Raw genomic sequence first — 63,290 nt, 5'->3', positions numbered from 1 at the left:
CATGCTGGTCGCAAACCCACTATGTTGGTTTTCTCATGGCGCGGCTCATTTGTGTATTGTAAGCCGCTTGGTAAGGGTTTCACCGTATAGCCTGCGGTTTTATGCACACTGTGTTCTTATTTTTAATACAATATGGAAAAGGGTTTCATCTTTCATATTCAAACTGATGACTGCACTGGTATGGACATTGTAATTCGCATCATGAACTACTGACCAATTTGCAGTTCATAATTGGTTACCAAAGTAAGACCTGCCAACTGTAAACTGCGTTCTAGTCTGCAGTTGGCAATTCAAACGTAAAAGTGCAGACCAGACTGCACTTAGAATTCCAATAATTTAGCTTTATGTTACCATGTGGAAAATTAACCGGTTGTTTTTCTTTTCTAACTGATTGATTTTTTCCATAGGGAAGAAACTAAAAGGGGAAAAAATAATAAGCCCAAAGTTCAGATATGTTTAGCTACCTAAACCATGGTTATCAGGTTGAACTGCTGCCAATCTCTGTTGTAATGACAGATTGTTAACTATGGTCCCTATTCTAATCATGGCCAAATTTGTTTTCACGGTATCACTTATGTCTTTGGGTATTTTTTAGGGATTTACCACTCCTACAAAGTTTAAGATCTAATGTTTCTTGCAGTAATTTTACAGTCCCCCTCTATCTGGCACCCATACAACCAAATACTAAAATTTACATTACGAAACTGCTGTCAACAAGTAACATATGATCAGACACTAACAGTTTGCAGTCATCAGTTTTCTACAGAAACACATTTTGTTGTACTTAAGTGATACTTTAAGACATTCATTTTGTTTTTAATATAGACGGACAGGTCAGTTACAATAATTTAACACTTAAGTTCCAAATACTTTTGCAAGAAAAATACACTACACATTAATCTTATAATCTAAACACATTCCTTTTCTTACAGACAACTGATTTTCTTTATTTTCCATTATTTACAAAAATCATAAATGATTTAAGAATAAATATAATTGTATTCAGGTTTTTGGTACGATATTGGCATAGGATTTAAGTCACACTATTGAAAAACCCTTGCTATGGATGATAATATCATTTTCAGTGATATTTTTGTTTTTAATACCTCCTGCATTAAAGTTGCTTTTAATTATATGTTAAAGCAGTGGTCCAAATATAGAATATGCATAGTAATATGGTCAGAAAATCTCTATTTTAAATTTTGCACAAACTTTTATACAGTTAGAGCCTTAAAGGGAAATAATAGAAAGGAATGAACTCAATAACTTCTCAACTGAGTTAATAAAATATTCAGATCTATGACGAATATATTAGATAATAATTACTGAAAATTATACTTAAATTAGTAAGTTTTGTAAATGTTCATGACTACAAATATGGCAATAAATAGGAAAATTTGCAAAATATAAAGTGTTTTACATATTGAAATTGACGACACCTACCCATGCAAAAACAGGGCCTTTGCAGAATATACTTTTTATCTTTGCCAAATATTTGCCATAACCTTTGCAGAACAGTTGCAGCACATGATTGCTGAATATATTCCGCAGACGAGTAGAAATGGAACGAAATGTGCAACTATTCTGCAAAGCTTTTGCAAATATACACAACGCACACAGAATGCAAATACTTCGCAAACAAATTACAATTCACAGCTGAATCTTTGGCAAATAAATCGCAAACTGATTGCAAAGTAATAGCAAAGTATTCGCAACTTGCATGCAAATAATATGCAAAGTATTCGCAAATACGTAACAAACAGCATAAAATGAATTTCTGAGGTTCAAAGAAAAGGATTTTGTTTAATATCTGAAAAACAAATGTAAATTCACAAAACCATTAAAATTTTGCAGTTTAAATAAATATTAAAAGTCAATCATTTCAGTGATCATTCAGTAACAATAACTAAAATCCAGTAATAATGTAAGTTTCAACAATTGCTTGAGTAAAAAGTGTTTTATATAACTATCATTGATTAACATTACCTTTCTACATGCTGCAATATTCTCTGATCTTGGAAGTCTTATTGCTTAACATCATAGTATTGCATTATCCTTATTCAACAAAGTTTATATCCAGAAAAAATAATTAGAATATTATATAAATAATCTGTTTAACACAAGTTTGCCTCACCAAAATATTTCTACTAACTGATGTGTAAACATTTCCTCACAATATTTTCAAAAATCCTGCCATTTGAATATAGACCAATCAGAAAACAGAATGGTTAATTACTTCCTGTACCTAGAGTCTACCAGGAAAGCAAATTCATCTATGTTAACTATTTGCAAATGCTTTGCTCTTTCATTTTTGTACAAAGTGTTTATTTGCAATACCTTTGCTAACTAAATGAGCTAAGTGTTTGTTTGCAGATGCTTTGCTGTCTGCTAATTCAGTAAAGTATTTATTTGCAAAACCTTTGCAGTCTGTAATTTATCTAAGTGTTTATTTGCAAACCCTTTGCTTCAGTGTGATATGTTTTGCAGACTGTTTGCGAAAGTCTGATGCAAATACTTTGCAATCACTTGGAATATAGTTTCTGAGAAAACAAATATTTAAAATATATTCTGCAAATACATGACAAAGGGTTAAATGTGTATGGGCTATACACATGTAACAATTCTATAATTGTGTGGAAGACAATACAAATCAACAGTAGGAGAAGTATTTTATAAGTATTGTCCTGTCATACTGTGATGATTGTTTGCTAAAAATATAAATACATTTATCCCCACCCCCCTCCCCCTTCTTCGAAAAAGATGGGGTATATTGTTTTACAGATGTCGGTCGGTCGGTCTGTCCGTAGACCAATCCGTTTCCGGATGATAGCTCAAGAATGCTTAGGCCTAGGATCATGAAAGTTTATAAGGAGATTGGCCATGGCTAGCAGATGACATTTATAGATTTTGAGTAATTAGGTCAAAGGTCAAGGTCACAGTGACTGGGAACAGTAAAAAAATTTCCGGATTACAACTAATGAATGCTTGGGCGTAGGATCAGGAAAATTAATAGGGAGGTTTGTCGTGCCCAGCAGATGACCCCCCTATTGATTTTGAGGTCAGGAGGTCAGGAGGTCAACATTTTAACGGTTTCCGAATGATAACTCAAGAACACTTGAGTGTAGGATCAAGAAATTTTATAGGGATTTTGATCATGACCAGCAAATGACCCCTATTGATTCTGAGGTCAAAGAAGAAAGGTCATGGTGACCTAGAAAAGTTAAACCATTTCCAGATGATAAATTGAGAATGATTAGGCCTAAGATCATTAAACTTTATGGGAATTTCTTAATTTGAAATCCATAACCATGAAATTAAGCTCCAAAATGCTGAACTTGAGGCTGTATTTTTTCCCCTTTAAAAAAATTGTAAAATTTTACAAATAGTGAATGCGTAAAAAGTCTAAGTGAATACATTTTACACATTATATCCATAACCTTGAAATTAAATTGCAAAATAACAAAAGGAAACCAAATGTTGCTTTAAGTATGTACGAGCGTTTTCTTCATAAAAAAAAAAATGTTTCTTCGAATATTGCTTTCAAACAAAATTTTTGCCAAGAATAAACGCTAAATAATCAAAATATGACTAAGAATGTATCACTTAACCAAACAGATTCTATTTCTTGCAGGAAAAAAAAAACACCCTTAGTTTTGGCTGGCAATTGCCTAAAATTGACGCAAGATTTACAATGGGGTAGGGGAAGGTTGTGTCACGTATCTATGAAAGTAGATCAGGTTTGATTTTGATATTTACCTGACTGATACATAAAACAATAAACTATAATTGAAATAAAAATGTTCAAGATAGCACCTTATTCTATCTAGAAAATAAAGATTAAAACAAAAAGAACAAAAAAATCAAAATTCACCAGTTTTTAATAGTTTTTTTTCTAAATTAATCTCTTAGATGCACGGTAACCGCAAACTTTTTTTTCGTTCCGTTTTGAAACATTTTTGTGTGTCATTAAAGCTGCAAATTATTTTGAACTTCTTACCGTCAGTTTTTTTTTTTTTTTAGATCTAAATACATTTTTGCCATTGAAATTAAAGTGAGTGGGGTAAATAGGTCAACATATAACAAGAAGGCCAAGATGGCCCTAGGTCGCTCACCTGAGAAACACATCATATCACACCATAACAGTGTAAACATGTTTCACGTAATGATTTCATGGAAAAAAAATATTCTGACCAGTTATCATTAGAATAGTAGAAAAAATCTTGAGTATATATAAGTATTTTCTTTGATTTGACCTAGTGACCTAGTTTATGAACCCAGATAATCCATATTCGAACTTGACCTAGATTTTATCAAGGCTATCATTCTGACCAAATTTCATGAAGATCAATTGAAAAATACAGCCTCTAAGGCATACACAAGGTTTCTCTTTGATTTGACCTAGTGACCTAGTGTTTGACCCCAGACTATCCAAATTTGAACTTGACCTAGATTGCATCAAAGCAACAAATCTGACCAAATTTTGTGAAAATTCAGTGTAAAATGCAGCCCCTATTGCATACACAAAGATTTTACTCGATTTGACCTAGTGACCTAGTTTTTGAACCCAGATGACCCATATTCGAACTTGACCTAGATTTCATCAAGGCTATCATTCAGACAAAATTTCATAAGATCAGTTGAAAAATACAGCCTCTACCGCATACACGAGGGTTTTCATTGATTTAACATAGTGACCTACTTTTTGAACCTAGATGACCCATTTTCCAAATCTACCTAGATTTCATCAAGGCAATCATTCTGCCTTAATTTCAAGAAGTTCAAATACAAAAAAAAAAAAAAAAAAAAACAGCCTCTATCGCATACACAATGTTATCCTTTGATTTGACCTAGTGACCTACTTTTTGACCCCAGATAACCTATATTCAAACTTGAACTAGATTTCATAAAGACAATCATTCTTATCAAATTTCATGAACATCAATTGAAAAATACAGCTTCTATTGCATACACAATGTTTTACTTTTATTTGACCAAGTGACCTACTTTTTGACCTCAGATGACCCATATTCAAACTTAACCTAGATTTCATCAAGGCAATTATTCTAACCAAATTTCATGAAGATCAATCGCATACACAATGTCTTTCTTTGATTTGACCTAGTGACCTACATTTTGACCCCAGTTAACCCATATCCAAATTTGACCTATACTTCATCGATGCAATCATTCTGACTTAATTTCATGAAGATAAATTGAAAAATACAGCCTCTACCGCATACACAATGTTTTTATTTAATTTGACCTAGTGACCTACTTTTTGATTTCAGGTGACCCATTTTCAAGCTCGGCTTAGATTTCATCAAGGTTATCATTCTGACTTAAATTCATAAAGAATAATTAAAAGATACAGCCTCTACGGCATACACAAGGTTTTCCTTTGATTTGACCTAGTGACCTACTTTTTGTTCCCGGATGACCCATATTCAAACTACCACCTAGATTTCACCAAGGCATTCATTCTTACAAAATTCATGAAGATTAATTGAAAAATACACCCTCTATCGCATACACAAGGTTTTTTCTTTGATTTGATTTACTGACCTAGTTTTTGACCCCCAGATGACCAATTTGCCTAGAATTTATCAAGGTAATCATTTTGACTAAAATTCACGAAGATCTATTGAAAAATACAGCCTTTATCGCATACACAATGTTTTTATTTGATCTGACCTAGTGACCTAGTTTTTGACCCCAGATGACCCATTTTCGAACTCGGCCTAGATCTCATCAAGATGATCATTCTGACTAAATTTCATGAAGATCAGTTGAAAAATACAGCCTCTATCGCATACACAATCTAAATGTTGACAAACAGACGACAGACAGACGCCGGACATCGTGCAATCACAAAGACTGCTCAGGTGAGCTAAAAATGAAAGAGATTTGTTAGTGGCATTTATGCTTATATAAAACTGACATCACCTTGTGTTCATAGTAACATTTAAAAATGAAATCCCTATTTCATTAAATGGTTTGTAGTATGTTTTATAAAATTCCAGTCAACATACCATTTTTTTATTTCACCAATTTTCAGAAATGCTTAAACAGTGGGTGAAGAAAATGCCCTTTAAAAATAAACGTGTTCGGTGACGTGTGTTTTTTCTTCTCTTGTTTGTGTTAGAAGCTAATGTTTTTCAATCTCCCAGAGTATGATAAAAATTCTCTCATAGAAAAAATTCGCTCCTACATCCTTAAATACTGTCAAAATATGGTACTTTATGCAGTGTTTTGTCACTTAGGCCTAAAAAACTCTTTGTTTCCGATATCATGCTCAAAAATATTAGGGTAGGCAGGTCGGATTTTTTTTCATTAAGTGACACTTTTCGGGCATTATTTTTGTGTCAAAAATGATTACAAGAAAGCGGGTTATGCCTTTAGAGCATCAATAAGTTGATTTATAACATTACTGGCTATGTTTAAAGCATAAAAAGTGCAGTTTCGCAACTTTTTGTTCAACATGTGAAAAATATTTTCCAAGGCCATAAAAACATTTATGTATGAGCCAAAAATTTAGGGTAGGTCGGGATACCGGAAACAAACAATTTTTTACGCCTTAGCTGTTTTTCGCTTTCGAAATATTTGTGAATTTTTACAAATACTGAATGTGAAAAAGGTCTAAGTGCATTTACACTACAGTAATATATTATTTTACTTTTTTTCCAAACATTTATTCTTGAGTGCAGAAAATGAGTAATTCTGAATTCCAGTCAAAAGCTCACAATTATAAATATTATCTAAATTAAACATGACAGTTTTTTCTCTCTCCTGAAAAGTTTACTGAAATGCACTTAGACTTCTTTTGCATCCGCCCCTCGATGCAAAATGCATTCGGAATGATTACATCTGTTAAAAAAATAATTTTATGTTTAACAATAAAATTGCGTCGATGGTATTTTTAATGTATATTTTGTGTTATGTTTTTGTGGCATTCCGGTATCGGGATAAATATCTCCTCGCATCTCTTCACATCTTATTTCGAAACACCTATGTCTCTTACTTACAATAATGATTTATGATCATTCATTCTGAGGTTTTTACATGAATATTTATGTTTAAATTATTGCAGCAAGTAAGACTGGCCAGTATTTTATGACATGTTTGGTTTTATAATGTCTTCGTTTTCCTAACACGGATAAGGCTTAAAGGGATGATATTAAGTTATAAAATATCAGATCTTCAAATAAGTCATCCCAATAACTCGGGTGAGTAAGGTTCTTACCGCGTCATTTTGATGCATTATTTAGGTTCGACACCAAAATTTAATTTACGGAAACATACGGAATATTCATGAGCGCCAGGTTAATACTTACGGGCAGAAGTAACTTTCACTCACTGTAAAGAGACTTACCCAAAGCTCTCTTTACACTAGGGAAACAATCAGTTTATAGAGAGAAATTATTGAGTGAACACCGTTTGTCAATTCTAATACTGTCAATGTTATATTGACGCAATAGACAAATAGGCTATGTTACCTGCTTTATGCCATAACACAGTCATGCATTTAACAGCCCTAAAATTGATATAAGTACTTAAAAATATATTAAAAAACGGTTTTGCTATTATACTGTGAAATCATTATTATTCGTGCCCACGATAATTTTAATTGAGCGCAAAGTCGCCAAAATAGACACCATAACCTTTCGATCTGATCCGTAGTTGTATGCATGCGGCAGTACTAACCTGCTTTCGTGTAGTTTATGGAGGCTCCATAAACGATAAACATAGGGATGCGTGGAAAACAAAACAGACTATTTCATTTAGAAATGTTGGCTACCCGTGGTTTGTTTATAACATGCTTGTCAAAGTAAAAGTAGATACAAAAAATAGAAGTTTGACGTAGCGTCACGTGCCAACCGCACTATAATATGGCTGTTATTTGATTTTTTTCGACCCCGCTATGCAGTGTTTATACACTAGCCTTTATGAGACCCCTACTGGTTGAAAATAGTGTCATGCGCAAAACCCGGACCCCTAGCTCAAAGGTCAAGGTTACAATTGGAGGTCAAAGGTCAACAGGGCTTTTTTTCCTGTCCGGTCCATAACTCTCCCATCCACGAAGGGATTTAATATTACTTGGCACAAATGTTCCCCATGATGAGACAACGTGTCATGCGCAAAACCCGGACCCCTAGCTCAAAGGTCAAGGTCACAATTGGAGGTCAAAGGTCTTACATGTAAGGACAGAAGTACTAGTAGATCTATTCCCATGGAAATTATGATTGTTTTTTTTTACAAAAAATGGAAAATCCACGAATTTACGTTCCCACGAAACAGCCGTTTTGGCCAAAACCACGAAATTTCGTGCCGACGAAATTAAATGATTTCACAGTAGTCTACTAATTTTGGACCTCCGATAATTTATTTATACTGAATGTAAAATTGTCAAAAACTAATGGCAACGTTAATACCGGGAGGTGGATATCTCTAGGCACCTTTTTCATTTTTCTGAAAAAGAATGTAAAATGAAGTTAAAAATCAAGATTTCATAAATTTCCCCCACAGACTTGCGTTGTAAAATGACGCGACGTCTATTCCAAGATGGCGGCGTCCATACAAACCGCATTAGGGAGTTTGCTCACAGCTGGCGACGTCTGATATATTTATTGTTGAATAAAATACATGGAAAATTAAAACAAACTTTGTCCAAAACTTGTAGGATTTACTTGTACGGAAGGCGCAGAATTAACATTTTACTTCAAATTAAGCAGGGTTTTTTTTCCGTTTCAGGTTTTCAGTTATTTTTTCTGAAAATGTGTTTGTACTTACTCGTAAGCATTGACGTAAAATAAATTCATGTCTCAAGTCAGTGCGTATAAATTGTTTCAGCCATAGATATCATAATAGAGGCGGGGACAGTAAATAAGTGCGCAACCCATTTTAACTCATTTTTATTATAGGTTACTGTTGTTCACAATCTTATCAAAGGTTCCGATGATAACAGTCAGTAAAATGTTGTTTTTAGCATGAATACATGTTTGTGTACTGACCGGTCTTTTTTTTTTTTACCTTTGTGCTCACTATTTTTAATTACCGTTCAGTCTAGGTAAAACATTATTCCTCAATGCAATTAATGATTTAAAATGACTATGTACATATTTTAATTTGAGACAACGGCTTATATAAGGGACTACGTTAAACAAATTAATAATTCCCTTCCCAGTAAACACCTGACGTCGTACCGACGTTGGTTAGACGTTGGAAATTGGTCGCGACGTCGGCGACCTGAATCCAACGTCTAACCAACGTCATATCCACGACGTCTAATAGACGTCAGACTTAGACGTCTAGAAGACGTTGGCATTAGGTTGGATAGAAAGTCTGATAAATGTTTTTAGTTATAAAACTAACTGGTATAATTTTGCTAGTATAGTTTAAAGATATTTACTTGTTTTCATAAAGGCCTGGACATGCGCTTATTAATAATAGTTCATTCTCACAACAAACACTATATTAATTATGTTACAATATCGCATGAGATTGTCTATTTTCGGAGACGGATTTTTTTCACGAACTTTAAACTGTTAAAGATAAAAATGCATTCTATACACATATATAAATCATTCTAAATTCACATAAATCTTCTCTTCTACACATGTTGTCTTTCAGTCACACATTCGCGAGATAAGCCTGCATCGGTTTACACAGTCTTCCTGTAATTTGATATTTATTGGGATAAGATAGAGTAAGTTTATAAATACTTTACACAAAGGGAAGGATCCGCAACATGAGTAACAGATTTTTAAAAATTATACTTATTTTAAAAGTTATAGATCTACTGATTCCGTTTTTTTTTTTTTTTTGTTTTTTTTTAATGACTTATTTTTGTTTGTTACTTTAAAAAGCAATTGCATTTAATTACGTTTTACGAAGTTATAGAATATTTTTTCATAGAATTTAAAATATTACATATTTGTTTGGCACGTATTAATTATGCTCTTAGTAATAGCACTAGTATATTTGTATATGTTAAATAATGAAACTGTCAAATTTTATACATTTCAGGTGGAAATGTTGGCGGAGTTGAAGAATCATACAAAAATGACGAAACATAAAAATTTCAATTACTGCATTACTTTTTGGACTTATTGTATTAGACTTACGTCGCCATGATATGAAATAAAGATGATAAAATACATGTGTTGATTACTTGTTTGATTGCAAATTACGTTGAAAATTTGGTCAGATTTTTGTTGAAAAGTGGTTAGATTTAGGTTGGAAAATGGTCGGATTGCGACGTCTAGCCAACGTCAGGATCCGACGTCTAAACGGTTTGCAAATCCAACCAAAATCCAACGTTAATCCGACGTCGGGGTCCGACGTCTATACGACGTCTAACCGATGTCAAATGCCTACTGGGTTTATTGTTTATAATAACATAATATCTATTTTATCAATTCCATCCTCGCGTCTCTATTTTTCATGCTCGGCCGTAGTAAAGTGGGGCTTGTTTAAACATGTTTGTGATATTGATAGGCATGGTAGAAGTATAGACGAAATAAAAATATGACCCTTTGAATGGGTATTTTGTTCTTCAGCCAAATAAAAGAAGCATGTTCAAGCGCGTTAGTTACTTTCATTTTCGATAGTATGAAAAACACATGCTTTTTTCTCGCCAAAAAGTACGTAAACGAAACATTTACTTCTATTACAAACGGAGTCAGTACACAGCTATATTGAAAATTCCTCCAAAAACATGTTGAAAGAAAAAAATGATAAATATTAATAATAATAAAGAAATAAAACAGTGTATTCGGTAAAAATGATTTGAAACAATTCAAAATTTTATATAGACACTCAGTCGAAAATTTCGTAGTTGCAGGAATTTTACTGTTCTGTGTACAACTAGCTTATTAAATACATCTACCCATTTCATTACACAAATATACCCTGGCAACAATGACGGTATCAATGGCCACAACTTATAACTAATGCAAAATATACACAGAATATCACTGCGGTCATGTATATGCCGTGATATAGCCACATGCCAAATGGATTTTTTTGTATATATCATACGGAATCTCATGAAACTTCAGAACTTGTTGACCAAATGCTTTTAACAGCGATACATTTGTGGGTTTTCGTGTTGTTGCTTTAACGCTTGGTTTTACGTCACACCGACACAATTTAGGTCATAAAGGCGACTTTCCAGCTTTTGGTGGCGGAATAAGAACCTAGGTTTCCCACCGGGCATTATTTCATCACGGACAAGAACCTAAGCGGATCTACAGACCTTCCGAAAGCCAGCTGAATGACTTCCTAACATGAAAGAATTCTACACACTAAGGAATGTTTCGTGCCACCGGCGTTTAGGGGCAAGTGATTCGAAGTAAGCAGCCTCAGCCACATGGCCAAGAAGACCCCCTAACGGCGGCTAGTTGAAATACACCCAAAAACTGTTAAAAAAATAGGGATAGAAGAAAAAAGGAAAAGAAATTACAGTACAGTAGCACTTTATTTTGAAACATGAAAAAACTATATATAGATATTGTAAAACACTGAAAAATAAAGTAATGTCATTAAATAACCAAGAACAAACAAAAAATATATTGATTCAGTTCATGAACATTAACCTTGGTACATATGGGTTAAACATGAATGGTTTTAGCTTACAGCATATTTTTGATCATATTTAGCATTACGCTTTCTGTAACAAAAGTAAAGGTCACGAACGCACATGTATGTGTATGTATGTATGTATATATATATAAATATGTATGTGTATGGGTATATATATGTGTGCGTTCCTGTATGTAGTTGCTACATGTCTATTGCAATAAGATACAAATGAACAAAAACGAATAAGTTAATATGTTCACCATTTCTTTGCGTCTTGTATCCATCTGTCGTGTTTCTGAATAGAGACTTTGTTTTTTATGTAAATGAGTATTAAGTGGTGTAGTCTCAATGTCAGAGGGATAGGAAATAAGTCGAAACGTAAAGAGTTATTCCATTGGCTAAAACGGCAAACATGTAATATATATCTTTTGCAAGAAACTCACTTAAATAACGATAAAAGTAGTACTTGGCAATCAGACTGGGGGAAGGGGTCATATTTCAGTGGGGAAAAAAGTAACAGTGCAGGTACATGCATTTTGTTAAACAATTATTTTGCATTTGAAAACATTAGATTTACAGAAATAATCAGGGGTCATTTAATAGCAATTGAACTAGACATCGAAGAGAAATCTTTTCTGATAGTAAACATATATGGACCGAATAATGATGACATTTCAATTTTTAGTAAATTAGAAGAATTTCTTACAGAGCATGAAGGCAAAAATGTTATATTGGGAGGCGATGTAAATACAGTTTTAGATCCAGAATTAGATAAAAAGAACGGAAATTCAAATACTCATAAAAAATGCAGAAAATTATTAAAAGATGTAATGGAAAAATTTGGTATTTGCGACATCTGGAGAATAAAAAATCCTAAAAAATCACAATTTACTTGGCACTCTAGCGATAAACCGCCTATTTTTTGTAGATTAGACTATTTTCTGATATATCAAAGTCTTGTCAATAATACAAACTCATGCGAAATAGATGTCGGGTATAAGTCAGATCATTCAAGAGTAGGTTTAACACTGAATATACAAAATCAACCGAAAGGAAAAGGATATTTTAAACTGAATAACAGTCTCTTATTAAAAGATGACTTTCAAAAAGAAATAAAGGATATAATCAAGGAAACAGCTAGATTAAACGAACAGGCAAATCCAAATACTCTTTGGGAAGTTATCAAGGGAAACATTAGGAATGTAACTATAAAATACGCTACAAAAGTAAAAAAAGAAGAGGAAAAAAAAGGAAAAAGAATTACAGTTAAAAATACAAGACATAGAAAAACAAATTTCACATGACAAAAACAATATTGAGAACCTAACAGAGGAATATGATAAGTATACAACAGAATTAAATGAATTAAATGAGAAAAAGATACAAGGAATAATTATAAGGTCAAAAGCTCAGCAAGTTGAATATAATGACAAAAATAATAAGTTCTTCTCAAACTTCAAAAACAAAACTATGAGAAAAAATCTATGAAACAGATACATGTAAACGGAACTATTATAACTGATCAAAAGCAAATTTTGAAAGAGCAAAAAGGTTTTTATCAAAATCTATACAAAAAAGAAGAGCAAAAAACATCACAATTCAATTTTATGGATCCACAAATAAACACCCTAAGTGAAATAGAAAATAAAACAATAAGTGAAGAATTAACAGAACATGAATTCAGCATTGCCTTGAGAAGCATGAAAAATAATAAAAGTCCAGGATCTGATGGGTTAACAACAGAGTTTTACAAAATATTTTGGAATGATTTAAAACAACATTATATAAAATCCGTTAAGTTCTCCTTTGAAACTTACTCTTTAACAGAGCTGCAAACACAAAGTATAATAAGGCTTTTACCGAAACCAAACAAGGATACAACATATATTGAAAACTGGCGACCCATTAGCCTGCTGAATACAGATTATAAAATAATGGCTAAAGTAATAGCTAATAGAATTAAGAATGTTTTACCATCGATAATAAACAATTGTCAATCAGGCTTTATGAAAGGGCGACACATAGGAGACAACATTCGTGTTATTTTTGAAGTTCTTGAACAAATGGAAAATTCAGAACAGGAAGCAGTCTTATTTTTCTCTGATTTCGAGAAGGCCTTTGACAGCCTTAATCATAATTTCATGTTTCAAACAATTGAATTCTTCAATTTTGGTAATTACATAACAAAATGGATAAAACTGTTTTACAAAGAAGCAAAAAGTTGCACTATAAATAACGGTCATAGGTCAGAATTTTTTGAAGTCGAAAGAGGTGTACGACAAGGATGTCCCCTTTCCCCTTACTTGTTTATTATTTGTATAGAGTTATTATCAAACTGTATTCTAAAAAACAATGATGTAAAAGGAATATCAATGATATTGAAGTTAAAAATGTGTTATTTGCTGACGATGCCACTTTTATAACTGATGGATCAAGAAAGTCTTTTGAAACGTTAATAAGTATATTACACAATTTTAGAAATATTTCCGGTCTAAAACTAAATGAAAAAAAGTGTCAAGTATTAAAAGCTGGTTCAATACGTAATACAAATTTTAAATACTGTACAAATAAAAAATTTAGATGGACATCAGATTCTGCGCAATCTCTAGGAATTACCTTTTACACAGATATACAAAAGTCACAATCTAAAAATTTAGAAACAAAAATTGAATCCTTTAAGAACTGCCTCAAACAGTGGCAGCATAGGAAACTGACGCTACTGGGAAAAGTCACAGTTATAAAAAGTTTTGCTCTACCAAAATTGATTTACTATTTATCTGTTTTACAAACCCCACCAAAACAAACAATAAACCAATTAGAAAAAAACATGTTTGAATTCATATGGGATAAGAAACTAGACAAAATTAAAAGGGAAACAATAAAGAAAAACTATTTAAATGGAGGTATAAAAATGATAGATCTTTCCAAGTTTAATAGAGCAATAAAGGCCTGTCGGGTTAAAAAGTTACTGGATAAAAATAACAAATCAATAATAAAAGCTATTTACATAAATAAACTAGAAAAAATAGGAGCAAACTTGATTTTTGAATGTAACTTAAATGAAAGAGAAATATTTAAAAAATATAAGACAAATCCCTTTTTAAGAGATATCATTACAGCGTGGATTGAAATCGGTATTCTGTCCGAATGCACAAATGTAAACATAAAAGAGATAATATGGAACAACAGGAAAATAAAAGTAAACGATAAAACATTTTTCTATAGAACATGGTTCGACAAAGGTGTGTTATATCTCGAACATTTATATGATTTCCGAAAAAATCAATTCTATACATACAAAGACGTTAAAAATCTGTATAGTCTTCCTGAACATGACTACCTCAAATACATGTCTTTAATAAAAAGTATACCTACAGAACTAAAACAAAAAATCAAGATAGAAAATGTACCTTTAACTCCAAAAAGAAAAGCAATTTTGAAAAGGTTTACGGACACAAAAAGGGCAAATAAATTCCTATATGAACATCAAATAAAAAAAGAAGCACTGAAAAATAAAACTGAAACGAAATGGGAGAATATTACTTCAAAAGCAAATTTAATATGGAAATCAATATATAGAAATATCTTTACAGCAACGATAGATAGTACATTTAGAAACTTCCAGTATAAATTTATACACAGAATAATAGCGACAAATAAACTTTTACTAAAACAAGGTCTTATCGAATCAAACCTGTGTGATTTCTGTCAGATGCATGTTGAATCCATTGAACATCTTTTCTGGGAATGTCCACATATACAAACTTTTTGGAGAGATTTGAGAAAATTTCTTCAACAAAATAACGTACATTTAGAACTCACATATGAGACAGTGGCTTTTTTAATTACGGAACCAGTTCTACAAAGTAAAGCTAAAAATGGTATCATTTTAACAGCAAAATATTTTATTTATAAAAATAAAATAAATAAAACTATGCCAATTTTGGAACATTTCTTAAATTACTTGAAGACAAGATTGGAAACGGAAAAGTTAATAGCGCTACAACATGACAAAATAAATTAATATTACCATAAATGGAATGGATTCCCTCTACAAATAACTACATAATTTAAAAAAAAACTCTCTAAACATACTTTTAGATTGGAATACGGCAGTTGGATACAAAACGTAGATATACAACACTATATCTGCTGATATCACATATGTATATAAGGATATGTGTGAGTGTGTGTATGATATGCGTGGGAGGTTGTTTTGTATGAAAATGTGTATGTTTGAGGGTGGGTGTTAGATGGATGTGAGATTTCAAGAAATTTCCTGATGTACATTAAACAAATGATAATATATGAGCATCATGGTATAAAAATGAAACACTATAGAAGCAGACATGTACTCGATATATAAAACTAGTTGGTAAAATTGTATATGTATTATGTAACGTTATTATTATTGTCTGTATGATGTACATGAAGGGAAAACAATAAATAATAAAAAAAAAAAGGCATAACAAACTAAGAAAAAGACAAAAAAAAAAAAAAAAAAAAAAGAAACTGTTAAATTCTAATTTAAAGGCATATAAATCTCACTGTCGCTTTATTATGCCACCAACATCTAATGATGCGGGAGGCAAATAGTGATTGTCCTGTCCGTCCGTCCGTTCGTTCGTTCGTTCGTTCGTTCGTCCGTACGAGGTTAACCAAATGGGACCGTTTCGTCTAGCATCAATACCCCTTACTAGAATGACTTAATACTAATGCAGATGTAATCTGTGACCATTCCTCATCTTCAGACATCACCTGACCTCAGTTTGACCTTGATCTTGACCTCATTTCGGACTTAGGTTGCTTTATATGGGCCATCTCTTGGTTAACCAAACGGGACCGTTTCGTCTAGCATCAATACCCCTTACTAGAATGACTTGATACTAATGCAGATGTAACCTGTGACCATTCCTCATCTTCAGACATTACCTGACCTCAGTTTGACCTTGACCTTGACCTCATTTTGGACTTAGGCTGCTTTATATGGGCCATCTCTTGGTTAGCCAAATGGGACCGTTTCGTCTAGCATCAATACCCCTTACTAGAATGACTTGATACTAATGCAGATGTAACCTGTGACCATTCCTCATCTTCAGACATCACCTGACCTCAGTTTGACTTTGAACTTGACCTCGTTTTGGTCTTAGGTTGCTTTGTATCGACAAGGATGCAACCGGGGGCATCAAGCGTTTATTTAACGCAGCTTCTTGTTTTTACTACACACGTGCCGTTTAAAATATTTGACGAAATTTCAATAATATACGAAACTAAAGTTTGAATTGATTTGTACATGTGACAAATGTTTATATTTTTCAAATACTTACATTTTTGTGAGATAAAGCTACAATTATTAATACAAAACATTTTGTATTATTCTTGAATTTTCTGTATGACATTTATTTGTCCAGTTGTATTACGTAAGTCGGTGTAAACATTTATTGAATGTGATCCAATGTATATCCTTCCATGATCTTCGACAGATCTTAATGATTTCGGGTATTCTAGCTAACAATAATCTACACTTTACAGGTAAGAAGTCGGAATTTCAAATTTATAAATATAACGCACCTTCCATAACCGGTAACATGAATGTTGTTTGTTTTTGTCGGTGATAGAAAAATCCCTTTTTACACTTTTTCTTTTAAATTAGCAGTGTCGATATGTTATAAAGGTAACAAATTAACTTTTTTCTCAGATTTAGGTCTGGGCTTAAACTTCAAGCAAACTGAACAATTTCCGCCTTTGACTTAAATTATATCCACGTAGTCATACTGACACAGTCGACAATTAATTTACTTTACCCTCTTTAAATTCGGGACTCAGTTAGCTTCAATATTAACTAAATTAATTGTCGTTGGGGGTAGATATGCGTAAAAGAGCCCATATATCGTGCCTCCTATGCATTTGATCGCCCGAGATATTTAGTGACGTCATATATTATATGACATAATTGGAATTTAGCGTTTGAAAAGTTATTGTGTCATGGTGAGCTTGTTAATGTGTAGAAGGCTATATTCTAAGAAGGCCGAAGCAGTAACGACTATGTATCGTACAGGTTCTTCCTGGATTATGCTTTTGAAAAATACTGAGATTAATGATATTGTTTCCGGTAACATGGCTACCATGTATACAAAAACGGTCAAGCCATTTGAAAATCAACAAACTTTGTCGATACATCTTAAAGAAGCAAAAAAAAAAAAAAAATGCTACAGATGAGTATAAAAAGGACATCTTTGTAACTAGCATGATAAAAACAAATGAAATATATAATATAATAGTGTAGTATCGGACAATCAGCCATTCTCTTTGTTTGAGAATCTTCGCGGCTCAGTTGATCCGAAAACAATCAACAAACATTTTTCTTTAATATCTACTACGGATAATGTCTGAAACCCTCGGTACTCCAAATCTAAAGAGGGGTTATATGGAGACCGTAAGTCCACCTGAACAGGGCCAGGATCACGCTGGAGCTCCCGACCTGACCCGCTCCAGATTGTTGTCCCCCGACATGCACCCTCATGCGCCACAATAAATAACTGTGCCTCTTGATCCAAATCAACAGCCACATCCAGTTGCCACTATGCTAAACATCGTCGATATAATTACATCGATGGTATCAAGCCCTCTGATAACAGAACCAATAAAATTTGCCATGACCCCAGTCATATCAACCATAGTAGAAGCCATAGTTAAACCTGTTGCTGAAAATCTGAACAAATGTTTTTCTTACATAGAAGAAATAAAACTGAAACAATCAAACTTATCTGACCTCCAATCTAACAAAATAAAAAGCCTTGAAGCAGAAAATAAAAAAATACAAATACAATGTACAAAACCAGCAGGAAGATATCAATGACTCTCAGACCAGGAACAATATAGCAGGAGAAATATTCTCAAATTTCACAACGTTAACCTGAATGAAACAGGTGTAAAGTCTGGTGGATCTTCTTGGACTAGTAAAGAAATCAACTGATGATGCAGTAGTTGAAATCTGCCAAAAAATGGGCCTCACCAATATTAAAAAATCAGACATAGACAGACGTCATACCATTGGGAAAGTTAACAAGAATGGCAATTACCAAAGAATTTGTAAATTGTGAGCCACAGAAACAAAAATGATATCTACAAAAACAAATCTGAACTTTAGAAAGCAAAAACAGAAGCATTCAGTGTATTTGTCACAGAAGACCTAACAAAATCAAAACAATTTATTGTAAATAGACTTGGGGAACTGAGAAAACTCAAGAAAGTTCACTCCTATTGGACAATAGATAGTAGAATTTTCTACAAAATCACAGTAGATGGTTCAGTCAACATGGTCAGATTCATTGAGGAACGTATGCCAGATGGAGCAGCCAGATCTGATGAAGAGTCTATATACTGAATTGTTACTAATTTGTTAATGAAAAGTCATGCAGTCTTCCAGACACAATATGTTTTGGTACAACAATCAAAAATTATCAATTTGTATATGAAATTTACCTACTTACATTTGTTTGTTTACATTTGCCTGTACACAATTTGTTTGAACTTATTTGACCATTTGGTAAATGAAAATGTCTATGTTATTGATATAATATTTTGTGTACTTTATGCATAAAATATCGATTTGAATATCAATTATATTTATTTAAATTTACTTAATTATTTTGCCACCACACAACTTGCTTGACACATGAATATATTGAACTATGTTGTTTATGGAAAAAGGTATGTCTTCTTGATACATCATGTTTGGTTCTACATACATAAATTACCAATCTGTATATCAAATTCATTAATTTAAATCTATTCAGATTTTGCCACATTACTAGTTGTTTGAAACATGAACAGATTTGGCTATATATGTTATCATTGATAAAGTATGTTTTCTTGATATAATATGTCTGGCACTATCTAATATATTCATTTGTATTTACTTAACTTGTGTCACCACACAACTAGCTTGACACATGAATATATTTTTATCAATGTTGTCTGTTTGCGAAAAAGTATGTCTTATTGATATACCATGTTGGGTTTGGCAATCTGTATATCAAATTTACTAGTTTAAATTCATTTATATTTTTGCCCAATTACAACTTGTTTGAAACATGAACATATTTGGATTTATATGATGTTTTTGACAACGTATGTTTTCTTGACATAATGTGCTTGGCACAACATACATAAATGAACAACTTTTATTCAGTTTTATTAATTCAAATCAAATTATCCTTCTTACATAAAACAGTTTGCTTTATACCTGAACCCACCTGACTATGTTGTTATTATTATACAATATCCATGATACACTCACCTGACTTTGTTGTTATTTTTATACAATATCCATGATACAGTCCGTAAAATAAACAAACGTGTTTGTAATTATGGACGAATCCAAACGGAAGGAGAAGAAGCATGTTATAGAAATATTTCGATGGCAAAATACAATAATATCCATTTCCCCGACAAACCATAAACCGGACCAGTCTATTTTATGAGTGCAACAACACGGTTGACCCATTTAAACGAGCTGTACATGCAGTCACCTGACTATGTTGTTATTATTATACAATATTCATGATACATGCACTCAACTGACTATGTTGTTATTATTATACTATATTCATGATACATGCACTAAACTGACTATGTTGTTATTTTTATACAATTTGCTTGATACAAGAACTCATCTGACTTGCTGTTTTTATGTCTCTCTTCCCCCCCCCCCCCCCCCCTCCCTTCCACACACACACACATCTTACTGTTTTTGCCCTGTCCGTCCGTCCGTCCTTCCGTACGTCACACTTCATTTCCGATCAATAACTGGAGAACCATTTGATCCAGAACCTTCAAACTTCATAAGATTGTAAGGCTGCTGGAGTAGACGACCCCTATTATTTTGGGGGTCACTCCGTCAAAGGTCAAGGTCACAGGGGCCTGAACATTGAAAACAATTTCCGATCAATAACTAGAGAACCACTTGACCCAGAATGCTGAAACTTCACAGGATGATTGGTCATGTAGAGAAGATGACTCCTATCGTTTCTAGGGTCACTCCATCAAAGGTCAAGGTCACAGGGGCCTGAACATGGAAAACCGTTTCCGATCACTAATTTGAGAACCTCTCGACCCAGAATGTTGAAACTTCGTAGGATGATTGTTCATGCAGAGTAAATGACCCCTATTGTTTTTGGGGCCACTATGTTAAAGGTCAAGGTCACAGGGGCCTGACCATAGATAACCATTTCCGATCAATAACTTGAGAACCTCTTGATCCAGAATGTTGAAACTTCATAGGATGATTGAACATGCAGAGTAGATGACCCCTATTATTTTGAGGTCACTTGATCAAAGGTCAAGGTCACAGGAGCTTGAACAGTGACTTGACAACCACTAGGCCAAGAGTGTTGAAACTTAGCGGAATGACTGGACATGCCAAGTAGATTATCCCTATTGCAGCCAACCATCAGTGTCTCTTTGACTTTCACTCCTGACCCCTATTGACTTCTTGACTATAGGACTTTGCATTGGGGGAGACATGCGCTTTTTTACAAAAGCAATTTCTAGTTATTGTACAGTTTACTTGATACCTATACTCATCAGACTATGTAGTTATCATTATACAATTTGCTTGATACATGCACTCATGATCACCTGAAAATGCTGTTATTATTATACAATTTATTTGATGCAAAAACCAATCTGACTATGTTGTTATTATTATACAATCTGCTTGATACATGTACTCATCTATGTTGTTATTATAACACAGTTTGCTTGATACATGATCTGACTATGCTGTTATTATTATACAATTTGCTTGATACAAGAACCCATATGACTATGTTGTTAGTGTAGGCATTTAACTAGAGCATTTTATTTTCAAGGGAAATAATTGTGGTCTGACTGTATTATTTTGAAAATCACAGTTGAGATTTTTTTATGTGTGCACCGGTACAGTTTTGCGGGGAAGCGAAAGTTGACATGGAATTTTGTCTTCTTCTAAAAACAAGGTAAGTTGACAGTTTTTGTTGAAATATATATCTGATAGCTGACACATAGGAGAATGTTTTGGTTTATGTCCATCTTACAGATTTTTTTGAAAATGAAGAGAAACAGGGGGAATTCTGTAAATTTCTTCTTATATGCAAATGAGCAGAAAATGTATTGAAATGACTAGATCAGAAGTTTATGCCTTTCCAGTAAGTTTTTCCCTACCTTTGACGATAGTTATTTAAAAAGTATAGATATCAACCTCTTTGCTGATATTAGTACCTAAAATTTTCAGCCTGTGAATAGCTGTGGAAATTTGGGACTTCCTTTAATCAGGGTTCTCGCCAGGCTATTATCGCCTGTCGCGTGCGACATGCCTTCAGACTTTGAGTTGTATATTCGACATCCCTTATTTCCCCCGTCATCCCTTAATTGAAGAAGCGACATGTCATAAAATCATCCCAATAAACACCCCGATTAATCCGATAGTGTATTCGAAAAGCTTCCACGTGCTTATGCGATAGTTTAAGTAAAGCGATGCCAGTTAAGATAGCCGATAAACCAATGACAGCTGCCTATGTGGAACGTGTGACGTAAATTTCATCGTAGCTCCGCCTTTAAATCCTTTGACAGGCGGTATCTTGTGATGTGTACATGAAAGTGACTGTTTTCGAAAGTTTAAAGATTATACATGTCATTAGATATAATGACAGATGATTCAACAACTATCGTCCGAATATTTTTCGCAATCAATGAAAGACAATGAAAGGAATTAAGTCAAAAATTGTGTAACACGGTAAAATGCTTTTGTGCATGTAAATAATGCTTATTAATCACTGAAAATACCACTATGTTTTTCACTCTGAAATGCACCAGAATGCACCAAAACGAGTTGTAGTAACACAAAATTTTCTGGGGTGACCCCCATACCCCCCAGCGGGAGGGAATACCCCTCCCGCACCCACCCCTTTGTTCGTCAAAAAAAATATCCTTCTGCAACATGCCTTCAGAAAATCCTGGCTAGAACCCTGTACTTTTTTTGAAGATATAAATAGATCTAAGCTATATTTAGACTAAAGTTTTTTTCAGTATAACAGCATGTAGATAACCTTTACATACAGTCAAATATTCTTGATATTGCAAGGAAATATAATGCATTTTTCAAGTGCTTGCTGTTTCTTATGTTGTGCATACTTGATATAGGTCATTGTCAATGTCAACTATCATTATACTGACATTTGAAGTTGTTGTTTTTTTCTAAATTACCTCCCTTATATATGCATTTTTCTTCATTCATTTTATTGATTATTACTTCCCTTTATGTTTAGCAAAAATTCTCAGATTGCATTTAATTAACTCCCTTTATTGAACATGAAAAATTCTCTTGTGTAATGATTATTTGTATATTTTACTTACAGTGTCTGATACATGTAGTTGCAGTCTGTCTTTGGAAGCTGTAGAAATAACAAGAAAGAGGCTGACATAGTGGTATAGTTTGTTATATATGAAGTTTATTGATGGCATTCATGTCATGATGATATCATTAAAGTACAACATACATTGATTTTCTGACAGTCATGTGTTATAATAATCTGGTTCGTGATACTTTTTTTAATATACATTGTATACAATAGTTGCATTTTTTTTCAATATTAATTGCAGCTTTATAAATTAGAACACTTCAGGTTCATGTTTGATATAGTTTATAAATGATTATAATTTTAATCATACAATGAGTTATGAGATATTTTATTAATTTTAATATATTTAGATTAATAAATGTAAAAAGTCTGTATTAAATGCATAGGTCATCTTTTGTACAAAAATAAAGGAAAAAAATGTATAATTTTCATTTTCAGTTTTGGTAGGGAAAAGTTTGAGTATGTACATGTACAGTTGTTTGACCTGTCTTACCCTGTGGCAGTCCAAGAAGATGTTACCATTATGAAAATGCAGGAGGTATTATGCTTTCGTATGTTAAACAAAGGTCTCAAAGCATTTATATGCTGTATGGCTACTTTCTTGCTCCTGAAATAACTGTACAAGACAGCTATAAGACTGACATTCCTGACAAGATGTGAACCTTCTGGACTTTATGTCAGCCTGGCATAAACATTTCTTTCCTGTAGCTTTGTGTATCCCTCAATTTACTAAGTACATATCTCCATTAAAAATAATGATAATAGATATGGTTTAGTAATAAATGTGTGATAGCTTTGTAATGTCAACATTTCAAAAATAGAATGAACATGTACTTTGATAATAAATATTGAAATACAAATTTCAGTATATTGTATCAGCCAGCAAAAACAAAGAAGTAAAATTTGTATCTTTGTATTAAGATAATTAAAACAATTATATTCAAATGCTTTGACACTGATTTTATGTTGATTTCCTAGAAATGTGTGTGAATTAATTTTTACAATATTTCAGAACTTGAAGACTATTGTTAGTGCAGAAGGGACATAAAAGTTATGACAAAAGTAACAGATATAAATAAGGTAAACGATTGTGATAAAAAGACATGGCCAAATGCTGCACATCACAAAGGCAATATTTGAATTTAATTTTTTGTCACTTATGAGTTCTGTAAAGCTGATTTTGCAATATATATAAAATGATAAGGTTTAATTTTTTTTTCACATGATTTTGTCAAGACTGACAATTTGTTCATTGGAATGAGATAGTTAAAGGCGGCATTGTGTCACATAAAAATATGTCTGCATAGTTGCCTAACATTAAATGTCAAATTGTAAACAAGGAAATTCTAAATTTGGAAAATCCGTTTGTTGTTTTTCTCTTTTAGCTCAGTTGAAGGAGATGAAGTTTGAAGCAATTTTCACAGTACAACCTCTCCAGAGTAGCTCACTCTGAAGCAAAAACCTCTCTATAACAACATCATGAGAATTTCCCTAAGCTGAAATATAACTATCAAATTACTTCTCCAGAACAACAACCTCAAAATAACTAAAATATTTGTATATCCCACAGGGTGTTGCTCTACATAGGTTGCATTGACTTATAATATCTTAGATTTCAAATGCTTTAAGAAAAACAACACTTTCAACAAGGGGAAAAGTGAACATATATTACTCATAAGGTGAAGTTTTGGCAGTTCTCAAGTTCATTGTTTTTGCATGCTATATAAAAACACTTTAGGTAGTTTATCATTATTACATCATATACTAATCAGAGGTTGTAGGTTGTTGTTGGAGCTTTTAGGTGAGATCATAGGTTGAACATCATCAGATTTATCTGTTTATTTTTTTCACCATTTATTGAATATATGTACATTGAATGTTATAAAATATGCAATCTTTTCAGACAGTCCTATTAAATAACTTGTCATTTAGTGGGTCTAAGTATATGTAAAATTTAAATAAAGCAGCAAGCCAAGTAGCAACACAATCTTGCTGCTTAAAACAGGTAATTCCTTAGACAAGTTGAAATTAGACAAAATGTCAATTTGTAGAGTTACCTGACTTGCTGCTTGATAATATATTTCTAAGATTAGAATATCTGCAAATGTCTAAAATGATGTAATAATTGTTTTAAAAACTATCATGTTTTATTCTCTTTATGTAATAAAGTTTTACATTTGTATTTCCAGAAGTGCTACAAGTGTGTTGTCATGTGAAATGGAATTTACCCCAACTGTGCTGCAAGATGTATATTCAAGTGCAAGACAGCCATGCACCAGCTGTAAACTGAGATGACCCATATAATAAATATGTTGGCTTTTCTATGTATTATCATCTGTACAGAATGTGTTCATGACAAGACTGTATACATATATTGTTAAATCATTTTTTATTTCCATTATTGCATGCATGTAAGAAGCAAGCATTTAACAATTGCATTCATAGAAGTGTTAAAATGTGATCAATCTAATTTAAAGAAACACATTTAATTGGACTTTTTAAGTTTCATAGTATTTGTGGAGGCGACTGACCCAGTCATTCAGCAACTTATACTGTCTGTGTGTCATTTCTTGTATGTTATAGTTTTCTTAATAATACATTAAATGTCAAAGTTACGGTAAGATGAACTCATTCATCACTTGTAGATTAATGTTAAAGCAGTTCAACATTTTACCATAAGTTAACTAATATTCTATTTAACCAGAGTTGTCACATATTTTCATATAAATATTTGTATAATACAGTCTAATCTAATCTACATTATGATGTTCCACAACTTTTAGTTATATTTTATGTTGATATTTTATGTTGTTTTCATGTCTCAACATATAATTACTAACATCAAAGAAACTTAAGTATTTTTACAATTTGGTTGGTATAATTGGTTGTCTTGTTTATATATTTTATTTTTTTCCATCCAGGAGAATAAAGAAATATACATTTCAAAATATCTCATCATTCTAGATAAGTACACTATATAATCAAGATAAAAGAAATAAGAACAAAATATGTTGGTGGAATTTTATTTTCAAAAATTTGATATACAGTCTTTGTAGTATTTACTTCTTTAGATATGTTGGACTGAAATGGGAATAACAACATACTTTAAATTTTTGTAGTCATAAGTTAATATGGGAATTATTAACTTAACTTAAAAAGATTTTATCTCACTGTTATGCAATCTGAGCTTTAATATTTTTCAACATTGTCATTGGCAACAAGGTTATAAATTATTTGTTGTGTATACCTTGCATTCATGTGTGATAAATGCTTTTATGGTATTCTTTAATATAATTTATGCTTTTCATCTTATCATGGATTAAAAAAATATAAATTTATTTGTCTGATAATTAAGGTAAAAATACTGACTGATTAAATTGCAATATAAGAAAGCTTATTTGAGATAAAGGGAGGTAATTCCATAAAAAAATATGTAGAATGTAGATGATAAATGTAATGAAGGGAGGTAATAAAATATTGTGAAGTTATTAGTCTTCATTTCTTTGATGAGCTAATTAATTGTTTTACATTTTGGTTTATTAACTACAAGTATGACCTAACATGTGTACCTGTCCTGAAGGAAAATAAAATATGTTTGTTTGATGTCCTTGTACTGTTAAGTTGTTCCTGTAATTGTTTACATTCCATGTCTGAATGAAATGAAGAAACAGACTTTAATGAGGGTATCCCGGGAAAATACCTAAGTTTATTTTTATATCAGCAAATTTGATGAGATAGTCATTCAGGAGTTGTCTATCCTATTTCCAAAAATGCTATGGGGACTAAATTTTTTGGAGTAAATATCTCTTTTAAAAAATAACACACAGCATTTTAATATTGTATATATATTATCTGATGCACTTAGCAATATATATTTGGAGTCAAAATGTTAAAAATTCCGGTTTTAATTTTTTAGTTACAATGTCTAGTTAGTGTCATACAATTTGCTTGATACATATAATCATTTGACAATGTTGTTATTATCATACAATTTGCTTGATACATATATTCATCTGACTATGTTGTTATCATTATACAATTTGCTTGATAAAAGAACCCATCTGACTATGTTATTATTATTTTACAATTTGCTTGATACATGTACTCACTTGACTATGCTTTATCATTATACAATTTGCTTGACAAAAGAACCCATCTGACTATGTTCTTATTATTATACAATTTGCTTGATACATGTACTCACATGACTACGCTTTATTATTGTACAATATGCTTGATACAAGAACCCATCTGACTATGCTGTTATTATTATACAATGTGCTTGATACATGTACTCATCTGACTATGTTGTTATTATTATATATTTTGCTTGATACATGCCCTCACCTGATTATGATGTTATTATTACACAATTTGCTTGATACACGCACTCACCTGACTATGCTGTTATTATTACACAATTTGCTTGATACAAGAACCCATCTATGTTGATATTATTATACAATTTGCTTAATACATTAACTCATCTGACTATGTTGTTATTATTATACAATTTGCTTGATACATGAACAGATGAACACATATTTATACAATTTGCATGTGTGTGTGTGTGTATTTGTATGTTTATATATGTGTGTGTATGTATGTATGTATGTATGTATGTATGGTGTGTATGTGTATATATGTATACATAAGTTATCAATTAGTATATCATTCGAATTTATTTAAAGTCATTTATTTTTATTCACCATACTATTTGTTTTATACATCAATCAGTCGGCCAAATTGTTAATGAATTAGTCTGTTTTATTGATTTACTATTTTGGGTACTACATACATTAACTATCAATTTATTTATCTTTCTGCCACTATACAATTTGTTTGATACCTAAACCTATTTGAATCTGTTGTTAATGAAACAATTTATTTAATTGACATAACACATTGGGTACTACATACATAAATAATCAATTTGTATATATTTTAATACCAAATTTATTTTAAATGCATGAGCTCATTTGACCTTTTGCCACTGTACAATTTGTTGATACACAAACTCATTTGAACCTATTGTTAATGAAAAAGTCTGTTAATCTGTCTGCTCTATCTATATAATGTGTTGGGTACTACAAACATATAATTTATCAATGTGTATATATGTATCAATATTTTTTATTTATTTATTCAGCTATTTGTCATTATACTTTTTTGACATTTTTTTCTTTTTTACCATCAATTAAAATCCAATTTAACTCATCCTGAATGATTAAAAGTGACCTGAACCAAAATGTTCATAAACTAGCTAACATACAATAAACAACATCTTAACACCTTGAAAACAAAACATACCAAAGTTCACTCTATACTCCATTTTTTCCACTATCTAAAATCCAATATAACGAACACTATGGGAAAGTCCACATGGAAGCTCTAGGGTAGAGTAGAGACCGACTCTATACAAGATAAACCACTTTAACAGTATAAATTAGTACCAATCGTACTTTCCCTGTTGAAGCGCTGAACTCTGCAAACACCACGGCGAGGTAGGGTTTACTGGTTCCTTGCTTTTCATTACAGCGCTCAGTGTGCCGGGAAAAACAGTTTTAGATATTTCCAAGGCCCAATTTTTGATTTGTCGGCTACTTTACTGGTGGGAGCAAGTATCATTTACAACAGCCTACACTTCTCTAGAGCTTCGATGTGAACTTGCTCAATATAAACCACAATGTAAAACGAAAATATTAGATCTGTATAACCAACAGGTCAACGTTTTGACTGAACAAAAAAATTCCCTTTAAACGGTAACAACCCAACTGCAAACAACTGAAATACACAAAATATAGTCTCGATTACACGTTCAAAACCTATTTTTCTATACAAACTCTGTAAATTTACCTACAATATACCTCGTAAAACAGAAGGACGACGTCTGCATTAAATTAATTGTCAAACTTTATATCTGCAATACTACACAAATACTGACCTCCTACAAAACCATGCATGATTATCATGCGCGTAAACCTTTCAACATTTATCTTCTAATGCACATGCAGTATGTATACATTAAAAAGCCGTAATGCTAGCGAGCTAATATTTCGAGTTTCTTAAAAAATTCACTTTTATTTATAAACATCTCTTGCCTATTTCAAGCAAGGGTCTCTTAAAATTAACCCGAAATTAAAATAGCGGGATTCACTAAAAACAAAATCTAAACGTACTTTGAAATGAAAATGTTATATCTAATCTATACAAACATCTACTCGTAGTACGTTAATATTTCCAACAATTCATCCAATCCTGGAATATTCTGATGTTGTTTGGGACAACTGTACAGAAGCTCTAAAGAATGAAATCGGGGCCGTCCAGAACGAGGCTGCTCGTATAGTCACCGGTGCCACTAAACTCTGTAACATCCAGAAACTCTTACTCGATCTCGGTTGGAAACCTCTGACAGAACGACGAAAAATACATCGCCTTGTTTTGTTCTATAAAATGGTCAATGACCTATCACCCACCTACCCGTCTTCACTAATTCCTGGAAACCAACATAATATCAATTATACTAGATATAACCAAAGAAACATCAGAAATATCTTTTGCCAATCACATTCATACAGATCTTCCTTTCTTCCTAACACAATAAACGACTGGAACTTACTTCCTAAACATATCAAATCATCTTCAGTCAATACATTCAAATCAAATCTGAATAAAAACCTACCGAAATCAAATCCTTTATTTAATGTTGGATCCAGAAAAGGCCAAATTCTTCAGCTCGGCTACGTCTGGGTTGTAGCTCCCTTAACTATGACCTCAACCGCCGAGGAATCACAAACACCGCCAGATATAACTGTGGTGAGATAGAAACTGTCGACCATTACCTGCTTTATTGTCGAAAATACCAAAATCTTCGAACTGTCATATTTTCCAATCTCCAATGCGCTCTAACTCTTAACAATCTACTGTAAGGTGATGAACATCTACCTTATCAACATAATATTTCTCTATTCACTGACTTACAACGATTTATCATCGCAACCAATAGATTCAATACATAAGCTGTGACATTCAACATCTCCCCTCTCCCACCCCAAACGACGACGAGAGACAATAGCATAAACATGCTCATTAATTCTTCACTCCTCATTAAAAACACACACACAAAAACAAACACACAAAAACTTTGTATTATTTATTTTTCTCATTCATATTCCGATTAATACAACACGATACACATACTTACACAGCCTAGCTATTATTCTTTATCATGCAACTACTATGCAAAGTGCCTGATATCACTTGCCTAATATTTTATTTTGTTATCAGGTATCAAAATTAAGCTCCTCCCATATTGACGGACTAGTTTTTACATCAGTTTCCTTCCAGACTGAATTTTATTACAGAGTCCAGTTTCAATGTTGCACAATATTTTTACTAAATAGATTCTGTAATCTCAGCAAATTTCCTTGAATATGGTTGTCTCTAATTTTATCACACAGACAATAGCACTGAATGACGTCATTGTGAAACGTTCATCATGACATCACAATGTTTACATGGATCGATTCTTGGATAGGTTTACAATACACTTGACAATGTATGATATACTTATTCTTGATTTATGCCTTATTTAAGGCATGCACATTTTATTAAGTATTAGCAAAAGTGTTTGTGTTACTTATTATTCTTGAATCAGTTAATTATAATTCTTGGATCAGTGTAAATTTAGTGATTTTAAAAACTTTAAAGTCTGGAACTGGAAGTGAAATTTTCAGCGCTTTGGACCTGTAGTTGTCTGAGTCAAATGTTGTGTAATATGGAAATAAAGCATGTTCTGGTTTATTCAAGATGATGATTTTTGATTTTTTGTGCAGGTAAGAAATTATTTCATTATTATTTTTTACAAGAATATCAGAAAGTCAAAAACATTGTCGGAGTTGCATTCAATATGGCTGCCGTATTGTTTCGTTCAGAGTTTCAGGGGCGGATGAATTTTCAAATCCGTAAAATATAAATTTAATTTTCTGCTTCAAAAGATATTTTTTACGAAATAAGAGAAAAAGACATATGTTTTTTCTAGGCAGTTTGTATGAGATTCATGATAAATAGAATAACAAGGTACTGTTGTTTGTTTGTACTATTTTAATTGATGTATGTCTTTTTATCAAACTTTGTTAATTTAAATGTACTACTCATGTTTGTAAATATAATTGTGGAAATAAATACAGTTTTAACCAATGATATTGTTTCAAATGCATAGTTCAGTTATTTGCCTGAAATTCTTTGACACACCTCCGCAGATTGACTGGATCAATTTTCGGATGATGGATTTACTGTGTAAAACGTCGGACTTTGAAAATTTTGCATTGAACTGGACATCGATTGGAAGGATTTAAGAATAAATGGAATTATGATTAAAGGAGTTTATAACTGAATACTTACTGGTAGGATTCTTTCGTGCAAAGTAAGTTCTTTTGCTATTTTTCATTTTTACATTTTTCAAAATTTCGTTTGTATACTAAATTGTATATTCTATTTCAAACCCATTCTGTTTGTTACGGGAGGAAAAATAACTACTTAAGTGTAAAAAATAAATGTGAAACGTCACCGAGGAATAACACGTGAAATTTCCCGAAAATCTCCAAACTAGAGAATATTTGGCAATAACGACCAGAAATAAACAACAGCGAATCCCCATAGAGAAAATGAAAGTTAGCCGCACGGGAAAACCAGACGAATGTTGCAAAAATCCTTGAAATTCTCAAGGGTGACATTTTTTTATTCACAAAAACATGTTTTATGTTCTTTGATTCCGTTTCAGTTCTTCATATCAGCCCAAAGTTGAGGTCCAAAATTAGGTGGGACAGACTATAATTATTTCTATTCTAATATGCCCTTAAGAAGGTAGGTTACCTTAATATTGTATGTGCGCAAGTCAAACCGGAAGCTAACGTGAGTATTTACGACAACGTTTACGATAAACTAAATGTGTTTGTATATCTATTTTTCTGAAAATGAACCATTAACATGTGCCTGATCTGATGCTTAACCGTTTAATAATGCGGAAATAATGAATAAATTACCGGAAAAACGTTTAAAACATTGTTGCCTTAAAATGACGTCATCGATGTCATGACGTTACGTGTAAGTTACCGCGCAAAATCGATTACTTTTTTATCTTGAAAGTACGTAGTTCTGAGCATTTCTTTTGAACTATTTTTAAACAGCTATTATTTCCCCCAAAATATTTTTATGAGTTTTTCGCTCTGAATTTTGATCAATATTTCGCGGATTTTGTGTAGTTATATTGAAATGTTATGACGAATGTAAGAAAATGGATGATGGTTACTGATGTTATTAGGAATACAGCTGGCTGAAAGGTTACTTATTACGGATAACCGCCTCGATAGCCTAGTGGCAGAGCGTCCGCTTCGAGTGCGGGAGGTCTTGGGTTCGATCCCCGGCCGCGTCATACCAAAGACGTAAAAAAAATGGTACTAGCAGCTTCCTCGCTTGGCGCTCAGCATTAAGGGGATAGTGCTAGGACTGGTCAGCCCGGTGTCAGTATAAGGTGACTGGGTGGGGTATCATGCCACGTGTCTACGGCGTGATATTCCAGTGAGGCAGCACTATAAAGTTGGGCATTGTGCTCACTGCTACAAGTAGACACCGTCGTTTATGAACTGAAAAATTGTTGAAAAAGACGTTACACCCGAACACACACACACACACACACACTTATTACGGCCATTTTCAAATAAAAATTTGGACATTTGATTTGTAATACCTTTTTTCCGCTTCCATTGATAATTTGGTACTTATATATTTAAACTATGCTCTAAAATTCAGTAGAAAATAATGATTTTTTGAATAAGATAACTCTTACCACGAAAACGAATCCCGTAACCTATATATCTTAATGCAAAATTCAAAGGCGTTGACACTAGTCTATTTAAGGAACACAACTTTCGCCTTTTAATTTTATTTCAACCAGTGATGAGAATAATAATTGCAAGCACAGTGATTTTCCCATAAAAATGTCAGACAAGGAGTACTGCTGTAAGTATTAAGCTTTAAAATGTGTATAAATAAATGCAAATAAATGCAAATAACGTATCACTTACTATAAAAATAAAATATTTTGAAGCAACATTAAACGAGATAAAAAATTATTTAATCTTTTTCAAAAAAAAAAAAATGATAATGAAAACAAGATAAAAGATATTTTAAACGTTTCTGTTGTCGTGGTTATTTTAAACATTGGTTTAAACATATTTTATTTCCCAATATGTACATTTCAAATGATTATTTACATACATAAATTCTGGATTGGACTGGAAGCCAGTAGGCTTATTGAAGTCCTCTCCATATATATAATCAATTTACACAGAATCTTGGCGTTATCGAACTTATAAAAAGGAAATGCTCTCTTATATTGTATTTGAGTTGATCTAAGTTATCGGAACAGAAACATATCAAACTAGCAAAAACAAAACAAAAGTATATTAATCAAAATCAAAATATAATATAGATTCTAGATAAGTAAAAAGAATTCAGAGAGTAAATGGACATGAAGATGAAGATAGGCGACAGGGTTGTTAGTTTTGTACAATGGTGAATTATCTAAGGAAGCGTTTCGATTTCTCTATATATCTGTGTACTGCAGAGAAGATAGTAGTATTGTCTTCGTACGAGAGAGACTGGTCACCACAAAGGAGAACATTTAAAGATACCTGGCAATAACTAGAAACTGTCTCCAAGAGACTCATTCGTAGGTCACTGTACCTTTCACAGTGAAGGAAGTAATGATTAGCGCTTTCAGCGTAGCCACAGTACAGTTTGGAGAGTCAATAATGTTCTTTGAATAAAGATCTTGCGAAAGTGAACTACAGTTGGTACGTAACCTAGTATGTAAAACCTGAATTTCTCGACTCCCATAATAATAATATTTAGGAACATATACAATATTCGAGTTGAGGTGGTGTTTAAAACTAGATAGTGATTCAGCTTCCCGAGTAGGTCGTGGCAATTCATTGAAAAGACGTACAGCTGAAGGAAGAAATGAGTTTTGATAAAGTGTTTTGCGTGCACGTGGAACTTGTATGTCGTCTGCGTTGCGGAGGCTGTAATTAGACCTATCTTCTACGAGAGGCGGAACTAAATATGACAAGTATTCAGGCGTAAGACCTTGTTTCATTTTTATAAAAAAGAATTAATTTATGTTTACTTCTTCTTTTTTCAATTTTGTCCCAGCCCACTTCTTTCATTAATATCTGGATAGAAACTAATTTAGTAGTACCGGTCACGATGCGGGCGGCTTCATATTTTAATTTTTTCTAGTCATCGGAAATCTTCAGTTGGTACAGTTATCAAAAAGGACATCTGCTATTCAAGTATTGGTCTTATAAAACTAATATACATTGTTTCTAATGATTTCCGGTCTAAGATGAATTTGAGTTTCGCCTTATATTTAGTCTATTGTAAGCTTGGATTTAATGTATTCAATATGTTGGTTCCATCGAAGATCATTAGAAAATAGTACACCCAAGTGTTTGTGGGTTTTGGGAAATTCTTGAACGATTTGGTTCTGCATTATGATTGGTGGATGGGGAATGGTGTAATTTTCTTGAAAAGAGAAGACATCAGTTTTCTTTGGGTTAAATTTAAAATAACCATCTTGCAGCCACTCAGAGATTTTCGACAGATCAACATTGAGTGTATTTGCCGCTTCTTGCCCCATTTTCAACAATTCATAAAGACTTGTGTCATCAGCAAATAGACGTATTTTAGCTCGATTCATTAAGAGTCTTTTAAGTACACGGGAAAAGAAAAGGGCCGAATGGACCCCTGAGGACCCAGCACGATGAATTCCGTCGATTTGCACCACATTTTACCACACGCTGCCTACGTTTTAAAGGTAAGTGAAACCAAGATTTCAGACGACCGAAATTCCAAAAAATTTTAAAATTTTAAAGGTGACCAGTTGCCAGACACGATCGAATTTTTACGATATCAAGAAGACAGCCCTAATCTCTTTGCCGGATTCAATTGCATGAGTGAATGCGTTGTAAAGAAAAAACAAGTTGATTGACTGTGGAATCTCTTGGGACAAAACCCCCGATTGAAGGGGAAGAAGATCGTTACTTAAAAATAGTTTAAAAAAATGTTTTAAAAACGATTCTCTTTCTTTTTTTAAACATTAAGAAATAGATACCTGTAAAGTTTGGACTTCTTCCAATAATATTACCTTAATTTCCATGTTGATTATTAGTTCAAAGAATGGCACTAAAGCCGTAGAAAAATTGTTTCATACTAGTTTTTAAAAATTAAGAAAATGCGTTATCATGGAAACACGAGCCCTGCGCATACTAGTAAAGTTATCAACTACGCTGACTTCTATGGATAACAGTGAAATCGAGATACACTGAAAAGTGTTAAAATATCCGTATTTTCCTTCTTCTTTCAATATAAAAATAATCATTGGAGGGTCATGTACTTCAAACCTGGATAAAACTTGTATGCAAAAGGACAGAGATGAGATTGTAGCAGCTAAAACATGAACTTACACGAAATACAATAAATTGCTATGGTTTAACTAATTTGAATTTACCATGGTAACAAGGTAACCTACCTCCTTAATCTAAAACAGCAGATGAAGTATAGAAGCGCCTTTTCTTTGCCGCAACAAAAACTTTGACGTCATCGCACGTAAACGTGACGTCATTCTAGCGTAAGAGTGTGTTAACAGAGACAAGCATATTATAGAATAATCTACATTCATAGCGAAAAAGCTCATAAAAAAAAAAGATTTTCGGCAAATAATGGCAATTTAGAAATAATTCCAATGTACAAAATGCCGAGAATTACTTTCAAGATCCTTCAAGATAAAAAATATATTAAGTTTTCGCGGAAACTGTTACCTAACGTCATGATGTCGATGACGTCATTTAAAAATAACAATGTTTTGTAGCGTTTCTGTGATACTTTATTCACTATGTCAGCTTTATTCAACCATTAAGCATCAGATCAGAGACAGGATGATTGACTTTTTCAGAGGAATATATACACAAACACATTCAGTTTGTCGTGAACGTTGTCGTAACTTGTCACGTTAATTTCCGGTTGGGCATTCACATATACAAATATCAAGGTAACCTATCTCCTTTATGATTTAGTTCAACCTTTTGTATAAACATACATGAAATTCTTACACATGTTTTTTTTTTTTTTTTTTTTTTTTTTTTTTTTTTTTTTTTCACATCCGTCGGAATTAGTCCAACTTGTAATTTTCTTGCACACCGAACTGGCGCTTCAGTGATTTTACCCATGCTAGTAAAACCCATCCGGCATCTGATGCCAGATGGCTCTGTGCTGTTAATGTTAAGTAGCAATTCATACAAGTCATTGAATAGATATTGTTTAATATGTAAAATAAGAAAAAAATAGGTACCTTGACAGTTTCTTTCCGTTCCTTATAGTATATTTTTAACTCAAAGTATGTTTTTACGGTAATAACATAACGTTAAGCTATAAACAATAAAACTAAAGTAGAACTGTGTTATTTGTTATTGTGCGTCACTGAAACGTTATGACGTCATTTTTCTTATGGACGCTAATTTCCCAAGCTTTGCTTACATACTATACTATAAAAAAAGAGTGCTAAAAAGAAAATATTTCTATTTACCTTATTTATTTTATCATTTGTAAAAACGGTATGCAGAATAAAAGCATATATGTATATGAAATGCAAGAAAAAAAACAGAAAATATACCCTCTGCTGTAGGTCACAAACAGGTAAATAGTTTTCCCTACATGTATATATTCTATATGAAACTGACATTTTTAAATACCTACCAAACATAGCTAGACCCATTGCAAAGAACGAATTCTTACCTCAATTTTTTAACTCATTTTAAAGAGTTATGATAAAACTGATATGAAATGAAAAGGAAAGTATGAATCATATATCTTTTAAAAGAGATTTCTCTTGTCACATTTGCTTACTGTAATATCACATAAAAATCACACTGCTGTATACTGGAAGAACTATTCATATTAAAATTGAGCTTCACTTCACCAAATACAACCTGCTCTCCCGTTTATCCTACCAAAATGTTGAAAATACATCCACAGTGAAATTTAAACAGAAACTAGCTTTAATTTAGACCTCTGTTGCCATGCCAAATGAAAAATTAGTGTTCAAAAACGTATCCGCCATTACGCGACCAGATGGCTCCGACGCTGGTTCCTTTACTATAGTTAGGCCTATAATAGATTAAACGTTTACTAATAGTTGTTTTAACCGATTGTGATCTGCCCTCTTAAAGTGTTCTCAAACTTTCAGTTGCTGATAACAGCGTTTCCCGCTCTTTCGTTTCATTGGCGGAGAGGAAATGTAATTTCATTGTACATGACAGGAAAAGTATTCGAGTTAATGATTTATTTTGGTTTTGAAATTCCAGTCTGTGCTAACCATCACTGCGTGATAGCTGAGCTGGCATATCATAGTAGGTTATTGGTTTTCCTGTTGATATTACTTTGAGCAATAGATTATATAGCAAAATTATTTCCAATGATTAATTTCAATTTTGTCTTTTGTTTGTGAATATTTTTACCAGATATCAATTTCTCCCCTTCAAACATCTTCTTCCAATTTTGTTTTAAAAGTATCACCATCACTTATACTGAGCATATAGTGAAAATCACAAAACCTTTCGATTTCTTTAACTTTAGAGGCAAACAAATTACATTTTCCAAAACATGACAACGTATTACCACATAAGTAGTTGTTCTTGACTTTATGAACAATACAATAGTATATTTATAATTGTAATAGGGTAAAAGCTTCTTGCTTCCATTTAATGTCAAAGCATACCAAGAATTTAAAAACTGTTGGATTTCTTACAGTACTGATGTAACTTAAACGATGTTAATTTAAAGAACTGCATATACCAACAACTGACGTACGATTCAGTATAGATTTTTGAAATAACAACGTTCATAATTGTCTCATTAGACAAAAATAGAAAACAAATGAACAGAACAGAATAGAACAGAGCTTTGATATTTCACCCAAATGTTTATATATATGAGAACAATACGAATGAACACAAATTACAATAGTTCCGACTGAAAGCTGAATATCTTTGAAATATTGAAACGGTTGACGACAAGAGAAAAGCGACGTTAATAAGAATAATTTTGTTAGGAAATAGTGTCATTTGCAAGTTAGGCGATCAGTAAAAGCTGGCAAGAGGTGGCGGGGAAGAGAATGTGTACATTTATTTAGATAAAAGATTCAGCATGAAACCACGCTACTGTACGGAGGAAGGGGGAAATTAACAGACGCGCAAAACAAAAAAGAAAACATTTATAATAGCATGCTTTCCATGAGTCCATGGTAGGATTATTTCTTAAGTACGTTCTACATTTTTTGTCACTGTTTTTTTTTTTCGTGGAAAGCGTTCAGAATAGACACCTTTACAGCTGAAGACTTTAGTTAACACGGATAAATTTGATTTTGTGATTGAATTGTATAACAAGTACAAGCATATATCTGAATGGCATATTTGATTTATGTATATCATTGATTATACAAGACTAAAGTAACTTAGACACTATAATTAAGTAGACAGAGTAAATCAGAGCTAATAAAAAAATGAGTTCGGATATTTATGATACACATACACCAATGCTGATAAGAAAAATCAGAAACTTGACTCATAGTTAAATAGATTCTTTCTTCCCTTGATTTCTACAGAAAACCTTGCAGTTTGCAGTAAGGATCAAGGCCAGCTAATGTGTGTGCGTATTTTACTAACATGTACGTTATTTAAGTTTGTTAAATTGCTCCTTTTTGCCACTGCCTGTCAAATACAATATTGCTTAGATTATTACTTTATTTTTTCATGTTTAAAGCTAGGCATAAAAGTTTAAAAAAAGTACTGTTATATAGACAAGAATATTCAAACAAAATGGGAATACATTCATCTTTACACAAGTTTCGTTTTTCTAGATGAAAACGATTATACATGTTTTTGTGGGAGAGTTCGTTTATAAAATAATCCTCGGATTTCAATGTTGAGCCGTCATTTTCTGGCGAGATTCAAAGTTTCAGAAGAAAAGAAAAGAAATTTATTAAAATGTTTTCATTTTCTGTGACATGACAACACAAATTTTCATGTTCTTTTTGTTGTTGTTTTTTTACAGATATGTTTTATATCTTTACAAGAATATTTTTCCATATGCATCTATAAAACAACATAGTCTGCCTATATATCCAAAAAAGAGGCATAGAAATTGCCTTTGATGGCATTTTTTGTTAATGCCCGACAGCAATGTTCATTGTTAACTTAATTAAAATTGGAAAAGTTTCAAGGGGGCTGTCGCCTTCTAAGGGTCATAGTAAGGTCACAGCACAAGGTCAAAGGTCAGTAAGTGCATTTTTGTTATAAACGTCAGATTTTTGCCATTTCTGTTACCTTCTAATAGAGATTTTCAGCTTACTTCGACGCGTACTGCGGACCACGGACTGCGAACTTACTATGGGGTTTTCTCAAACTGTATATAAGTTTGTTTGTTTTTTTGCAAAACTGAACAGCGGCGTATTTAGCACCCGGTTCTAATGCCGTAATACTGTTTCTATTTAAAATATCCGAGAAAAGATAGTTATAAGATTTAATATCCATTGTATTGCATTTATGAAATACCGATATACTTGTATTTTGTCTTACAAGCATTCGTAACAGTGTGGGCGCATTTTTTTTTTAAATATCCTTTTACCTTTTATACCTTTTTTATTAACGTATCTATTATACTCAAGTCTTTCGACATCGTAAACTTATTCCTTTTTATCTGAAGTGTAGCAACTTATTTAAATGCCTGTTGTCAATTTCGTGAGGATCTAGCCAGTAACGGCTGTTAATTCAACGATCAACATACCTTTTAATCAAGGATTTTAACAAATGACCACCTGGTAAGGAGACAGACACTCTTCCCCTTCCCCTGTGCCGCAAGGGGTTCGCCTATTTAAGATCAGGAAATCAAAACAACAGTATGTTACAATTTAGTTGAATATTTGTTATCAAAGAATGTATATAGTGATTTTGGAAACATAGTTTCGTACTAATGCAATCGGGTTGCTGAAATGCTATTGTACGACGCAAAATTTTGAAAATGCACGATACGATGCGTGACAGTTTAATGCACCGCGGTAAAAAATGTCTTACTTGGTATTATACATGTATATTCTGGTCTATTTCAAACCCTACAAATTCATTTTATCCGGTACTGAATTCATTCGGTTTTCCCGGTCACATTATCTTATCAGGATGTAAAAGATGGCTACATTATAAATTATTAAACCAATATATACCGTGAGTTTTCATGAGTTTAAATATTTGTCCAAGTTCCCCAAAACCGAGTATCTACACATACCATGTGTATGCATGTGTTCGAAATGTCAATGATAAAGGCTTGTCTCGACTACTAAGCTGGTTGTATCAAATGACCACACAGAATTGTTCAAATGGTGTAAAAAATATAATTTCGTTGACAATTCTATGCATGCACTCAGGCCATAACACATTTTATGGAATATGATCGGAATTTGACCTTGGACGCGTCACATGCCTAATGTTCACAAAACAATTTTCGGTCTCCGCTGGGTTTTAGATTGTCGTTTTGACAGCCAGTTTTAATGGCACTTAAAGATTAAATTCCAGTTGAGACTGATAATTCATAAAGAGTAGTCACTTTAAGATACTAAATTTAAAACAACTTTTAACATGCAATTCTGTTATCAGATTATGAAAATACGAAGTGGCTATTTCCTTTTTTATCTCCAAACATGCTGATACATAACTAATTCAGGATGTTTTAGCTAAAATATGGTAATGTATCGGATCTCGTTCCGACGGGGTTGAAAGATACATGTATGAGAACTTCCAGTATGTTAAGACAAAGTGTTGAAATAAATCATTCAAGATATTTCAGTAAAACTTCTATTTTATTGAACATTAGATACATTATCAAAATTAATGAAAATCAATGACCATTTTCGTACAGAATTCTACTAGAACATGGTATATATACTATACAACAATAAATAAACGGACTTTAATTTCATTCATGATGTTTTATTATTTTTTAACAATAATATTTAGTACTTCGTTTTTGTATTATGTTGCTAGGAAAAAACTAGTCTAGGAATTGTATGGACGGACACATATTAAATTCAGGAATCGCCGTTATCTTCAAATCCATGTTCAAGTTGTATTATTAATGCATGAACATATTAAGGTAAATTATTATCGTAGTAAAGTGGGTTCGAAACTCACTATGTCATATCGTTCGATTCGCACGGAGGTTAAGTAACGCCAGAAATTCCCAAAATATAAAAACAAAATGTTAAAGCATACGGATAATTGAATTAACATACTTAACGCAAGTAAAATGTGACAGCGTATTAGATGACATCAGAATATTGCGATTACATGTTTTAAATGTAGCCTGTTCACTATCCATATATTTTCAAACGTATGTATTGTATAACAGCAGATAATCTCACAATACACTAATTTGTACAATGAAGGCAAAAGTTACAACACATATAGGTAAAAGAAATTTTATATACCCTAAGTATGTTTTCTGTTTTGCGAACCTTTAAATATTTTGAGAAAACCCCTACTGTAAGTACGCAGTCCGCTGTCCGCAGACCGTGTCGAAGTAAACTGAAAATCTCTAGTATGAACCTGTTATTTTTCGGTGATAATTATGAATTTGAGAAGTAAAACAAATTACTTTAAATAGATTTATTGCATTTGAGACTTGCAAAATTAAAAACGACTAAAGTTATTTCTATAGAATGAGCTTAACTTTTCATACGCTTTGATATTTTGTTCATTTGTGAAAAATATCTTTCTCATGTTTCTAAATTTTCCGTTTTCAGGCTAACAATTTCCATTAATGCTGGTTGAGTACCTGTATGATTGTCTGTATGAACATAACAGGTAGAAAGTTTTATGGCGCGTATTTTATAAAGATTAGTACAGTCAAACTTGAGGGGCCTCCGTGGCCGAGTGGTTAAGGTCGCTGACTTCAAATCAGTTGCCCCTCATCGATGTGGGTTCGAGCCTCACTCGGGGCGTTGAATTCTTCAAGTGAGGAAGCCATCCAGCTGGCTTACGGAAGGTCGGTGGTTCTACCCAGGTGCCCGCTCGTGATGAAATAATGCATGGAGGGGCACCTGGGGTCTTCCTCCACCATCAAAGCTGGTAAGTTGCCATATGACCTATAATTGTGTCGGTGCTACGTTAAACCTAACAATAAAACTTCGTTTGCTCGAATTCGGATTATCCAATTACTACATTTGACTCGAACTCAGCTGCCGGTCTGTATAATTTATACTTCACGTTGGCTTGTACTACTGATATCTCGAACACATTTTGCTAGTCCCGTCGAGCTCTAGCAAACAGGGTTTGACTGTACTAACCGTTGCCAGATCTAAAGACTCGGTTTGATTAAGTCTATTTGTGGGATAGTTTCAATTGTGCAAATTCTCTCAAGCATTATCTAAAATGGTCTATGCTGTCAATCAAGACTCTATTCCAGTGGTTTACGTATGTGCTGTAGCAATTTTATGAATGTGTGGGCGTTCAGAAATACTATCTATGAATAAAAATCAAGCGATAGTTAATCAAAATGTAAATATAGATATAAGATAACTGCAAATGTTATGTGTGTATTTTTTTTTTTTTTTTTTTTTTGATTTTGTTTTTCATTTCATTAGCATGAAAATGGTACACTATATATTTTTGAATCAGCTAAAAATTATTTTGCACATGAACATTAGGCTTTTGTCAGAACTGGTAGCCGCTCTTCAAGTGTTTACAGTATCTACAATTTTGTAACTATTTGTTTATGTTGATCCTATTGATGTCATAACTTCAAAAAGGCTTGACCTGACAGGAAGTGAGGGTGTAGAAGCAAAGCCAAAGATAATAAGGATCGAAACAGAAATAGCGTGCTGAATTTTCAGAAAAAAATGATACAGATATCGCATTAAGAGCTTCGGTGATAGTTCTTGAAATGTGTTACTTAATTACAAATACATAAAGTATGATAATAAAAGCCTGACCGATAGTGAAAAAAAAAAGAACAAAATTACAGCAAATCAAGAAAATAATGTATAAATTAACTAGTTGAAATCCTACAGATCTGTTCTGTCCTGTTTATTACCGTACATGTACTGTGTACACCTATGTGACCAATATTCAAATATTCCTCTGAAATTGTCCTATTTAAGCATCACCGCGAGCATCACCGCGCGGACAAATTAACATAAATATAAAATCATATGATAAATCATCACCAGATTTGAAATCATTTCTTGAGGAGCTGAAGAAGCATCTCATATAAAACTATTATAAAAATGTTACTTTCAACAGTATTTCAGTCATTTTACGGCAGTAAACTAACCTAATCAGTGCTCCAGAGCCTCTACAAGTAGTAGCCTTTCCCCGCAAGTAACTGCCAACTCCTCCATATGATTCAGACGTGGAGGACGAAATTACTTCTGACAATGTCTATTATCAAATAATCATGGAGAACATACACCTCTCCCGGGGATCTAGCTCACGACCTCGCGATCCTTAGGTATGCGCTCTCCTTATTGAGCTAAAAATACTTGGTTGTATACATGGCATTAAAGAGATTTTAACTATTTACGTGAGAATTTTTATACATTTAAATGTAATTCTTTTTCCGCTCTAGTCTTCTTCCTTAAAACCTATCATATTTTCTCTTTCACACACATTTCTCAAAATGTGTACAATACATGTATTCTTCATATAGCTGATACCTTTAATAACTAACAAGTCAATTTTAAAAGTTCAGTTTTGACCTTGACATGTCTGTGACCTTGAAATTACATTGAAATAACCCTTTGATACAACAGTATCAAAAATATTTCTGTAGTTGATCCACATATAAAGATTAGCAAACATGTCAAGTATAACATACTTTGCCATCGTATGCCACTTTTCCCAGATATATATTATTCTATATAATATAATATATATTACAAATGTGTATAATATACTTTTAAAATTATCATCAGTTTTATAAAATACTAAAGGGTGTCGAGCCACAATATTTAAACGAGTTTAGTTGGTATATGAAAATAAAATGAGTGCAAAACGGCATTGTGTATTTGTAAATGCACCCATTTGACCTTTGACCCAATTATACAGTAAAGAAGAACCCTAGAAGGCGACAGCCCCTTTTAAATTTCATGCTTTATCCTAAGGAACACTTTTATACTAATATACGAGCATTAACAAAAAATGCCATCAGAAGTCACATTTTCTCAAGAAATTGGTAGACTAACATGATTTATATAAAAACTAGCTACATGTTTTGTTACTTTCTATGGAGTAATGTGCGAGTTTATTTTCCGTGTATTGCTCAAAGCAAAGTATTTTAAGATCAATGCAAAACCCGTGACAAAGAATTATTGATTTAGGAGGTCATGAATGGCACGACTTTAGCTAATGTAAGGGAGACAATCCAATTTGAAGGGAATTGCTTTAACAATAATTAAGGGAGAGTATTCTTGAAAATTCTTTTTAAAAGCTGACCATGTTTGATGGACGGAACTGTGATATACGTACTGTTTTATGCTCTACCATAATAGACTATGAAAATACGCCATTGTCTACAATGATGCCCAAAGTAGATAAAACATACTATAGAATTTAGATTATATTGCGGAAACATGAATGAATTTTATAGGTAGATAAAATTATTTATGTCATTGTTGTACATTTGGGGCGAATCGGTCCCATTCTGAATTATGTTAATTTATGTATTACGGTAAAAGCCAATCAGGGAATTCCTTTTATCACGTGATACCGTTGAACCAATTGGGAAACGGCATCTTCCTTCCTCATGCATTCAAGAGTGAATAGCACGCTTCTTTCTTTAATTTTATTTTGGCTAATTTCTGGTTTTATCTTACCACCACCTCCCATTCCACCTCCTCTTTCAAGTGACAATTTTCTAATTTTGACAGATTTCTCTTAATACGCAAATTCATCTACATTTCTTGATATGCTTTCGGCGGTTTTATCCGCCCTAATATGTGAATACATATATTTGTTATGGTATTGGGCTGTTACTTCATTCAGATATCTATTTGTTAAGGGCGGTATGTTTAGCCCATATATGTGAAAATATAAAGTTGTTAAGGTATTTTTCGGCGGTATTTTTCGCCCAGATATGTGACAATACATATTTGTTAAGGTTATGGCGGTGTTTTTCGCCCAGATATGTGAAAATATATATTTGTTAAGGTATTGTTCGGCAAAATAAATATTGCCCTTTTTCAATCAACACTTAGTTCACTGTTATATTTTCCCATACATAGTCCTCAGGGTCAGTGCTTCGTTGTGAACAGATAAACATAAAGTACTTTATAAAGAGAAAACAGTGCGAAATTGTATAAAATAAATGAAAATAATAATTGTTATTACGGTTTATCATACTTGAACAATCAGTGACAGGACATGCATAAATTTAAAGCGATGGTTTTACAAGAAACTTTCAAATATTTTCGACGAGCGAATTTAAAAGAAACAACTTTAATATAGTTCAGGGTTGCTGGTGCAACATCCTAGTGACTACAACAAGCACCATTCTAGAACAAATGTGTCTCCAACATAAGTTTTTGATATACATATATGAAATGGTGGACACTGGTGCCTTTGTCTAAATACCGAGAAACTGGAGGGCTACTTCTCTCAGTTGGGGGTGGGTCAGGGACTCTCCCCTGGAAAATTTTGAAATACAGGTATGAATTGATGGGTGCTGGTGTATTTTTCGTTCTAAATTTTGTGGCATAGAAGGGTGTAGCCCCCTAATTTAAGGAAGGTCAGGGGGCTACCACCCCTACAAAAATTTGAAATACAGGTATAAAATGCTGGATTATAGCGCATGTTTTGGTCTAAATTTTGATGTATGGTAGAGGGCATCCCTGTAGGTTTAGGATGGTAAGGGGACTCTCCCCTGGAAATGTTTTGAAATGTAGATATGAAATGGTGGCCTGTGGTGAATTTCTTATATAAATTTTGAGGTACTGAAGAGGTAATCCGCTCATTGGTGGGGGGGGGGGGATATGGAGCAGGGGGTCCTCCCCCTGGAACATTTTGAAATAGAGGAATGGAATGGTGACCTCTGGTGCGTTTTTGTGCCTAATTTTGAGAAAATATTTGTTCTTTGCCAAAATAGTTGGGAGCAATTTTGATGGGCTAACTGGGGGCATCCATGGATCCAGGCCTGATCACTCAATGAAATAAATCTATGTTTCATGAAGCTGTAGCCTAGGAACTCATGGAAACCGACAGAAGCAACCTCTAAAAATGAATCTAGAATAGAAGCTTCAATAAATTAATTGGATCATTATATGCATGACATTGTGCAAAAACAAATTTAAGTTCAGACAGAAATTACAAAAAAATCAGGGGTAATCTAAAAAAATAAGGGCTTTTTTAGGAATTTGGCCGTTTTTGAGCATTTTTTAGGAATTTTAGGGAGACCTAAAAAAGTTAGGAGTTTTTAGGAATTTTAGGGCCACTTAAAAGCCTGCATTGTCTCGTGCGAGCGTCGTAGGGATTTTTTTTAACTCGTAAAGGTCTCGGAAACTCGGTGAAAATGTTTCACCGAGCTCCCGAGTTCTCAACAAGTTTGTAGAGATTTTCGATGTCGGGAGCAGCTCGCAAGAGCAACGTACGGGAACCGCACGGGCCCCGGAAGAGCTCATACGGGCACTGCACGATGTCCGTGAGGATTTGGAAAACTGCAAAGCTTGCCGATGTTCGCGCGACTATCGCAGGGGACTCGCACGGTCAACGTACGATGTCCGCACGATATTAAGGACCCGTGCGAAGAAAACATGAGGTGTCCGCATGGTGCTTGCAGCGCGTTACGATCGTCGTAGCGGCTCCGTACGACTTCTTTGGTGATTCAATTTGGTATAAAAACAGGAATATATTTTTATTTCCACCAAGTACTCTTGAGGCGTGGTCGCCATACTGCTTTATTTTTGTCGCACGGTCACCGTGCGGACACCGCACGAGTGCCGTGCGGACGAAGTACGAACCCAATAGCACCGTACCAGGTATGGCCGGGCTCTATGCGAGCTCCATACGACTTGTCTGCGATTTCCGTACGGATATTCTATGATTCCAGCCTCTAAAGATCGTGCAGGGTTCGTAGGTACTTTGACCAGACGCTACAATTGTACATAGACCGTAAAGATTTTAAAATTGATGGTTTTAAACAGTACGGTTTTGTGACCAAGGCATTACCTTTATGTCAAAATTACATATCCCCTTCCTACAAATCACCAGACTTTCTAATGGTGTTTCCCTCAATACTCAACAATATTCATTTGTGATCCTAATCACTCCACATACTTTTTTGAAAAGTAAGACAGTTTGGCAAGTATTTTTATTACAATATATTTCTAGTTCTTTTTCTCATACATTTTAAGGATAAACGTTGCTAAAAACCACTCTTAATAAATCATCACTTTTCCCTAAATGTAATAAAAATTATTCACCTTAAATCAACTGTAGTCATCCTTTCTAATGAGTTCGGAAATCAACACTGATGCTTTAAGATTGCCTCTCTGCCTAATATCTGTGCAGTCTCCTCAAAAAATGACTTCACCAAGTGCACACTCACTTTTCTTTCCGGAATATAATGTATGGTGATGTTTTCAACCAATCAGATTGTAGCTGAATTAATTGTCCAGACAGAAATTGATCTGAAGCGCTACTTTTAGTTTCGACTTCTGTTATGAGCTGTTTTTCCCGAAAATGGATTTGCAATGCGAGGGTTAAAGGGCATACAACAAAGTATGTAGTGGAGCCTGAGTGAGGTCTTGCAGTGACCTTGCAGTCTAAGTTTAGAACGAGATTTTTTGAGTCAAATAAAATTTGGGTTTTCATCCAAAGTATTGGTGAAATTTCGTAAGATGAAAAACAACAATGACTAATGTACGTTGCTGTTGTAAACAATGATAAGAATGGCGACTGTTGGTATGAAGAATCAAATTCAGTTTAACGTGAAACTGGTTGTATACTTTTGATTATGTGACTGGTGATGATTTGTTTCATATCACTATGTTTACTACAAAAACTATTGATTGTTGTTCGTCTCTTTAGGATCAAAATGTATATCACGAATTATATTACCGTCATCATTGATATATCACATTGACAGAAAAAAACATCAAGCCCTCTTAAGGAAAAGAATGTTCTAGATTTCAATCATTACCAGAATTATTAACAACAATACAAACAACTCTATCACTATATCATCATCAACAACAAAGTCAACAATAAACCGTTATCTTCCAAACAAAACTGTTATTCATCTTTTTCATCAGCAAAAGTATCAGTTAAACTAACGATTATAAAGATGATGCAATGAGAGATGATGATGATGATGATGATGATGATGGTGGTGATGATGACGATGATGATGACGATGATGAAGATGAAGATGATGATGATGATGAAAATGATGATGATGACAATTTAAAGCATAGCAAAAGTTCTTTCTAGGGAACATCCATATACAATATTCACCATTATAAACAATATGATATGTGCAAAGGTCAAGGTCACATGCACCCAAATTAAATTTCTTTTTTGTTTGTAGATGAAATTACTTCCGTTTTATATCATATAGTATAATAAATGTGTTTTTTCTTCAGTTATAGAAGTAATTCAAAAATGAATTTACGATTGGTTCTGATAGTTCAAGTAGAATTGAAGCCAGAACATCCTTAGATGTTAAGCGTTGTCGCTTCTTAGGCCCATTTGAATTTGTTTTCCCAATTTGGTACTAATTATCTCTTATCATTATTATGGTTATCATGAGTTGTCTTTCATTAATTCTATTCCATTTGTCATAATATTGGTATGTACATTCTGAACATATATCATAGTATTACTATTTACAGTTAAAATTCCTTATCTAGTTTATTCTTAAAAAAAAAAAGATAAAAAATCATAGTTTTTAGCACAGTCTGTACGCTATATACATGTACTTGTGTATGTACTATTAATTGCTAGTTGGGGGACGGAATCCATTGCTTGAATTAGACTGGCATTGCATTTATAATGGAAAAAAACAAGTTTAAAAAAAAAGAGCATAATTCACTTTCACAGTCATCATAATCTAGATTTTGCAAGTAGAGACCATAGCACCTATGCGTGGGTTTAGACTGGCTGGCATTTAAAAATATCAATCTATAAAAATTCTAAAAAGAAACATTGTTCCCTAGCACAGTCTTATCACCCTTAATGTCTATATACAGAACTTTTACTGAAATGGGCTATAGCACTTAGCTATGAATTTTGACCGCCCTGACCGGTGCTTATTCAGCCTAGGTTTGAAACTGTTGAGAGTTGGAGCTTCAATTTAACTGGAGGGGAGTGTATTCCATGTGTCAATTACCTTATGACTGAAAGTAGTTTTTCTTGTGTTAGAATTGGCTCTAGGCTTGAATAATTTCTGTGTGTTCCCCCTTGTGATAGTATTAGTTCTAACAGTTACCGAGTTTGTGGAAGTTTTATAAAAAAAATTCGAAGTTTGTATACTTCAATGACATCTGCTCTAGTTCTCCTATACTCTAGAGTTGGCATCCCTAGTTGGCTTAACCTGTCGCTGTACTCTAGTTCTTCTTACTCACGAAGCATCCTTGTGGCTCTCCTCTGCACATTTTTTATGGCGATTGCATCTTTCTTCTATTTTGGGGTCCATATGACAGATGCATACTCCGAATGTGGACGTACTAGTGACTTGTATAACTGTAAAAACATTTCTTTGTTCATGTACGTAAAGTTTTTAATTATTAGTCCAAGATTTCTATTTGCAATGTACTTTGGTACTTATATGTTTACTGAAAGTGAGTTTATCATCAAATATAACCCCAAGGTCTTTTTCTTCAGTTACATAATTATCTTGTTTATTCTGTTTTCATTATCTTTCATAAAATATTCTGTCCTAGGTTTATTTCCTTTGTGTATTGTTTTGCATTTTTTATGTTAAATTTAATATCATTTGCCACTTGTTCGCCCAATCGCAAGTATCGAAAATGTTATCTTGTAGTCTGACTTCATCGTCATGTCCTCTTATGACCGAGGACAGTTTGGTATTATCAGCGAAGAGTTTTGATGCGCAGCTTAGAGCATCTGATAAGTCATTGATAAAGATTAGAAACAAAACTGGTCCTAATACACTACCCAGTGGGACATCACTGGTGACATTTTGCCATGTTGAAGTGGCTCCATTGATTTTAACCCTCTGTAACCTATTGTTCAAGAAGTCCTCAATCCATTTGTAAATGCTATCCCTTTTTCCTATACTCCAGATTTTCTTTAACAGTCTTTTATGTGGACCTTTATCAAATGCAGCCTTGAAATCTAGGTAAATGATGTCTATGTCATGGTTTTCATCAATTGCAGTTGTCCATTCTTCAATGCATTCGAGCAATTGTTTAGTACAAGATCTGCCTTTTCTAAATCCATGTTGATAGTTTGAAATTATTTCATTATTTTCTAGATGTGTTACTCTAGCGTTTCTTATAATTTTCTCCATTATCCTACAGCAAATAGATGTCACACTAGGTACCGGGGACAATAACAACCAGAACAAATCAACACCCATTACAATATTTACAAATTTATTTACAGAAAATGATTATGTACAATGAATAAATGAAAAGTGAGAAAAAAAACTTATTGTAAGAAAGAGTGAGCAAAAAAAATCTGAGCTCAGTATCTCTTTTTTACAGGTATAAAGTCCTAACACTAACTAACAGTTCCGTGACACAGGTGTTTCCGTTAACTTCGAACTTTAAGTAGCACAACAATAAACAACATATCTTCAAGTAAAGTCCCTCTAAACCGTGAAAACGTTGACTCGGTTTTGGCTCCCTATGATGGTAGGTGACTGCATCCCTGAGCTGTTTCAGTTGATAGCAAACGTCATCGTCTTTGCAGGTTACGGCACAACCATGTGGCGAAAGCTCTGCGCTGGGAAAATCACATCCAGGCGAGTGAAGACAAGTGAACCGCGGGTATTGTACTTCCGGGTCGTAACATCATCACCAGGTAAAATTCGTCTGGTGGAGGAAGCTCGATCTACCAAAATTTCTACCAAGAAAATCAATTTGACGTAAATTCGTCTCATGTCGAAAATGGTGTGCAGTAGGCATATCTAGTCCAGACTATTTGTAGGGTTATGTCCCGCCAAATACTAAATTTCATGTGACTCACGGCATATGCGTGAACTCAAACTTGCACTCAGATTTGCATTTTCACGGGAATCACGATATAGCCGGGAAAGCTGACTACTTTGGCGCGGATTGGAATTGGACAATTTAAGGTCCGTTATAGTGGTTTTGGGGATAAATACATAAATCTCTGAAGTTTATAAAATACCAACTTTCTTATTACTGAACCGAATTTATTAAAAATTTACATGGAAATTTAAGAGTAGTAAAGTAATTGTTTGTGCGAAGTCAATCTAACCTCATTTGACCTTTTGACCCTTGGTCAGGACTGGTCAATGCCGGCCAATTTAAAATCCACAGGTTTTGACAACTCATTGTGAAAACTTCGGTTTTGATGAACGTAGTCCCTGGGAGCTTTTAACTTCCATAAAGTACTGAGAAAATACATATTTAACTTTCAAAATATCTTAAAAAAGCCTTAATAAAAACTTTACACCCGGACCGAAAAAACAATTTACAAATAGTTTTAGCCTCCGGTAACAGATATTGGGTTTCCATTATAGTATTTCGCAATATTGCATCAGCCGGTTACGACTAGTTTTATCAATACACATAACATTCTTTACTGTTTTAAGTATTATAACGAAAAAAGTGGAATTTAAACAACTGAAATGTAAGTTTTATTTTATTATTTTTTTATTTGTTAACAAGCTTATGTGTGTGTTCGGGTTTAACGTCTTTTTCAATAATTTTCCAGTCTTATAACGACAGTGTCTGCTTGTAGCAGTGAGCACAATGCCCAACTTTATTTTGCTGCCTCACTGGATATCACGCCGTAGACACGTGGCATGATACCCCACCAGTCCTAGCACTATCCCCATAATGCTGAGCGCCAAGTGAGAAGCTGCTTGTGCCATTTTTAACGTCTTGGTATGACTCGGCCGGGGATTGAACCCACGACCTCCCGCACTTGAAGCGGACGCTCACCACTAGCTACCGAGGCGGTTTTTTTAACAAGCTTAAGAAAATAATTATATGTTTAACTCTTTACCAGTTTTTTACTATTTACTATTTATACGTTGTAGAATAAGTATGTTGATATGGGTTTTTAATGTTATTTTGTTTATTTTATAGGTATTCAAGAATTCTACAAAGATATTATTAGCCAGACGAATTACAACGTGAAAAATCCAAGACTTTATAAAGACAACGAACGTTTAACACAAAATATATCATCGGAAGACTTCAAGAAAAGAATGTTAACCATAACATGGTTGAATATCATAATATTTTCATGTTGTTAGAATCACTCAACCGTTTGAGTATGCCATACTCATACGCATGGTTGAATATCATAATATTTTCATGTTGTTAGAATCACTCAACCGTTTGAGTATGCCATACTCATACGCATGGTTGAATATCATAATACTTTCATGTTGTTAGAATCACTCAACCGTTTGAGTATGTCATAGGCATATGCATGATTGAATATCATAATACTTTTATGTTATGAAAATCACTCAACCATAGGATTATACCATAATCATACACATGACTTAATGTTATGATATTTTGATGTTGTTGAAATCACTCAACCGTTTGAGTATGCCATAGGCATATGCATGATTGAATATACGCTTTTGGGAGTAGTATGGAATATAACGTTTATGGGTGCATTTTTGAAAGTAGTAAAGAATATTATGTTTTTGATACATTTTAACCCTTTTTATTAAAATAATTTATAATTGTTTGTTCATTATGTTTTACATTGTTTACTCTCAGTGTTTTATACAATAAATCATAAATGTTTATACCATTTTGTAACATTTTAATGAAAAATAAACAATAATAACCACAAAATGTGTTTGTTTTGTCTTGATATTGTATGTTATTATACTTAACCCCAGGTATATATATCAATCACTGTCCTTTTGGTTCATCCGATATATAGAATTTGATGTAACTATCCGCCAAAAGCGAAAATGTTACTTCTGTAGATGCCGAATCGTCATGAGGATGAATATCAATCACTGTCCCTTGTTTTAGATAAATTTTAATTTTTTTCTTATACATAGATATTAACTGATCAGTGTCAAAGTCCTCAGCTGTTATATTTACATTATCAAATACATCATATATACCAAGAATTGTATGATATTCAGCATTCCACTTTCTAAATATAAAATGTGATATTGGGCTTTTAATCGGTTTATTTGGTTCACCTAGGGGCCTGGTCCCCGTTAATAAAATCTTAATATCTATTATATACATTCCGGATTTTTTAACTTTAAACACACCACTCAAAATCACATCTTGTGCAAATAATTTATATTCTTGGTTTGTGTTTATAAAATCTTCATAATATACAATAATTCCAGGTTTAAATTTAAATGAATGTAAATTAGTTCAGACCGGTCATATTTTAATTTGTTGGAATTATCATCCACGGCACCATCCGGTTAAAATTTCTTTTTCATTTTATACGTAATTCATAAAGAGTGTTATTATAGATTCAATGAGAAACACTTCTGTCCCATTCCTTAGCTTTCTTTCTATTTCATGTCTTTTTTTTTTAAGTTGAAAATTATTTTAGCTAAATTCATCAAGTCGTTTGTTGTGGCAAACTTCAGAAGCAGATAGATTGTCAACAGTATCTTTGTTCTAGCTAATTGTGTTTCTTGTTTTAAGAAAATTTTTTACTTTGTAATTTCTTTGGGTATATTAGTGTAAATTCTCCGAACATTAGCGGTTATTGCTTTAGTATTAGCAAGTAATTACTAGAGTTTTGCAGTGATTGATTCTCCATGTTTAGCTTGATATTTCAACTTCAGAGTCCAATTCATTATTATTTTTTTAATTTTATCATTAAAATTATCTTATATGTATCTTTAAATTCATTATAATCTTTTTGTAATAACCTTTAAGTTTATTAACTCTTGTACTTTATATTGTTGATGTGCATCGACATTATTTATCATGTTTACAAAGTTGTTTTCTCAAATTTATCTAGCCTGTTTTATTAAATTATGTTAATTGTTCGTAATTAGCAGTAATTAACTCTCCTTGTTTAACTGATTTTTCAACTACAGGTCCAAATCATTTGTTATTTTTTAATTGATCATTTAAATTCATTATTATCTTTTGCCAATTTTTTTTAATATTACTTAATTCTGCCTATTTAATATTGTGACGGTTGTCAACAATACCTAATCCAAATTTAGAATTTGTTTTTAAAGTAATCATATTTTAGAATGAGCTCTTTTTTAAGGGTTATCTAATGCTGTGTCATGATAATCACCTCTTTGTGAAGCGCCTTTTCCAATTAGATTTATATTCTGCAAGTTTATTGAAAATATTTAATATATCTTTATGCTTATTTTCAGTTATCAGTATTTAGTTTATTTATTTCTGTTCTGATTTCTAACTGAATAAATATTTTGTAACTTTCTCTCAGCTTCAATAATCTTGTCTTTTAGTTCTTCATGTTTAATCATAATTTTTTTAAATCTTGAATTAGGGGTGAATAAAATGTTTTAAATCTAACTCGAAAAACTTCTTTTATGTTGTATCTGTAAATAGATTTCTCTTCAAGTTAGTGTAATAGAATAATTCAACCATAGCTTTCTTTTCTTCATCAATTTTACACTTGTTATTGATTAATTAATAATGAATTCTTTTTAAAATCTTTTGTTAATTCTTCCAATTTCTTTATTCTTCTTCTAGGTGTGTTTTATAGAATTTGGATGTCTTCAAGATTATAGTCATCTATTACCACTTTGAACTTTTTTAAACATAAATCGTCTTGAATACTACATCGGTGGATTTCTGGATTTCCTAGGTTGATTATTTTATTGTAATCTTTATTCGAAATTTCGGACACTTTGTCCTTTTTCAAGAATTGGAAATATTTTTCTGACTAAGTAATATACATGTAACTTTATTTCACAGGAAATGAATTAATGTGGACGTCCTGTCACTAAGACAACGTCACGTCTATCCTGTGTAAGACGTGACGTCGTTTCCGCAAAAAGGGCAAGGTGTAACATCATACATAACCAGAGAGCAAAACACAATACTAAGCGGCAGCAAGATATACAAATATAATTATAATAATAAATAAATAAAAATAATAATAATAAAAAACATATATATTATATATATATAATAAATAAAACAGAAGATAAAATGTCCAAATTCATTTTTAAACCCCTAAAAGTTTAAAATATACAGGTTGTCTATACGCAGTTCTGTTTTGAAAAAAACTAGAATGCATGCATTGCCATTTAAGTGAAAGGGGCCCTCATCTTAGTTCTTTAGGAATACACAAGTTATGTTAAAGGAATCCAAGGGTCATACTGATGACTATTATCGACTTTACTGAATGCAGTTTAAATATTAAGTTTTACGTTACTAACTGGGGTGGTGTCTTCGTGCTAGCATCTTTATCCATCCTCTTCTACCATCTGTCTGTAAATGCGTCCTTCGTTTTATAACACTTTTGAAGTACTGCAACCTTTACATTATTTGCTGTATGGACCCTCGAAATGCTAATATAGGTTTAATAATGATTGTTGACGACATCTCTAAGATGTTCTTCTGTGCGTTCTTTAGTGATCTTTCTGTCTTATCCTACATAAACTGTCATGTCACACCGTGAGCAGACAAGAGACATTATATTAGTTTAAGTTTCTGTCAGTACATTTTGGAACTGAGGATGTATTGTAGCTGCTGTTTTTGTAGTGAACCAGACTTCTCCCATGTGGAGTGACAGAACATATTATCATTTACATAGCGTTAACTGACTGCTTTTAATGCCTTGTTTGTTTCGTGCACTGGAATGTCACTATATTTGTGTCCTTCTGTAGGCTATTATGGGTGGAGATTGGAACACTTCATCATATTCTTCAAGTATACTATATAAATGTTCATATGTTTCTAACATGGAGTGGATATTAGGAGAGCTGCTTGTATAGGTTATACTAGTGGTACAAGTTGTCTTTTCTTTTTTAGATCTGCTTTTGTAATAGGTCTTCTCGTCTAAAGTATATACTTTTGTCAGTTGCTTCTACTTCTTTACCACTATATCCTCTTATGCGTAGTGGTGTTTACAGTTCAGTTTGTGTTTCTGGTAATCTTGCACTTTTTCACAGATTCTCTTAAGCCTAAGACCTAAGCCATACGCCACCTGATGTGTATTTGGTGGGTGATTGGCTTTTGTGCAAATTAATTGTTTATCAGTGGGCTTCTTATACAGGCTGGTGTAAACTTTTCCATTCTCAAGTATTACACATGTATCTAGAAATTCTATTTTAGCTGGGCTATATCTCAGTTCAATTTGAATATTTTGATGTTTAATATTTGCATGCCTGCAAAATTTCTCAGACTTTCGCTCTCCGCCAGGTCCAATAAACCAAAATCCCATCGTCTATGAATCTCTTGTAGATAAGGGGTTGCTGCTGGTGAAGTTCATAAGTTTCTCATCAAGATTCTCATGTTATGAACATGGCATTATTTTTCCTTAACTTGGATCCAATATGCAATACTTTTTTTCTGTATTAGTGTTTACACAAGGTTGCAATTATTGTTGTTGAGGACGAATTCTATCAGTTTTACCCACATCATCAGTAGGGCAAGCATGTTTGATATTTTTGTTGAGGACCTATCCTACATGGCATCAATACCTTATTTCTTGGGAACAGATGGATATAATTTACAGGACATCCAAAAGCAGAATAGCAATGTACCTTCAGGAAGTGGGTCTGAATGTCTTCAGTGTGTTTATAAAGTCATGTGTCCCGGATGTAACTTGAGTGATGAGGTCAGGTTACATATAAACTCATTCAGTTCATGTTCTGCCAAGCTCTGCCAATTCTTACAGTTGGTGTGGTCATTCATTTACAATTGACCTCATTGGCACACTCACATTTTTATGAGTTTCGGATTACCTTTTAGAGTTGCACAATTTCACTTTTGTCAAAGGGTCTTATGTTTATACATGACAATACTATAGTAGACAAGATTAGTTTTTAGTGACCGTGCTGAGTGGGAACGAAAGGATGCGGCCTCAAAGAGTTTTTTTATGATAAAGAAATGAAGGCAAAGAACGTCAAAAGAATCTCCCCTAAAAAAATTCAAGGAACATAAAAAGAGCAATTTTCACGCATGAAAGGGCCGGCAGACATGTGGCTTGAACTGTACATTGAAATGGTGAAAATGACATAGTTAACTGTTGAAAAAGGTGTGGGGAAGATGAATGTTACTGCTGAAGATCAGAAAGCCTTTTCAATTCCCTGTTTACACAATAATGATATTGTTATATGGCCTGCTGACAAAGGATCTAGGTTTTGTTTGTTCTTCTAGACAAAACAGTTATCTAAATTGTCTACAGAAAGAACTGGAGGGGAGTGATCATACGGCCGAGTCGAGAATGATCTAACGCAGACAATCTATGAAAGAATAAAGAAATTAGTAAAATATTATGAGTAGGAGAAATGGATCAATCCAAAAGCAATGAACAGTACTATTGCAAATATCCAAAGGCTGGTTCTCTAAAAGGTCATCCGGAAACTTCATAAAAGACGTGTGCCAATGAGGTCAATTGTAAATGGAATGAACACACCAACCTGAAGATTGGCAGAGTTGCAGAACATGAACTGAAATGAATTTTGTAAACCTCCATCACAAGTTCATCCGGGACACTACTGACTTTATAAACCAAACTGAAAGACATTCAGACACCACTTCCTGGGAAAAAGGCTACATGCTATTCTGCTTTGATGTCTTGTAAATTATATCCATCGTTCCAAGAAAGAAGGTATGGAAGCATGTAGGATAGGTCTCAAAAAAGATCAAACATGCTTGTCCCAACTGAAGATGTGGTAAAAATGATAGAAGTCGTCCTCAACAACAAATATTTCACTTGGTGGTAAAAACTATTACAGAAAAAAGGGTTGTGCATATTGGGATCCAAGTTAGGAAAAATTTTGCTGTTTCATACATGTGAATATGGGATGAGAAACTTTGAAACTTTCACCAGGGAAACCCCTTTTCTACAAGAGATATTTATAGACGGAGGGATTTGGTTATGGACGGCCGGAGAGGAAAAGTCTGAGTAATTTTGCGAGGCATGACAAATAGTATACTCAATATATTCAAGTTGAAACTGAGATATAGCCCAGCTAACATTGAATTTCTGATACAATGGGTAAATACTTGAGAATGGAAAAGTTTACACCAGACTCCTGTATATGAAGCCCACTGAAAACAATTATATTTGCACAAAAGCTCAATCACCCACCAAATACAAAATCAGGGTTGGCGTATGCTTAGCCCCCCCCCCCCCCCCCCCCCCCCCATACCCCCAAGTTTTAGGCTTAAGAGAATCTGTGAAAAGAGCAAGATTACCGAAACACAGAAATGAACTAAAACAACAATTCGCTGAAAAGAGGATATAGTGGTAAAGAAGATAGAACGGAAACCTGACAAAAGTAGATACTTGTAGACTGAGATGACCTATTACAAAAGCCAGACTAAAAAGGGAAAGGACCAAACGTTGGTACACTAGTATTAACATATACCAGCAGTCCCTAATATCCACTCAATTGTTAGGAAACATATGAAACATTTTATATAGATCTGAGAAGATGATGGAAGTGTTCCAATCTCACCATTATTGCTTCAGTAGGACGACAAAAAATATATGTGGACATCCTAGTGCACGGGGAAATACAATCAAGGCTTTAAAGCAGTCAGTTAAAATTTTATAAAATGTAGAATTTGTTTGTCTATCCACATGGGAGAAGTTGGTCCTCTGACAAAAACAGCAGCTACAATACAGCCTCAGTTCCAAAATGTACTGACAGAAATTTATATTTTGCTCTGGGTCTGCTCACGGTTGCCTGTGTTGTGACATGAAGTTTATGGTAGGAGAGACAGAAAGATCCTGAAAGAACGCACCAGAGACATTTAGAGATGTCCGTCACAAGCAGATTAAACCAATTATGAGGCATTTCGGGGTCATACGCAGAAAGGATGTAAAGGGTTGCCGTACTTCAAAGGTGTTTAAGAAGGACGCATTTACAGACAGATGTAAAGAGGAAATGGTAAGTGGCTAGGCACGGAAGACACCCCAGGATGTAACGGTAAAACTTAATATTTAAAATGAATTCAGTAAAGTCGTTAATAGTCATCAGTAAGTGAACTTGGATTCTTTAAACTATACTTGTGTAATTCTAAAAACTATGGAGGGGTCCTTTCACTTAAATGGCAATGCAACATTTATAGGGTTTTCCAAACTGACTGCGTTATAGACATCCTGTATATTTTAACTTTTAGGGGTTTAAAATGTATTGGGACAGTTTTCTTGCTGTTTTTATTTATTATATATATATATATTTTTTTTTTTTATTATTATTTATTTATTAATATATTATTATTTTGATATATCATGCTGCACTTAGTATTGTGTTTGCTCTTGGTTTGTATGATGTTGGACACCTTTGCCCTTTTTGCGGGAACGACCGTCACGTCTTACACAAGGATAGACGTGACGTTGTCTTAGTGACAGGACGTCAACATTATTCATTTCCTGTGATATCAATTTACATGGATATTACATTAGTCAGGAAAATATTTCCATATTTTGAAAAAGGGGACAAGTGTCGAAAAATTCGAAATTAAAGAGTACAATTTCAACACAGTTTCCACCTTTCCATCCACGCCCCACTCAACCAACCTTCCACCCCCTCCCCTTTGTTTTATTTTCTCTTTTTTTTAATTTTTTATTAGGAGTGCTTTATCTTCTCTATTTTTTTACTATTTTCGACATATTGTGATTATTTTATTACCTCCATACTATTGCTCTGTTCATTGTGTTTTCACGTTCCTTATTTCTGTGATGATATGATTCCATGTCCTTTCTAGCTTTTTGTATTGTTTTTTTAGTGCATAATCAATGTAAATCATTATCATATGTACTACTTTACTTATTACTGTAGGTTGATTATTTTGTTTTTAAATCATTAAAAACTCCCATTATTTATTAGTATATTTTACAGTAAAGTTTTTTCTTAAAAACTTCCTTGGTTTGTCACAATATATAAGTAATCATATTAATGAATTTGTTGCATTAGCAAAAGTATCACGTTCTATATTTTGTTTCATACAAATCCTATTATTTTCCATTTTACCCGGAATTTTCATATAACAAAAATATATTAGTGAAACAGTTAATACGAAGAGTCACTTTGGTGTTTTATAGTAAGACTGAACTTAAATAAATAACAAAAACAGTTCTTTGTCGGCCCGTCCTTGAATTAGTATTTGTTATTTCATTTTGAACCTTTTTTTCTTAACATAAAAAATATCATCAATTATTACTACTTTTTGTTTTTCTGATTCAAGATTCCTCACAAGGTTTCAATTTGGTCGGGATCAGCTGAATATTCAAGTATTTTCTTTTGGAATCTAATTTAAATCTTTTTGGAAATGTGGTTTAAGTGTTATTTAAATCTTGATATTTAGATTGTTCTAGGTTTTTAGCTTATAGTATAATTTATCATAATTATATAAGAGGTTTCGAAGTTATATGCATTAATGTATTTGTTTTTCCAGGATCCTGACGATAAAAATATTAACATTCTAAAAAATGAATTGCATAAAAGGATAAATAATTGATTAAAGTTATGGGAATTGATCATTTTTTGATATCATAATTTGGAATTTTCCATTTATATAATATTTACATTAGTTTTACTAATATTTACTTGACTATTACAATATTTTACAGTATTTTACTTTATCTTACATTTTATATAAATGCAATCAAAAAACTTAATGAAAATGATTATTAAGAAAAAAATAGTGGGCAAAAGATGAGAAATATAGAGAAGAAATGATGAGAGAAAAAAAATAAGAAAGACTACAAATCGGTGATATGTATATGTTAGTTATTAAGCCAATTACTGAAAAAATAGGAAAGTCAAAAAAGAACAATTCATCAAGTCAGTTAAAGCATTACGGGAATAAAACAACAATTAGCGTTAATTAGTGATGAAATTGAAAGACATACAAACATACCAGGGGTTGTCACCAAGCTATTACAAGAACCCAATACAAATTACAGAGTCTCCTGAAGATGAAGAAATGCTTGAGAGGGAATTTGAAAAATGGCGAGGAAAAAATTGAAATAGATTTGATGCTGGTTGGATCCTGTGTTTTAAAACGTATATGGGATATTCCAAACCGTCTGAAATGTTTGACTTTTTACTGCAGATGAATCTAATACTAATTAAAATTTATGAAAGACACAAGTACCAAAATACAATAGTGTATTGTTACTACGAATATTGTGAAGCTAAACGGTCTGATAGCTAGAAATCAGATCAAAAAGTTCATATTAAACGAGAAATAACAAAAGAATTAAAAACATAAACAAAATCGATACTGGGGTAAAAGTACAAAAACGGTGATAAATACTTTTAATTTAGCTCCTAATATTAGTTGGACAAGGAAAATAAAACATCATTAAACCCATGATAAAGTTTCACAAAAAGGAAAATATGGTAATTTATTTATAATACTTAAAAAAACTTTATGGCAAAAATAAGTTAATGCTAAGGATAGAATAACTGAGAAAAGAAGTCATTAACACTAAGTTGATGATGATTTAATTGATTTGATTAATAAAAAAGATATATCAATAAGAAAAGCATATTCAATTCATTCAATAAAATATTTAAAAGAATTAACAGAAAAGTCGGATTACCTATTCAATAAACGATCTATGAAATTTAAAAAAGTAATTAGAGGACAGGATTATGACGTTTGTCCATGTAAATCCAAACGAAGTGTTAATGACTGGGAGTTAATTTGTGGTTCAATTAATGTGGAAATAATAATGAAGAACCTAAAAAATGAGGTATTAGTATATTGATGAACCATATTAAAAATGATATTATCTTTTACCAGATACAAACATGAAATGTTAATTTATTAAAAAATATTTATCTTGAATATATAATTGGAACAAAAATAGTATTTAAGTTCTGAAACAGTTAAAGATAATAAAAATAACCAGAGAGTGATTTTACAATCAGATTTAGTCCGTTCTTTATTTTAGATAAATTAAATTATGTTGTTGGTCTTGGATAGTATTAACACTATGACCTATTCTTGCATAATATTAGTGATGAATATGACATATAAAGTATTCGTTATAATAATGGTAAGGGATTGGACCGATATTATATTTAAAATGGTTCTTACAGTTACACAGATATTAATAATTATATTAGGGAAACATTAATAGTAATGGTGATGATTATTGGAATTTTTATAAATCAGAAATTGCTCCAATAAGTTTGGAATTTGATTTAAGTAGTTTTAAGATTTTTCGATTTCAATTACAGAATAATTTTTTGTTGGATCTTGGAAATATAAATTTTCATAATTGCTTGGATTGAGAAAAATAAATTAGACAAACTTAATGGGGAACTTCAACACCAAATTATAAAAACTCTGTGGATACAATTTACAGTCATTGTGATCTTATTGTTAATTCACTTGTTGTTGGTTATTCAGCGATATTATCTATGCTTTAATACTGCAGAATTAAACAAGAGCTTATCCTTTTACAAAAGAACACAAAGAGTTGGTTATTTCTGAAATTATAAATATATTTTCAAATTCAATTAGAATATATATTACAGATGTATTTTGGTAGAATAATCCTTACTTTTAATGAGGTTGAAACAAGTTTTACACTAATTTTAAATGAAAATTAATTAAAACTAAAGTTTTAAACTTTATTAAAATTTAGTTTTATAAATGTACAAAAAGTTTATGATAAAATAAAGGAATATTTTATTTATGTGATGCTCACACAGGAGGAAAGAAATCATACACGGAAAGGTTATCTTTGACTCTTTAAACGAAATGCATTTCAAGCGGAGTTGCATCTTCAGTTAGCCACAGCTGGAAAAAAGCTTTCGGAAACAGCAGGAAATTGCATCACTGTGAAAGTGGAACAAAAAAGGTTT

The 63,290-nt window shown here is 32.8% G+C and overlaps 3 long non-coding RNA genes across 3 annotated transcripts; all 3 read left to right on the top strand.

The window, feature by feature from the left end:
* The first annotated feature begins 3,346 nt into the window (after positions 1-3,346).
* On the top strand, positions 3,347-10,154 carry LOC128554420 (uncharacterized). The gene is made up of 3 exons (XR_008369604.1): positions 3,347-3,737; positions 9,628-9,703; positions 10,024-10,154. It is a non-coding gene; the product is annotated as an uncharacterized LOC128554420 (long non-coding RNA).
* Positions 10,155-21,404: 11,250 nt separating this feature from the next.
* On the top strand, positions 21,405-25,803 carry LOC128554421 (uncharacterized). Its single transcript, XR_008369605.1, has 5 exons — positions 21,405-21,581; positions 22,980-23,049; positions 23,421-23,520; positions 23,995-24,062; positions 25,172-25,803. It is a non-coding gene; the product is annotated as an uncharacterized LOC128554421 (long non-coding RNA).
* Positions 25,804-51,794: 25,991 nt separating this feature from the next.
* On the top strand, positions 51,795-53,112 carry LOC123534943 (uncharacterized). Its single transcript, XR_006683107.2, has 2 exons — positions 51,795-51,922; positions 52,384-53,112. It is a non-coding gene; the product is annotated as an uncharacterized LOC123534943 (long non-coding RNA).
* The last annotated feature ends 10,178 nt before the right edge of the window (positions 53,113-63,290 follow it).

Source organism: Mercenaria mercenaria, unplaced genomic scaffold (genome assembly GCF_021730395.1).
Source record: "Mercenaria mercenaria strain notata unplaced genomic scaffold, MADL_Memer_1 contig_5035, whole genome shotgun sequence".
Classification (NCBI taxonomy): Eukaryota; Metazoa; Mollusca; class Bivalvia; order Venerida; family Veneridae; genus Mercenaria; species Mercenaria mercenaria.
This window is presented reverse-complemented; position numbering and strand designations above follow the sequence as displayed.